Raw genomic sequence first — 72,089 nt, 5'->3', positions numbered from 1 at the left:
CTCTCTAGGGTCGACTGGAATCCCTCGCCCAACACTGTGAGGGCGCCTGTCATCATGTTGCCGAGGCACGTATGACCCACTCCTTGGGGAGGTGTGGGCACTCGACGACGATCATCGCGGTCAATTCGGTGATCATACTGCTCACGGTTTCTATACTGATCTCGTCGATCTCCATGTCCCTCACGCCTTGGGGGCAATCTTGGGCTGTGAGCCGACTGGACTATGTCTGCAACCACGAATCTGCTGTGAATCCTATTCCGCGACTGAGATACTACTGTGTTCTGCTCACCCGCGGCTCGGAGCAAGGCCCGGATCTGCAAGATTCTGGATTGGAGTTCGGTATACCTGAGTCGGAGGCGGAAAAAGTTGACGTCGACTGGATTCTCCAACGATAGGAGTGTGAAGTGCATCCATGTTCCGGCGGCGAAGTTCTTCTCTCTGCTGCGAAGAGAGGGGATCGGGGCGGTACTCTTCATGAACACGCGACGGATCACCGCCCCCATCGCCTCCGTCTTCACGGGTGAAGCCAGGAGGATTGCGTGGTCCATTGACCATCAAAACTTCCGCCGTAGGGTCGCTGCTGTCGCACTCGGATGCAGTCTCTACGGAGCCAGTCGACAGATCGAACAGGCCGTAGAGGGTTTCGTCGGGCTCGATTGTCGTGACTTGGGGGTTGCCGACTAGCGAGCCACCGCATGCTTCACCCACCGCTGAAGCCTCGATCAACCGGAATGTTTGCTCCGGCGGGCCGCAGGGAGGGGGAAGCTACAGGAGCCACCGACCGATACTGGGTCGACGGCTGCCGCAGGAGGACTCCGCAGACGCACGCGCAAAAGTGCGTTGCCCCGCGAACGGGGGATGCGTCAACGTCGAGTGGAGCCTCCTGAAGCCAAGCGGAGTTGTCGGCGACAAACACGAGTGCACCGAGACGGATCTCGCGGCCCTCAGTCAAACCTCCGCCTGAAACCATGATGAAGGAGGTCGGAAAAATTGCAACTTCTCCAACAAGTCGCTAAGACACCTGCTGAAGGAAATATGCCCTAGAGGCAATAATAAAGTTATTATTTATTTCTTTATTTCATGATAAATGTTTATTATTCATGCTAGAATTGTATTAACCGGAAACATAATACATGTGTGAATACATAGAAAACAGAGTGTCACTAGTATGCCTCTACTTGACTAGCTCGTTAATCAAAGATGGTTATGTTTCCTAACCATGGACAAAGAGTTGTTATTTGATTAACGGGATCACATCATTAGGTGAATGATCTGATTGACATGACCCATTCCATTAGCTTAGCACCCGATCGTTTAGTATGTTGCTATTGCTTTCTTCATGACTTATACATGTTCCTATAACTATGAGATTATGCAACTCCCGTTTGCCGGAGGAACACTTTGTGTGCTACCAAACGTCACAACGTAACTGGGTGATTATAAAGGTGCTCTACAGGTGTCTCCAAAGGTACATGTTGGGTTGGCGTATTTCGAGATTAGGATTTGTCACTCCGATTGTCGGAGAGGTATCTCTGGGCCCTCTCGGTAATGCACATCACTTAAGCCTTGCAAGCATTGCAACTAATGAGTTAGTTGCGGGATGATGTATTACGGAACGAGTAAAGAGACTTGCCGGTAACGATATTGAACTAGGTATTGGATACCGACGATCGAATCTCGGGCAAGTAACATACCGATGACAAAGGGAACAACGTATGTTGTTATGTGGTCTGACCGATAAAGATCTTCGTAGAATATGTAGGAGCCAATATGGGCATCCAGGTCCCGCTATTGGTTATTGACCGGAGACGTGTCTCGGTCATGTCTACATTGTTCTCGAACCGTAGGGTCCGCACGCTTAAGGTTTCGATGACAGTTATATTATGAGTTTATGAGTTTTGATGTACCGAAGGAGTTCGGAGTCCCGGATGAGATCGGGGACATGACGAGGAGTCTCGAAATGGTCGAAACGTAAAGATTGATATATTGGACGACTATATTCGGACTTCGGAAAGGTTCCGAGTGATTCGGGTATTTTTCGGAGTACCGGAGAGTTACGGGAATTCGCCGGGAGAAGTATTGGGCCTTATTGGGCCATACGGGAAAGAGAGAGGGGCTGCCTAGGGCAGGCCGCGCGCCCTCCCAAGGCCTAGTCCGAATTGGACTAGGGGGAGGGGCTGCACCCCTTCCTTGTTTCCTACTCCTACTACATGGAAGGACTCCTAGTTGGACTAGGAAAGGGGGAATCCTACTCCCGGTGGGAGTAGGACTCCCCTAGGGCGCGCCATAGAGAGGGCCGGCCCTCCCCTCCTCCACTCCTTTATATACGGGGGCAGGGGGCACCCCATAGACACATAAGTTGATCTTCGTGATCGTTCCTTAGCCGTGTGCGGTGCCCCCCTCCATCATATTCCACCTCGGTCATATTGTAGCGGTGCTTAGGCGAAGCCCTGCGACGGTAGAACATCAAGATCGTCACCACGCCGTCGTGCTGACGGAACTCCTCCCCGACGCTTTGCTGGATCGGAGCCCGGGGATCGTCATCGAGCTGTACGTGTGCTAAGAACTCGGAGGTGCCGGAGTAACGGTGCTTGGATCGGTCGGATCGGGAAGACGTACGACTACTTCCTCTACGTTGCGTCAACGCTTCCGCAGTCGGTCTGCGTGGGTACGTAGACAACACTCTCCCCTCTTGTTGCTATGCATCACCATGATCTTGTGTGTGCGTAGGAAATTTTTGAAATTACTACGTTCCCCAACAGTGGCATCCGAGCCTAGGTTTTATGCGTTGATGTAATATGCACGAGTAGAACACAAGTGAGTTGTGGGCGATATAAGTCATACTGCTTACCAGCATGTCACACTTTGGTTCGGCGGTATTGTTGGATGAAGCGGCCCGGACCGACATTACGCGTACGCTTACGCGAGACTGGTTCTACCGACATGCTTTGCACACAGGTGGCTGGCGGGTGTCAGTTTCTCCAACTTTAGTTGAACCGAGTGTGGCTACGCCCGGTCCTTGCGAAGGTTAAAACAGCACCAACTTGACAAACTATCGTTGTGGTTTTTGATGCGTAGGTAAGAACGGTTCTTACTAAGCCCGTAGCAACCATGTAAAACTTGCAACAACAAAGTAGAGGACGTCTAACTTGTTTTTGCAGGGCATGTTGTGATGTGATATGGTCAAGACGTGATGAGATATAAGTTGTTGTATGAGATGATCATGTTTTGTTGAAGTTATCGGCAACTGGCAAAATCCTTATGGTTGTCTCTATATTGCATAAGATGCAAGCGCCAAATAATTGCTTTACTTTATCGCTATGCGATAGCAATAGTTGCAAGAGCAATAGTTGGCGAGACGACCGTGTGACGACACATTGATATAGATCAAGATGATGGAGATCATGGTGTCATGCCGGTGACGATAGAGATCATGACAGTACTTTGGAGATGGAGATCAAAGGCGCAAGATGATGATGGCCATATCATGTCACATATTTTGATTGCATATGATGTTTATCTTTTATACATCTTATTTTGCTTAGTTTGACGGTAGCATTTTAAGATGATCTCTCACTAATTATCAAGAAGTGTTCTCCCTGAGTATGCACTGTTCCCAAAGTTCGTCGTGCCCAGACACCACGTGATGATCGGGTGTGATAAGCTCTACGTCCATCTACAACGGGTGCAAGCCAGTTTTGCACACGTGGAATACTCAGGTTAAACTTGACGAGCCTAGCATATGCAGATATGGCCTCGAAACACGGAGACCGAAAGGTCGAGCGTGAATCATATAGTAGATATGATCAACATAGTGATGTTCACCATTGAAAACTACTCCATCTCACGTGATGATCGGTTATGGTTTAGTTGATATGGATCACGTAATCACTTAGAAGATTAGAGGGATGTCTATCTAAGTGGGAGTTCTTAAGTAATATGATTAATTGAACTTAAATTTATCATGAACTTAGTCCTGGTAGTATTTTGCAAATTATGTTGTAGATCAATAGCTTGCGTTGTTGCTTTCATATGTTTATTTTGATATGTTCCTAGAGAAAAATTGTGTTGAAAGATGTTAGTAGCAAGGATGCGGATTGGATCCGTGATCTGAGGTTTATCCTCATTGCTGCACAGAAGAATTATGTCCTTGATGCACCGCTAGGTGACAGACCTATTGCAGGAGCAGATGCAGACGTTATGAACATTTGGCTAGCTCAATATGATGACTACTTGATAGTTTAGTGCACCATGCTTAACGGCTTAGAATCGGGACTTCAAAGACGTTTTGAACGTCATGGACCATATGAGATGTTCCAGGAATTGAAGTTAATATTTCAAGCAAATACCCGAGTTGAGAGATATGAAGTCTCCAACAAGTTCTATAGCTAAAAGATGGAGGAGAATCGCTCAACTAGTGAGCATGTGCTCAGATTGTCTGGGTACTACAATCGCTTGAATCAAGTGGGAGTTAATCTTCCAGATAAAATAGTGATTGACAGAATTCTCTAGTCACCATCACCAAGTTAGTAGAACTTCGTGATGAACTATAATATGCAAGGGATGACTATAGTGATTCCCAAGCTCTTCGTGATGTTGAAATCGACGAAGGTAGAAATCAAGAAAGAGCATCAAGTGTTGATGGTAGACAAGACCACTAGTTTCAATAAAAGGGCAAAGGGAAGAAGGGGAACTTCAAGAAGAACGGCAAGAAAGTTGCTGCTCAAGTGAAGAAGCCCAAGTCTGGTCCTAAGCCTGAGACTAAGTGTTTCTACTGCAAAGGGACTGGTCACTGGAAGCGGAACTACCCCAAGTGATTGGCAGATAAGAAGGATGGCAAAGTGAACATAAGTATATTTGATATACATGTTATTGATGTGTACTTTACTAGTGTTTATAGCAACCCCTCAGTATTTGATACTAGTTCAGTTGCTAAGATTAGTAACTCGAAACGGGAGTTGCAGAATAAATAGAGACTAGTTAAGGGTGAAGTGACGATGTGTGTTGGAAGTGGTTCCAAGATTGATATGATCATCATCGCACACTCCCCTATACTTTCGGGATTAGTGTTGAACCTAAATAAGTGTTATTTGGTTTTTGCGTTGAGCATGAATATGATTTGATCATGTTTATTGCAATACAGTTATTCATTAAAGTCAGAGAATAATTGTTGTTCTGTTTACATGAATAAAACCTTCGATGGTCATACACCCAATGAAACAAGTTGATTGGATCTCGATCGTAGTGATACACATATTCATAATATTGAAACCAAAAGATGCGAAGTTAATAATGATAGTGCAACTTATTTGTAGCACTGTCGTTTAGGTCATATTGGTGTAAAGCGCATGAAGAAACTCCATGCTGATGGGATTTTGGAATCACTTGATTATGAATCACTTGATGCTTGCGAACCATGCCTCATGGGCAAGATGACTAAGACTCCGTTCTCCGGAGCGAGCAACTGACTTATTGGAAATAATACATACTGATGTATGCGGTCCGATGAGTGTTAAGGCTCACGGCAAGTATCGTTATTTTCTGAACTTCACAGATGATTTGAGCAGATATGGGTATATCTACTTGATGAAATATAAGTCTAAAACATTTGAAAAGTTCAAAGAATTTCAGAGTGAAGTGGAAAATCATCGTGACAAGAAAATAAAGTTTCTACGATCTGATCGCGGAGACAAATATTTGAGTTACGAGTTTGGTCTTCAATTAAAACAATGTGGAATAGTTTCACAAACTCATGCCACATGGAACACCACAGCATAATGGTGTGTCCGAACGTCATAACCGTACTTTATTGGATATAGTGCAATCTATGATGTCTCTTACCGATCTACCACTATCATTTTGGGGTTATGCATTAGAGACAGCTGCATTCACGTTAAATAGGGCACCATCTAAATCCGTTGAGACGACACCATGTGAACTATGGTTTCGCAAGAAACCTAAGCTGTCGTTTCTTAAAGTTTGGGGTTGCGATGCTTATATGAAAAAGTTTCATCCTGATAAGCTCAAACTCAAATCGGAGAAGTGCGTATTCATAGGATATCCAAAGGAAACTATTGGATACACCTTCTATCACAGATCCGAAGGCAAGACTTTTGTTACCAAATTCGGAAACTTTCTGGAGAAGGAGTTTCTCTCGAAAGAAGTGAGTGGGAGGAAAGTAGAACTTGACGAGGTAACTGTACCTGCTCCCTTATTGGAAAGTAGTACATCACAGAAAACTGTTTCTGTGACACCTACACAAGTTAGTGAGGAAGCTAATGATGATGATCATGAAACTTCAGAACAAGATACTACTGAACCTCGTAGATCAACCAGAGTAAGATCCGCGCCAAAGTGGTACGGTAATCCTGTTCTGGAAGTCATGCTACTAGATCATGATGAACCTACGAACTATGAAGAAGCGATGGTGAGCCCAGATTCCGCAAAGTGGCTTGAAGCCATGAAATCTGAGATATGATCCATGTATGAGAACAAAGTATGGACTTTGGTTGACTTGCCCGATGATCGGCAAGCCATAGAAAATAAATGGATCTTCAAGAGAAAGACGGACGCTGATAGTAGTGTTACTATCTACAAAGCTAGAATTGTCGCAAAAGGTTTTCGACAAGTTCAAGGTGTTGACTACGATGAGATTTTCTCACTCGTATCTATACTTAAGTCTGTCCGAATCATGTTAGCAATTGCCGCATTTTATGAAATCTGGCAAATTGATAAACAAAACTACATTCCTTAATGGATTTACTAAAGAAGAGTTGTATACGATGCAACTAGAAGGTTTTGTCGATCCTAAAGGTGTTAACTAAATATGCAAGCTCCAGCGATCCATCTATGGACTGGTGCAAGAATCTCGGAGTTGGAATATACGCTTTGATAAGTTGATCAAAGCATATAGTTTTATACAGACTTGCGGTGAAGCCTGTATTTACAAGAAAGTGAGTGGGAGCACTACAACATTTCTGATAAGTATATGTGAATGACATATTGTTGATCGGAAATAATGTAGAATTATTCTGCAAAGCATAAAGAAGTGTTTGAAAGGAGTTTTTCAAAGAAATACCTCGGTGAAGCTGCTTACATATTGAGTATCAAGATCTATAGAGATAGATCAAGACACTTGATAAGTTTTTTCAATGAGTACATACCTTGACAAGATTTTGAAGTAGTTCAAAATGGAACAGTCAAAGAAAAGGTTTCTTGCCTGTGTTACAAGGTGTGAAGTTGAGTAAGACTCAAAGCCCGACCACGGCAGAAGATAGAAAGAGAATGAAAGTCATTCCCTATGCCTCAGTCATAGGTTCTATAAAGTATGCCATGCTGTATACCAGATCTATTGTATGCCCTACCACTGAGTTTGGCAAGGGAGTACGATAGTGATCTAGGAGTAGATCACTGGACAGCGGTCAAAATTATCCTTAGTGGAATAAGGATATGTTTCTCGATTATGGAAGTGAAAAAAAGGTTCGTCGTAAAGGGTTACGCCGATGCAAGTTTTGACACTAATCTTGATGACTCTAAGTCTCGGTCTAGATACATATTGAAAGTGGGAGCAATTAGCTAGAGTAGCTCCATGCAGAGCATTGTTGACATAGAAATTTGCAAAATACATGCGGATCTGAATGTGGCAGACCCGTTGACTAAGATTCTCTCACAAGCAAAACATGATCACACCTTAGTACTCCTTGGGTGTTAATCACATAGCGATGTGAACTAGATTACTGAATCTAGTAAACCCTTTGGGTGTTGGTCACATGGCGATGTGAACTATGGGTGTTAATCACATGATGATGTGAACTATCGATGTTAATCACATGGTGATGTGATCTAGATTATTGACTCTAGTGCAAGTGGAAGACTGAAGGAAATATGCCCTAGAGGCAATAATAAAGTTATTATTTATTTCCTTATTTCATGATAAATGTTTATTATTCATGCTAGAATTGTATTAACCGGAAACATAATACATGTGTGAATACATAGACAAACAGAGTGTCACTAGTATGCCTCTACTTGACTAGCTCGTTAATCAAAGATGGTTATGTTTCCTAACCATGGACAAAGAGTTGTTATTTGATTAACGGGATCACATCATTAGGTGAATGATCTGATTGACATGACCCATTCCATTAGCTTAGCACCCGATCGTTTAGTATGTTGCTATTGCTTTCTTCATGACTTATACATGTTCCTATAACTATGAGATTATGCAACTCCCGTTTGCCGGAGGAACACTTTGTGTGCTACCAAACGTCACAACGTAACTGGGTGATTATAAAGGTGCTCTACAGGTGTCTCCAAAGGTACATGTTGGGTTGGCGTATTTCGAGATTAGGATTTGTCACTCCGATTGTCGGAGAGGTATCTCTGGGCCCTCTCGGTAATGCACATCACTTAAGCCTTGCAAGCATTGCAACTAATGAGTTAGTTGCGGGATGATGTATTACGGAACGAGTAAAGAGACTTGTCGGTAACGAGATTGAACTAGGTATTGGATACCGACGATCGAATCTCGGGCAAGTAACATACCGATGATAAAGGGAACAACGTATGTTGTTATGCGGTCTGACCGATAAAGATCTTCGTAGAATATGTAGGAGCCAATATGGGCATCCAGGTCCCGCTATTGGTTATTGACCGGAGACGTGTCTCGGTCATGTCTACATTGTTCTCGAACCGTAGGGTCCGCACGCTTAAGGTTTCGATGACAGTTATATTATGAGTTTATGAGTTTTGATGTACCGAAGGAGTTCGGAGTCCCGGATGAGATCGGGGACATGACGAGGAGTCTCGAAATGGTCGAGACGTAAAGATCGATATATTGGACGACTATATTCGGACTTCGGAAAGGTTCCGAGTGATTCGGGTATTTTTCGGAGTACCAGAGAGTTACGGGAATTCGCCGGGAGAAGTATTGGGCCTTATTGGGCCATACGGGAAAGAGAGAGCGGCTGCCTAGGGCAGGCCGCGCGCCCTCCCAAGGCCTAGTCCGAATTGGACTAGTAGGAGGGGCTGCACCCCTTCCTTGTTTCCTACTCCTACTACATGGAAGGACTCCTAGTTGGACTAGGAAAGGGGGAATCCTACTCCCGGTGGGAGTAGGACTCGCCTAGGGCGCGCCATAGAGAGGGCCGGCCCTCCCCTCCTCCACTCCTTTATATACGGGGGCAGGGGGCACCCCATAGACACACAAGTTGATCTTCGTGATCGTTCCTTAGCCGTGTGCGGTGCCCCCCTCCACCATATTCCACCTCGGTCATATTGTAGCGGTGCTTAGGCGAAGCCCTGCGACGGTAGAACATCAAGATCGTCACCACGCCGTCGTGCTGACGGAACTCCTCCCCGACGCTTTGCTGGATCGGAGCCCGGGGATCGTCATCGAGCTGTACGTGTGCTAAGAACTCGGAGGTGCCGGAGTAACGGTGCTTGGATCGGTCGGATCGGGAAGACGTACGACTACTTCCTCTACGTTGCGTCAACGCTTCCGCAGTCGGTCTGCGTGGGTACGTAGACAACACTCTCCCCTCTTGTTGCTATGCATCACCATGATCTTGCGTGTGCGTAGGAAATTTTTGAAATTACTACGTTCCCCAACACCTGCCCCACGGTGGGCGCCAACTGTCGTGGTTCTAGGTCTGACAGTAGAATGGAGGGTAGGAATGTAGAGGCAAGATCTTAGCTATGGAGGGGTTGTACTCAGGAGTTTTACGAGTTCAGGCCCTTCTCGGAGGAAGTAACAGCCCTACGTCTCGGAGCCCGGAGGCGGTCGACTGGATTATATGCGTGTGTTACAGAAAGTGCGAACCCTTGTGCTTGTGGAGGGGGGTGGCTTATATAGAGTGCGCCAGGACCCCAACCAGCCCACGTCACAGAGGGTTTAAGGTACATAAAAGATGGGGGCGTTACTGGTAACGCCTGCAATAAAGATACATAATGACCATTAAAGCTATGACTTAATTCTTGACCGTTGCAGAGTGGAGTGGCTCTAGATCTTCTGGTAGTCGAGTGATTATCTATACAGTCGAGTGTCTTCAGGATTGTCGAGTGGAACATAACTTCATGGTCGAGTGGATGATGATTTTTCTTCGAATGCTCCTGGCACCTTTAGGGATGTCCTTGGGGAGGGTATCTTGAACAGATCCACAACCCTACCCTAGGTACATAGCTTCATCACCAACCGCTGCTCATACTCCCCTAATGCCTCCAAGAGGCCACCCACTGGAGGAGGCCACATACGTGCTATACTACTCTACCATGATCACTTGAATTTTGAACCCATTTCTCTACCTCTTAAGAATTTGAATGCTATATATTGTACCCAATGGATACCCATTGGGTATAGGATACCCGATGGGTATGGGCATGAGTGTCAGTTTATACCCATGGGTATTGAAGTGGGTGGGTATAAAAAGTTTCTATGGGTATTGGTTTGGGTAGAAGGAGGTTGTACCCGCCCATACCCTACCCATTGCCATCCCTAATTGGGCAAAACCCGTCTGGGGACGGCGGCGACAAGGTGTCCTCCCTCCGTGGCGACGACGGGTACGTCCTTCAGCGGCGGCGTGTGGGTTACGGGATGCGCCAGGGCGATTTTGCACCCTCGGCGACGGACGAAGGGATCCAGCACTCTTGGCTGGGATGATGTGGTTGCTGCAACCACGTTCTCTGAGCCGATGGGCTTGGGAAGTCCTGTGGAGCACCAGTTGTAGCGGCTGGCGGCGCGGCGGCGGTGGTTGCCTGCTACCGCGTGATTGCGTGGTGGTGGCAGCAACCAGCCAGGCGGCGGCGGCGTGGCTGTTGATCTGGGTGCGGTGGCGTCGATGGTTCCTCGCTGGCCTACCAGAGTTACATGGGAAAAGTCGGCTCCAACTCAAGCTACTCCGGTTCGTGCTGGCTCCGGTCCTTGGCGACTGAAGTTGTCGTCTTCCGGTGCCAACTGGATGGATCTAGCGGTGGGCATGGATCCGAAAAAGCTCTAGGTCGTCGCGGCGGCCTCACCAAAGTCGATGCCCTGCGGCGCCGGTCCCCTTCCTCGAGGCTTCGGTGTGGATTATGTCCCTCTCATCTCCTTCATGAGCGCATGCGAAAGCCTCTAGTCCTCTGCTTTGGGTGACAATGATACATGCGTGCCGTGTTCCTTCCTGAAGGCGTCGGCCAGGGACTTCTCATGGTGGTGGAGTTGCTAGTGGTTTGGAGTCGGCGTGAGATGGCCTGTAGGTGGAGCGGCATGGCATCTACCGCATCAACGACAACGGGTCTTGGCGGCATGGTGCAGTTGAGTCTTAGTGACGGATGCGTCTGGATGAAAGAGCATAGGCGGGTTGCGCTGTTTGGCGTCGTGGTAACGTCGACGGCAAAGGGGACTGGCAAGATCTATGCAATGACCCCTCCTGAAGAAGGGACGGTGGAAGATGGCGGCGGCGGATCCGAGAGCATGCACATGGGGTGCGTGTTGTGGGACGCCTAGACTGGTTGCTACTTTCAGCTTGCCAGGCGGGCGGCTTCTTGAGGCCACTGAATTAGAGGGTGTCCGTTGATGCAGTCAGGGCACTTCTTTGTACCTATAGGTGTAGCAATTTTCTTTGCCTCAAAGATGACTTTGGGTTGATCTTTGTATGTGTTTTGTCAGACTCAGATAAATAAATTAATAAAAATATTGTATGCATCATTTTGATGCAGAGACCGGATAATCCTTCTTTTCCAAAAAAACTCCCCACAAATGAAAGACAAGAGAAAAGGAGCAGACTGTATCTGCATGCGAGGGGGAAAATATCTGGTGCATCGGAGCTTGTGGTGCTACCGGTGCACCGAGTTCATATTGTGCTTTTAAAATGTTCAAAAAATTCCGAAAAAATTAGCACATGCACATAACATCAATGTAGTTTGTCACAAAATTTCAATTCAAAATTCAAAACATAACTTGAAAAAAAAAATAACAAATTCAAAACAGAATAATACACAACATAACTGGGGCTTTAGATTTGGCCCATTATCACACTGAAGTCTAATTTGTCATTTTTGTATCTCAAAAAATATTTCAAAGTTTTATACAAATTTTTGTGACATCATACATTGATATTGTGTCAATGTGCTAGATTTTTTTTTAGAATTTTAAAAACATTCTATGGCATCCGGTGCACCAGTAGCATTACAAGTGTGAGTGCACCGGATACATTCCCGCATGCGAAGAGGACAAAAGGCAAGAGAGATTAGCGGAAACGTGCCATGGAGGCCATGCAGGAGTAATTAGTCTTAATTGGTTTTACTTTCGTGACAGGATTCATCCAACGTTCGTGTTGGGAGGAAAAGATTTCAACCGGTGAGGGAAGGACGAAATTTTAACGTAAGACGGGTAAAGAACCTTACATTTTTTTAAGGTAATATATAGTAGAGGTTATAAGTTTTTTTAGAGGTAATATCACTGCTAGTTATAGAACTTGTGTCGGATGTGCAGTTTGGTGCTCAAATTTTAGAAATATAGTTTTCTTATCATCTAAATTGTGTTTAGGTGCAAATACACTCACTCCGGCTGTTTGCGCTCGTATATGCAACAGGCGTGGCATGCCACACAGGCACGTGCGCGCTGTCAGTGACAGATATCGCTTCAGGGCAATGTACCCGTGTTTTTTTTTTTTTGCACAGGAGCCCTCGAATTTATTTAGTTACCAACAAAGGCGAACCCACGAGCACCTAATAACACACACAAGTACCTATTTGTGTCCATAAAGAGAAACACTGAAAATTTATTTATTTGCAATGATGACTACTCATATGCAAATATTTTTTCTCTAACCAAATTTCCATTAAGAGAGAAAATTGAGCGCCCAAAAGTTTTGAATTTAAACGAGAGAAACTAGTCTAACAATACATGAACGTAACTTAAATCCTCGTATGGGCATACAATATCAGACCCTGTTTTGAGGAAAAAATTGTGTTATTCACCCTCATTTAAAAAAATTACATTATTTAAAATATTGTTTTGCGTGCTGCAACAATGAATTGGACTCGCGACTTCCAATAGGAAAGGAGTCGGGCTGACCACTGTACAGGAAGCACTTATTTAAAGGAACTAGATGATGCCCCCGCGTGTTGCCGTGGGAACCATGCATGTTAAGACAAATGCATTAGTAAGTGCTTACGAGCAACTAAAACTAATGAAAATACGAAAGATGTTGTGTGTTTACATTTAAAAAGGAATAAAACATGCAAAGTATGTGACAGAATAAGGTATAAAAAAGATATTTTGGATTTGACATAATGTGACACCATATTTTAACAAAAATGTGAAGCACAAACAATATATTTTTGCTTCAAGGGTCCCACACATATAGCGTTCCTGACAACACAAAAATTAACGCAAAAATTTAAACTGTGACTAACATGCATGACTTTATTTCCCGGAAAAAAGGACATGCAAGACCTAATGAAGTGGCATGGTTTGCATGGATAGATTAATGCAAGAAGTGTAAGTTGTGAATACATGGATGACTTCTAAGGTCACACGATTTTGATCGGATGGCTATAAATAATTAAAGTGATGTGGAAGCATGCATGTTGAGAGAAATCTAGTAGTGGGGGCTAGCTATTTAGATATAGTAGATGTGTTAAACTAAATATATTTAGACATTAAAAATTGAACTCAAAATGTATTTCAAAATTTCAGGCGAAAAAAACCCGGAATTGCCGAAATATTTCGAAAACCGGATTTTGCAACTCCTTCAAAAAAAAACAGAATCAAAAGAAATCTTGCTCATGAACAAGTTTGTGTAGTTTTGGGTTAAACATTATACATTCCGACCCTTCTTTAAAAACGAATTTCATTTGAAAATTTCTGGCGGAAAGTGATTTTCAGAAACCTATTTTTCTGGCCAAACAGAATCGATAAAAATAATGTGAGTTCAGTATAAAAGTAAATGTATCTCCACAAAGGCATGAAATTGTGCTTGGTGAAGTGGTTCGCTAGTGCGTTGATGTATATGAAGTCGTGAGCTTAAACCCTGACCAAGCCTTCTGTATTTCTCATTTCTTGCACCAATTTTGTTTTGGTCAATGACAGTGGGCACCCTTTTTATTTCTCATTTCTTGCACCAATTTGTTTCAGTCACTAATATTAGGCCATAGCCCCACTGGCTTGTCACGTAAGCACGGGATACTGACGAAATGACCGTATTTGCATGAAATGACAAGTTATGTGACCACAATTTCGTATTTGACAAGTCTTGTAACCAAACTGAATATCAAACACGAGTTGTATGACTCCCGGTGATATTATCTCTTTTTAGTAGACAAAATAGAGATTATAAGTATCTGGCCATTAGGGGAGCAACTAATTGGCGAGCGCTCCTTCGGGAGCCTCCCGAGGATCACTTCGGGGTGCGCTTAGCCGCTGCCACATGTCACGCTCTGGGCACTTTCTTTGATTTGATTTTTTATTTTTTTCGCATGTTTTTTTGGCTTTTTAAATGGTTTTTTTTCTGATTTTTTGACCTTTTCGTTTTCCACTAGTCTTCCTTAGCCTTTGGACCATTTTTTTCAAAAAATTTACACCAAAAAACACGTTCTTTTTTTTGATTCCATGAGAGGCATGGCCATGCCTCTCAGAAACGAAAAAAAAAACATGTTTTTGTTTTTTCCTTTCGCGAGAGGCACGATTTTGCTTTCACAAAAGGCACGGCCGTGCCTCTCGAAAACGAAAAAAAGACATGTTTTCTGTTTTTTTTCTTCCGCGAGAGGCACGGTTTTTGTTTTCGCGTGAGGCACGAGCATGCCTCTCGTAAACGGAAAAAAACCGCGTTTTTTTTCTTCCGCGAGAGGCACGACCATGACTCTTGAAAACGAAAAAAATAAGTTTTCTGTACTTTTCCTTCCAAAAGAGGCACGGTTGTACTTTCGCGAGGGGCATGGCCGTGCCTCTCGGAAACGAAAAAAATATTTTTCTTCTTCTTCCACAAGAGGGACGATCTTGCTTTCGGGAGAGACACGATTGTGCTTTCGTGAGAGGCACGGCCATGCCTCTTTTGAAAAGGAAAAAAACGTGCTCCAGGTTCAGTTTTTCCGTCTAATTTTTTCGTGATAAAAAGTTTGTCAAAACCTATCAACATGTGATCTAATTTTATAGATCTCGATGCGAGAAATCCAATGATGAAAAAGAGTCGAGATTTGAATGCACGGTTTAAGAGATAAAATATTTTGAATAACCGGATGTATGAAAAAAAATCTCAAGTTGCGACAAGTGACGCACATGCAATGCGTCGGTTGTCGCAATCTAAAATGGTAGGAGTGATCTTTGATAGGAATACTCTTTAATTAGTGATTCGGACCATTAGCGTACACGTTTGACCTGACCTCTATGTATCTAGTTTTGAGAAGCCCAAGCCCATAATTGATAGCCCACAGGGCACGTACTGCAATCTGGTCGATCTGCTGGTCTACGTACTCGTTGATTGGACCAATACAGAGCATTGCCACAATACATCGCTATTGCCCAACTCCACTTCTCCACAATCCTCAACCGTTTCAGCTGCCATCGCCACCGAGCTAGGGCTTAATTGAGCGGCAGACCTCATGAGCATCAGCAACGACCTGACTGACGAAGGATCCCGCACGCCCGGTATGAATCTACCACAACTCCACAAGCTGGTCTACTAATTGGCAAACATCTCCCCCTCTCGGCTTTCACAACACGGCTTGTGGGTTTGTCTAAGCTGAACCTATTGTATGGTACATCGATATATTAACTTTACGGGTGTGTCTAGGGCACATTTAGATGTGCTTTAGTTATTGCACATCTAAATGAGTGAATCAAGCATAAAGCGAAAAAAAAAAAGAAAAAGAAAATATCCACACGGATCTCAACGTAAGATCAATGACATAGCATTTAGATGTGCAATACTTATGACACATCTAGATGTGCTTTAGCAAAACTGTAACAAAAAATTGAAGCCATTTGTTTTAACCACCCACTTCACTGATGAGAATGCATAGCTACTTGTATATATTTTAGGAGTGGATTACTACAAAGCTCGACGTTTGATGGTTTGATAGGCCTGTTGTGCGTAGATATACATCTAAGCTGATAAAAAATGTAGCTATTTCAATGTAATTGCAAAACAAATGTTGTCATTATTTGTTTGATATCGACACTATATTAAAGAAATAAAGAAATGATATATACGTTGGTGCTGCATTTTTTGCATGTGCATTGTCCTCTTAGCCCCCCTATGTTCAAATCCTGACTCCGCCCATGGTGTATTCCCACATTAATCTCATTACACAACACGCACATAGATGAGATATTCAGCAACACACATGATCACTGGTGAGCTGATGAATTAGCTCTGTACCCAGCTTAGCTAGAGCTGATGAATTAGTTCTTCATCTATAGAGTAACCTTATACAATAATCTATATATACTCATAATGGCTCTAAATATTGTTGTGCTATATATATGACAAGCTCTGTTTCAAATATGTGCGCATAGACGTCATGGTGTATAACCATCAGTTGTTGCTAGTGTTGGTCGACACAGATACAGTGGCTGGTGACGGGCACGGTGGCTTCGGCTTCGACTTTGCCTTCGGTTTCGAGTTAGTCTTCGACGGACACGGTAGCCTTGGCTTAGGTGCATTAGGATGGCACGGCCGCTTTAGCAGCGGCTTCGGCGGGGTTGGTTTTGGCGGCATGGGCGACGGCGGCGGTATGGGTGACGGTGGCGGCATGGGCTTCGGTGGAGCGGGCTTTGGAGGTGTGGGCTTTGGTGGCGTCGGCTTTGGCTCCGGCTTTGGTGGCTTCGGACTTGGGGGCTTTGGACCCGGGCTTGGGTGGTGGTGGTGATGGTGGTGGTGGTGGTGGTGGTCCAAGCATTTGTGCCCGCATGATTTGTAGCAATCCGCTTGTTTATCTGTAAATCAAAGGCATGGTAAATGGAATGATTCTTATATATACGCGCAATTTATGACCTTCTTTGGTTGGGTTTTTGCTTCTACTTTTTTAGCTTTTTCACTTTGGTAAAAAACCAAAAAAGTTCCTAAATAGGTGTTTTTTTTTTGCTTCGGCTTTTGGTATATACTCATAAGACAAGAGCCGAAGCAAAAAAAACCCTATTTAGAAGCTTTAGTGACTTTTTTGGTAAGGTGGAAAAACTATAAAAGAATAAGTAAAAGCCCAAATAAACAGGCCAGGTAAGGCGCATGTTGCTTTTTTGGACTACGTACATGGTGGGTGATTGAGGCAGGTCTCCGAGATGCACATCTTGTAGCACACCGGCGGCAGGCTCCTGTAGCAGTCCACGATACACATCTTCTTGCATTTGAAGTACTTCCGCCAGTCGCTGCGGCTGTCGTCGTGGTCGTCATCGTCGTCATCGTCATCATCATTCTCATCATCGTCGTCCTTATCATCGTCGTTGTCGTCGTCGTCCTTGTCGTCCTTATCATCATCGTCGTCATCCTTGTCATCCTTATCATCGTCGTCCTTGTCATTCTTATCACCGTAGTCATCGTCATCCTTTTTGTCGCCCTTGTCATCGTCGTCCCTGTCGTCGTAGCCGTCGGCGATATGGGCGACTGCACCATCGGTTTTGTCGACAGCGGCTAGAGTGCCATCGGTGGAGTGTGTGATTGCTGCAGTGCCATCGATAGAGTTGACGGGGATGGAGGCGGCTGCTGCACCATCGTCGACGGTTGTGTGGACGGCGGGCTGAGTACGATTGACGGAGCGGGCGGCGGCATCACGGTAGCCGTCGCACTTGTGCATGCAGGAAGAGTAGCACTGCCAGCAATGTGCTCCCTTTGCGGGTTGGGGATCCGCTGCCCCCGCCGCGGCGAAGAGCGCCGCCACGGTCAAGACGGCGGCGATCCTGGCCACCGCCATGGAGGCCATGCTTCTCCGGTGAAATTTGTGGAGATGGAGATCGATGGTGTGGCTGGCTTTGCAGAAGAAAGGTGGTATATATGGGCAAATTGAGCGTACATGTTCTCGCGCGCAGATCGAGTGCACGCGACATACAAACTGAATCAGTTAGCGCGCGACCTGGAGATGCAGCACGCGTCCGGCAACTACGTACCTCCATGCTTAATTTGCTCGCGCCAGCTTCTCATGCGTCGCGCATGAATGCATTTGGTGAATTTGTTCGACCCACAGCTTAGTTTTGGTAATTTCCTAGCTAGGCATCAGTCACGCATTTTGCACAGCTCCACCATCCCTAAACTGTGCTCTTTTCCTTTCACCCCTTAGCTCCAGCAACCCGGGTTTGATTGCATTAACCAAATGATTATAGAGAAATGACCTATTTTGTATGTAGATTAACAAAATTTCCATAGGATAATTAAATTGTGTTTGGCGTGTGTATTGCAATAATCCTTTTTGTCCACTAAGACTTCGCATATTTTTCCATTTATATGGCCAACCTTTTTTTCTTATAAACTAAGTTCGGCTGACTTCCAAAAAAATTTAGCAAACGATGATTCATGAACCACAAACAAAGCCTTGGAAACTGGTCCCTCTAATTGATATTGGGCGCCATTTTAGAGTCATTAGCCATGTATTTATACATTTTGTCATCATTATACAAAAAAACACCAACATCGACTCGATTTGATATCACAAAAAAATTCATGAAATGTATTCTGATAACTTATAATTACTTCTGTACGTAACAACATAATTTAAAACGTTTGTAGTCAAAGAAGGCCCAGCTTCGACTAGCAGCCTGCACTGAATTGGCATTTGAATATCATATGATGTATAGTTTCCTCAATCGGTTGCCCACACAATAAGCAGTCATGGTCATCTCCAATATTGTAGTGACGGTGTTGAGATTGTTTCTGATGTTGAGACGATCCGAGAGGAGAAGCCCACCAAAAACTTTAATTTTCATGCTCGATTTGGATTTTCACAATCACAGGTATGTCTTGTGTGCTTTAATATCTCTGAAGAAACATTTGTAGTTAGTATCGCCGTGGCGTCTATTTACTAGATCCCTAAATATACGCCTATATACCTTTGTCCTCGGGATGAGAGCCATTACCCATGTGTGCAATAAGATCTTGGATTTGACGTACTTTGTTATGAGCTTGCATGGACAGGGAAAGGTGAAATGCTTCACCAAGTGTCATCATGCCCAAGAAATCTCGGGCAGACATGTCCTCATGTATTGCATAAGAGAAAGCCCTCGGTGGGAGTCAGCAAAGATTTCCTCCATCAATAGATACTTCTACAATAGCACATTACAAAGATTTAGTAGGTACTTGCTTCTTCATTACTCAAGATAACTAAAACAAAGGACATGATATTGCAGATGTTGTGGCCTTGATTGCAATAAGGGTATCATCATTGCATTAAAGCACAGTGGTTGTAACAATGCATTTAGAGGATGAAGGAGAAGGTCATTTGTGGGTGCGTGAGTCGTTGCAAAAGGTCTACTATGACGATGAAAAGATAGGCGGGAATGATTCTCCTAGTGAAGACCATTTTTGTAAGTGATCCAAGGATCAGGACATCCCTTTAGTAGAATGGTAATCTTTCCAATGGTGAGTAGGCCGTCAACACCATTTTTTGGGGAAGCCTCTAACTCGAAGAATATCAATGCGAGAGGCCCAACAAACCAAATAAAAAACTGGGAATCTTGTTTTATAACCATGGTTAGTGCTTTTGTTTCTGGCAGCAATGGATTATGCCAGCATCATAGAGGAAATTCTCTGAGATGCATTTTTAAGATAGGAAACCAATTTGATCACCATGGACTAGAAGCGGGATGAAAGGTTTTAGTTGATTTGTTAGAAATTTTTGCAATGGCCTAAATGGGGCAGTTTTGCAAGGATATGGCAATTTCTTGGAGTAATGCGATGAGTGCCTCTTGGAAAATTCATCGAAAAGGTGGTAGATCATTTCTTTAACAATGTTCCGTAATTTAGGGTAGAAGCTATATAGAGCCAAATCCATTTGGTCTCGGGCTTGCGTTATTATTCATTGATCTGAAGACATCAAAGATTTCTTGGTGGGAGGAGGGTTCATCAATAATGTAGTTGTGGGGTAGTTTGGAGGTAATTCTCCGCTATAGAGAAGTTCCAAAACAGGTGTGAGAAGTGCCCAGGAGAGAGGTGTAATAGCTAGTTAGGATTTCTAATTTAGCATCGAGCAAGAAGAATTTAGTGCCATTGTGTAGAAGGGGCAAGATTTGGTTTTTACGGAACCAGTGAGATGGTAGCGTGGAATTATCATGTATTTTCATCAAATTTGATCGCAAATTTAACTTTACCTATTTGTTGTCAATAAGTAACATTTTCATTAATCGTCCTATATAAGACATGGATGATTAGAGCTCCAAGATTTTGCTTGAGGGTAGAGAGGGCATGTTTTTCTTTGATTTGGTAAGAGATAAATTATTGTTTTGAAATTATTTTTCCATTTTTGATCTAACATCTTATTTTATATCTAGAGCCAGTAGTAGGAAGGAGGAAGAACATAATTATCTTGCCCAGCCTAATTGGTCGATAGGCTTTGCTCTAAGCCGAATGTCGGTGTGAAATCCGGCAGACCTCGGGGTAGGGGGGGGTCCTAAGCCGTGGATCTCGGATCGATGGTAACAGGAATGAGGGAGACGATGTTTATGATGGAAATATGCCCTAGAGGCAATAATAAAATGGTTATTATTATATTTCCTAAATCATGATAAAGGTTTATTATTCATGCTAGAATTGTATTGACCGGAAACTTAAATACATGTGTGGATACATAAACAAATACTGTGTCCCTAGTGAGCCTCTACTAGACTAGCTCGTTGATCAAAGATGGTTAAGGTTTCCTAACCATAGACATGAGTTGTCATTTGATAACGGGATCACATCATTAGGAGAATGATGTGATGGACAAGACCCAACCATTAGAATAGCATATGATCGTTCAGTTTATTAGTACTGCTTTCTTAATGTCAAATACATGTTTCTTCGACCATGAGATCATGCAACTCCCGGATACCGAAAGAATACCTTGTGTGCCATCAAACGTTACAATGTAACCGGGTGGTCATAAAGATGCTCTACAGGTATCTCCGAAGGTGTCTGTTGAGTTGGCATGAATCAAGATTGGGATTTGTCACTCCGTATATCGAAGAGGTATCTCTGGGCCCTCTTGGTAATACACATCACAAAAAGATTGCAAGTAAAGTGACTAACAAGTTAGTTGCAAGATGATGTATCACGGAATGAGTAAAGAGACTTGCCGATAACGAGATTGAACTAGGTATATGATACGTCCATTTTGCATCATGCTTTCATACTGATATTTATTGCATTATGGGCCATTATTACATATTTTGGTACAATACTTATGCCTTTTCTCTCTTATTTTATAAGGTTTACATGAAGAGGGAGAATGCCGGCAGCTGGAATTCTGGACTGGAAAAGGAGCAAATCTAAGAGACCTATTCTGCACAACTCCAAAAGTCTTGAAAATTTATGGAGAATTATTTTGGAATATATATAAAATATTGGGCGAAAAGGCACCTTAGGGGACCCACCCGGCAGCCACAAGGGTGGGGGCACGCCCTACCCCCCTGGGCGCGCCCCTTGCCTTGTGGGCCACCTGGCAGGCCACCGGTGCCCATCTTTTGTTATATGAAGGGTTTTGACCTGTAAAAAAATCAAGGAGAAGCTTTCGGGAGGAAGCGCCGCCGTCTCGAGGCGGAACTTGGGCAGAACCAATCTAGGGGTCCGGCGGAGCTGTTCTGCAGGGGAAACTTCCCTCTCGGAGGGGAAAATCATGGTCATTGTCATCACCAACGATCCTCTCATCGAGAGGGGGTCAATCTCCATAAACATCTTCACCAGCACCATCTCCTCTCAAACCCTAGTTCATCTCTTGTATCCGATCTTTGTCTCAAAACCTCAGATTGGTACCTGTGGGTTGCTAGTAGTGTTGATTATTCCTTGTAGTTGATGCTAGTTGGTTTATTTGGTGGAAGATCATATGTTTAGATCCTAAATGATAATTAACACTCCTCTGATTTTGAACATGAATATGCTTTGTGTGTAGTTACGTTTGTTCCTGAGGACATGAGAGAAGTCTTGTTACAAGTAATCATGTGAATTTGGTATTCGTTCGATATTTTGATGAGATGTATGTTGTCTCTCCTCTAGTGGTGTTATGTGAACGTCGACTACATAACACTTCACCATTGTTTGGGCCTAGGGGAAGGCACTGGGAAGTAATAAGTAGATGATGGGTTGCTAGAGTGACAGAAGCTTAAACCCAAGTTTATGCGTTGCTTCATAAGGGGCTGATTTGGATCCACATGTTTCATGTTATGGTTAGATTTATCTTAATTCTTCTTTAGTAGTTGCGGATGCTTGCGAGAGGGGTTAACAATAAGAGGGAGGCTTGTCCAAGTAAGGATAGCACCCAAGCACCGGTCCACCCACATATCAAATTATCAAAGTAACAAACGCGAATCATATGAGCATGATGAAAACTAGCTTGACAATAATAATTGTCATGTGTCATCGGGAGCGCTTTGCTTTATATAAGAGTTCATCCAGGCTTGTCCTTTGCTACAAAAAGGATTGGGCCACCTTGCTACACCTTAGTTACTTTTGTTACTTGCTACCCCTTATGAATTATCTTATCACAAAACTATCTGTTACCGACAATTTCAGTGCTTACAGAGAATACCTTGCTAAAAATCTCTTGTCATTTCCTTCTGCTCCTCGTTGGGTTCGACAATCTTACTTATCGAAAGGACTACGATAGATCCCCTATACTTGTGGGTCATCAAGACTCTTTTCTGGCGCCGTTGCTGGAGAGTGAAGCGCCTTTGGTGAGTGGAATTTGGTAAGGAAACATTTATATATTGTGCTGAAATTTACTGTCACTTGTTACTATAGAAAATAATCCTTTACGGGTTTGTTCGGGGTATCTTCACCCCGACCAGAAGAGCAAAGAGTTGCCCCTCAACCTACTGCACCTACTGAAAATATTTATTATGAAATTCCTTCGGGTATGATAGAGAAACTGCTAGCTAATCCTTATGCAGGAGATGGAACATTACATCCTGAAATGCATCTAATCTATGTGGATGAAGTTTTTGGATTATTTAGGTTTGCAGGTTTGATCGGATCTAGGAGACCTCAGTCACCCGGTTCGAGGACACCCACGACGACGATGCGGAGGAGGACGGGGGTGAGAACCCTTTTCTCAAGGGAAAGAGAGCGGCGTTCGAGGACAGTGAGGCCGAGGTATGGCCACAGGGTCTAAAGAGGCCACGCAAAGCCTCCGCTGAGCCTGCCGACAAGCCGGCCTTGTTGGGGAAGTTCACCTTCCCCGACAATTCAAACAATGACGATGATGCCCTCATTATGGGGAGGGAGAAGTACGCACCCCAGAGGCACGTCATTGTCACTTACTAAAACTATCAGTAACTTAGCCGTCGAGATATAATTCATATAAATGTTTTTTGTTCAGTTCGTCGAAGGTACGCCTCAGTGGCGACTCCTCAAACGAGATGCCACTGCCCAGTGAGACGTTCGACACCGTCACTCCCCCTCCCGCTCAAGAGGAGTTGGGGAGGATACGTCACTCCGGCCCCTCTTGCCGATACAATGGAGGCTGTGGGGCGATCATTATGGCCGAGGTTGAGACCTTGGTCCAACAGGACCATGGGGGCGGAGTCCCCGAGGTCGTTCAAGAAGGGCTGGGCTAGACATAGGCCTAGACAAAATCGACTCCGACGCTGGCATTGCAGCTGGAGACCCTTATGCCCAACACTTCAGTGCTGGGTTCTGAGGTTCTGCCGCCCCCACCTCCTGCCCCAAGGCAGGTGATACGTCCATTTTGCATCATGCTTTTATATTGATATTTATTGCATTATGGGCTGTTAGTACACATTATGGTACAATACTTATGCCTTTTCTCCCTTATTTTACAAGGTTTACAAGAAGAGGGAGAATGACGGCAGCTGGAATTCTGGACTGGAAAAGGAGCAAATCTGAGAGACCTATTCTGTACAACTCCAAAAGTCCTGAAACTTCGGGGAGAATTATTTTGGAATATATAAAAATATTGGGCGAAGAAAGCACCAGAGGGGGGCACCAGCCATCCACAAGGGTAGGGGCACGCCCTACCCCCCTAGGTGCGCCCTCCTGCCTTGTGGGCCACCTGGCAGGCCCCCGATGCCCATCTTCTGCTCTATGGTGTGTTTTGACCAGGAAACATCGGAAGGAAGTTTTCGGGATGAAGCGCTGCCGTTTCGAGGCAGAACTTGGCAGAACCAATCTAGGGCTCTGGCGGAGCTATTTTGTCGGGGAAACTTCCCTCCCGGAGGGGCAAATCGAAGCCATCGTCATCACCAAGGATCCTCTCATCGAGAGGGGGTCAATGTCCATCAACATCTTCACCAGCACCATCTCCTCTCAAACCCTATTTCATCTCTTGTATCCGATCTTTGTCTCAAAACCTCAGATTGGCACATGTGGGTTGCTAGTAGTGTTGATTGCTCCTTGTAGTTGATGCTAGTTGGTTTATTTTGTGGAAGATTATATGTTCAAATCCTTAATGATAATTAATACTCCTCTGATTATGAACAAGAATATGCTTTGTGAGTAGTTAAGTTTGTTCCTGAGGACATGAGAGAAGTCTTGTTATAAGTAATCATGTGAATTTGGTATTCCTTCGATATTTTGATGAGATGTATGTTGTCTCTCCTCTAGTGGTGTTATGTGAACGTCGACTACATAACACTTCACCATTATTTGGGCCTAGGGGAAAGCATTGGGAAGTAATAAGTAGATGATGGGTTGTTAGAGTGACAGAAGCTTAAACCCTAGTTTGTGCGTTGCTTCGTAAGGGGCTGATTTGGATCCATATGTTTCATGTTATGGTTAGATTTATCTTAATTCTTCTTTCTTCGTTGCGGATGCTTGCGAGAGAGGTTAATCATAAGTGGGAGTTTTGTCCAAGGAAGGACAGTACCCAAGCACCGGTCCACCCACATATCAAATTTTCAAAGCAACGAGCGCGAATCATATGAGCATGATGAAAACTAGCTTGACAATAATTCCCATGTGTGCTCGGGAGCGCTTTGCTTTGTATAAGAGTTCGTCCAGTATTGTCCTTTGCTACAAAAAGGATTGGGCCACCTTGCTGCACCTTAGTTCCTTTTGTTACTTGTTACCCGTTACCAATTATCTTATCACACAACTATTTGTTACCGATAATTGCAGTGCTTGCAGAGAATACCTTGCTGAAAACCACTTGTCATTTCCTTCTGCTCCTCATTGTGTTCGACACTATTACTTATCAAAAGGACTACGATAGATCCCCTATACTTGTGGGTCATCAGCAGGCTATCGTGGGGTGGGCTGAAGAGATAGAGGCAGCCTTAACGGGCTCCTCCCTTAAGGAAGAGTACCACATGTTAATCGGCGTGGCGCTTCAGGGCTTCTGGCCTGCTGAGGCTGGAATGCATGAGGCCTTCAAGGGCCTTGTCACGAGCTTTGAGGTATTCTTTTGTAGTCTTATTAAGAATAACCTCCATGCTTAGGTTTATGTGTAGCTGTCTGAGGACATTTTTTCTTGTATTGCGGTCACGGTATCTAGACAGTGTAGCCAGTGTGTAGCCCCCGAGCCCAAGGCTAGTTTTGAAAAAACCGGCCTTGGGATCGAAGCACTATACGACAAGCTTGCCAATGAGCAGCCCCCAAGGCTATGGCCTACATATTCAAAATTTTGATGACTGGTACAGGGGCTAATTTTAAACTACTTGTTCACAGGTTTCTACCTCGGCTCCGAGCTCCACCTCTGACAAGATGAACCAGAAGCGCGAGAGGTCCAAGAAGGACCTTGATCTGATGAACAAATAGATCGAGCAATCCTAAGATAAAATCCAGAACGTTGTTGATTGTACTCTATGCGAGAATAGCTTAGTGCAAGAGAAACTAATGCAGAGGTGTTTTAATGACAGTGGCTTTATTCGAGCTTGAGGGGCTCAAGGCCGAGCTTGTGAAAGCTTGGCAAGAAGCCAAGCAGCAGAAGGCTGCGGCCGCAAAGGTGGAGAAGGACCTAGCGACGGAAAAGGTGGCTAGGGGCAAGGACTAGGCGAGGGTCCTGGAGGTTGAGGAGACCCTGAAGGGTATGTTTGAGGCACGCGATACCCTTCAGGCCCAGCAGAAGAAGAGAAAGGAAGAGATCAAGAAGCTCTGTCTTGCACACTCTGAGCTCCAGACCTAGCCCAGGGCCGACCACGAGGTTCACCAGCAAGTGGAGCAGATTGCCGCGGGTAAGCCATATTTACTTCAATGTGTGTTTGGCAGAAAAGGGTTTGTCGAGCTCACCCAGTTGTGGCGCTCCACAGAGGCCTTCGAGGATCTCCTGAAGAGTGTGCTGGATGCCACCCACCACTTCGGCGAACTGGAGGGCCATGCAGCGGAGAAGGCGTTGTGTCAACAATTCCAGGCGTCGCTGGGTCCAGAGATGCTGAATCATCGAATGAAGCAGTTGGTGGAGCTTCTCCGCATCGCGAGGCCGGCGCTCCAAGACCTCTATATTAATCTATGGCCCGCCGAGGCGCTGCCTACCAGCTTCTTCGGGCTAATAACTCGGCTGCAGGGAGTTGTACCTCGGGTGGCCCTTTGGAAACGATCAGCATGCCTGTAAGGGTCTCAATGTGCATACGTCTATGTGAAGACTGAAGGAAATATGCCCTAGAGGCAATAATAAAGTTGTTATTTATATTTCCTTATATCATGATAAATGTTTATTATTCATGCTAGAATTGTATTAACCGGAAAATTTATACATGTGTGGATACATAGACAAAACATAGTGTCCCTAGTAAGCCTCTACTAGACTAGCTCGTTAATCAAAGATGGTTAAGTTTCCTAACCATAGACATGTGTTGTCATTTGATGAACGGAATCACATCATTAGGAGACTGATGTGATGGACAAGACCCATCCATTAGCTTAGCATAATGATCGTTAAGTTTTATTGATATTGCTTTCTTCATGACTTATACATATTCCTTTGACTATGAGATTATGCAACTCCCGAATACCGCAGGAATACCTTGTGTGACATCAAACGTCACAACATAACTGGGTGATTATACAGATGCTCTACAGGTATCTCTGAAGGTGTTTGTTGGGTTGGCATAGATCGAGAATAGGATTTGTCACTCCGAGTATCAGAGAGTATCTCTGGCCCCCCCCCCCCCGGTAATGCACATCATAATAAGCCATGCAAGCAATGTGACTAATGAGTTAGTTACGGGATGATGCATTACGGAACGAGTAAAGAGACTTGCCGGTAACGAGATTAAACTAGGTATGAAGATACCGATGATCGAATCTCGGGTAAGTAACATACCGATGACAAAGGGAATAACAATTACGGTACGACCGATAAAGATCTTCATAGAATATGTGGGAAGCAATATGAGCATCCAGGTTCCGCTGTTGGTTATTGACCGGAGAGGTGTCTCGGTCATGTCTACATAGTTCTCGAACCCGTAGGGTCCGCACACTTAACGTTCAATGACGATTTTGTATTATATGAGTTATGTGATTTGGTGACCAAATGTTGTTTGGAGTCCCGGATGAGATCACGGACAAGACGAGGAGTCTCTAAATGGTCGAGAGGTGAAGATTCATATATTGGACGATGATATTGGGACACCAGAAGTGTTCCGGGGGTACCGGGTGCATATCGGGTCACCGGAAGGGGTTCCGGGCATCCCCCCGGCAACTACATGGGCCTTAATGGGCCAAGAGGGGGACAAACCAGCCCCTAAGAGGCTGATGCTCCCCTCCCATATGGGCTGGCCAAATTGGAGTAGAAAAGGGGAAGGAGGAAAAGAAAAAGGGAATAGGATTTCCCCTTCCCCATCTTCCCTTCCTACTCCGAATAGGAATAGGAAAGGGGGGAGGCCGAATTGGGAGGACCCCAAGTAGGATTCCTCCTACTTGGGGCGCCCCCTTGGCTGCCTATTCTCCCCTCCAACCTATATATATGAAGGGGGGCACCGCTAGAACACACACCAACAATTGTTAGCCGTGTGCGGCGCCCCCCTCCACAGTTTACGCCTCGGTCATATCTTCGTAGTGCTTAGGCGAAGCCCTGCACGGATCACTTCACCATCACCGTCACCACACCGTCGTGCTGACGGAACACTCCCTCGACACTTTGCTAGATCAAGAGTTCAAGGGACATCATCGAGCTGAATGTGTGCAGAACTCGGAGGTGCCGTACGTTCGGTGCTTGATCGGTCGGAACGAGAAGAAGTTCGACTACATCAACCGCGTTGTCAAACGCTTCCGCTTTCGGTCTACGAGGGTACATGTGAAGGAAATATTCCCTAGAGGCAATAATAAAGTTGTTATTTATATTTCCTTATAGCATGATAAATGTTTATTATTCATGCTAGAATTGTATTAACCGGAAACTTAGTACATGTGTGAATACATAGACAAACAGAGTGTCCCTAGTATGCCTCTACTTGACTAGCTCGTTAATCAAAGATGGTTAAGTTTCCTAGCCATAGACATGTGTTGTCATTTGATGAACGGGATCACATCATTAGAGAATGATGTGATGGACTAGATCCATCTGTTAGCTTAGCACTATGATCGTTTAGTTTATTGTTATTACTTTCTTCATGACTTATACATGTTCCTATAACTATGAGATTATGCAACTCCCGAATACCAGAGGAACACTTAGTGTGCTATCAAATGTCACAACGTAACTGGGTGATTATAAAGATTCTCTACAGGTGTCTCTGATGGTGTTTGTTGAGTTGGCATAGATCGAGATTAGGATTTGTCACTCCGATTTTCGGAGAGGTATCTCTGGGCCCTCTCAGTAATGCACATCACTATGAGCCTTGCAAGCAATATGACTAATGAGTTAGTCATGGGATGATGCATTGCGGAACGAGTAAGACTTGCCGGTAACGAGATTGAACTAGGTATGATGATACCGACGATCGAATCTCGGGCAAGTAACATACCGATGACAAAGGGAACAACGTATGTTGTTGTGCGGTTTGACTGATAAAGATCTTCGTAGAATATGTAGGAACCAATATGAGAATCCAGGTTCCGCTATTGCTTATTGACCGGAGATGAGTCTCGGTCATGTCTACATAGTTCTCGAACTCGTAGGGTCCGCACGCTTAACGTTCGATGATAATATGTATTATGAGTTATGTGATTTGATGTACCGAAGGTTGTGCGGAGTCCCGGATGTGATCACGGACATGACGAGGAGTCTCGAAATGGTCAATACATAAAGATTCATATATTGGAATGCTACATTCGGACACCGGAATGGTTCGGGTTGTTTCGGATAATTTTCGGAGTACCGGGGGTTACCGGAACCCCCTCTGGGAAGTTATTGGGACTTATGGGCCTAGTGGTGGAAGAGAGGAGGCAGGCCAAGAGGTGGCGCGCACCCCCCTAGGCAAAACCGAATTGGACTAGGGCTAGCCCCCCCCCCCTTTCCTTCTCTTCTTCCTCTCCTTCCTTCTTCTCCTACTTGGACTAGGAAAGGGGGAAACCTACTCCTACTAGGACTAGGATTCCTCCTCGGGCGCGCCCCTTGTGGCCAGCCCTCCTCCTCCCCTCCTTTATATACGAGGGAGGGGTGCTACCTCTTGAGCACTGCGTTGGTTTTCCCTTGAAGAGGAAAGGTGATGCAGTAGAGCAGCGTAAGTATTTCCCTCGGTTTTTTAGAACCAAGGTATCAATCCAGTAGGAGGCCACGCACGAGTCCCTCGCACCTACACAAACAAATAAACTCCTCGCAACCAACGCGATAAAGGGGTTGTCAATCCCTTCACGGTCACCTACGAGAGTGAGATCTGATAGATATGATAAGATAATATTTTTGGTATTTTTATGATAAAGAGAAATAAAGATGCAAGTAAAATAAATGGCAAAGGAAATAACTAAGTATTGGAAGATTAATATGATGGAAAATAGACCCGGGGGCCATAGGTTTCACTAGAGGCTTCTCTCGAGAGCATAAGTATTACGGTGGGTGAACAAATTAATGTTGAGCAATTGACAAAATTGAGCATAGCTATGAGAATATCTAGGTATGATCATGTATATAGGCATCACATCCAAGACAAGTAGACCGACTCCTGCTTGCATCTACTACTATTACTCCACACATCGACCGCTATCCAGCATGCATCTAGAGTATTAAGTTTAAGAGAACAGAGTATTGCTTTAAGCAAGATGACATGATGTAGAGGGATAAACTCATGCAACATGATATAAATCCCATCTTGTTATCCTCGATGGAAACAATACAATACGTGCCTTGCTGCCCCTACTGTCACTGGGAAAGGACACCGCAAGATTGAACCCAAAGCTAAGCACTTCTCCCATTGCAAGAAAGATCAATCTAGTAGGCCAAACCAAACTGATAATTTGAAGAGACTTGCAAAGATAACCAATCATACATAAAAGAATTCATAGAAGATTCAAATATTGTTCATAGATAAACTTGGTCATAAACCCACAATTCATCGGTCTCAACAAACACACCGCAAAAGAAGATTACATCGAATAGATCTCCACAAGAGAGGGGGAGAACTTTGTATTGAGATCCAAAAAGAGAGAAGAAGTCATCTAGCTAATAACTATGGACCCGTAGGTCTGAAGTAAACTACTCACACTTCATCGGAGAGGCTATGGTGTTGATGTAGAAGCCCTCCGTGATCGATACCCCCTCCGGCGGAGCTTTGGAAAAGGCCCCAAGATGGGATCTCGTGGATACAGAAAGTTACGGCGGTGGAATTAGGGTTTTGGATCCGTATCTGGTAGTTTGGGGGTACGTAGGTATATATAGGAGGAAGGAGTACGTCGGTGGAGCAACATGGGCCCCACGAGGGTGGAGGGCGCGCCTAGGGGGGTAGGAGCGCCCCTACCTCGTGCCTTCCTCGTTGATTGCTTGACGTAGAGTCCAAGTCCTCTGGATCATGTTCGTTCCGAAAATCACGTTCCCGAAGGTTTCATTCCGTTTGGACTCCGTTTGATATTCTTTTTCTGCGAAACCCTAAAATAGGCAAAAAAACAGCAATTATGGGCTGGGCCTTTGGTTAATAGGTTAGTCCCAAAAATAATATAAAAGTGTATAATAAAGCCCAATAATGTCCAAAACAGGATATAATATAGCATGGAACAATAAAAAATTATAGATAAGTTGGAGATGTATCAAGCATCCCCAAGCTTAATTTCTGCTCGTCCTCGAGTAGGTAAATGATATTAATTGTGGTATGAATATTCAGATCCGAAAGATTCAAGACAAAAGTTTAATATTGACATAGAAATAATAATACTTCAAGCATACTAACTAAGCAATTTTGTCTCTTCAAAATAACATGGCCAAAGAAAGTTATCCCTACAAAATCATATAGTCTGGCTATGCTCCATTTTCACCACACAAAGTATTCAAATCATGCACAACCCCGATGACAAGCAAAGCAATTGTTTCATACTTTTGGTGTTCACAAACTTTTTCAATCTTCACGCAATACATGAGCGTGAGCCATGGACATAGCACTATAGGTGGAATAGAATGGTGGTTGTGAAGAAGACAAAAAGGGAGAAGATAGTCTCACATCAACTAGGTGTATCAACGGGCTATGGAGATGCCCATCAATAGATATCAATGTGAGTGAGTAGGGATTGTCATGCAACGGATGCATTAGAGCTATAAGTATATGAAAGCTCAACAAAAAGAAACTGAGTGGGTGTGCATCCAACTTGCTTGCTCACGAAGACCTAGGGCATTTTGAGGAAGCCCATCGTTGGAATATACAAGCCAAGTTCTATAATGAAAAATTCTCACTAGTATATGAAAGTGATAACATAGGAGACTCACTATCATGAAGATCATGGTGCTACTTTGAAGCACAAGTGTGGAAAAAAGGATAATAGTGTTGCCCCTTTTTTGGAGGGCCTTCTTTTTTTTGGGCCTTTCTTTTTTTTATTGGGACAATACTCTATGAATGATGATCATCACACTTCTATTTATTTACAACTCAATGATTACAACTCGATACTAGAACAAAATATGACTCTATATGAATGCCTCCGGCGGTGTACCGGGATAGCAATGATGCATGAGTGACTTATATGAAAGAATTATGAACGGTGGCTTTGCCACAACTAAAATGTCAACTACATGGTCATGCGAAGCAATATGACAATGATGGAGCGTGTCATAGTAAACGAAACGGTGGAAAGTTGTATGGAAATATATCTCGGAATGGCTATGGAAATGCCATGATAGGTAGGTATGGTGGCTGTTTTGAGAAAGGTATATGGTGAGTGTATGATACTGGCGAAAGGTGCGCGGTATTAGAGAGGCTAGTACTGATGGAAGGGTGAGAGTGTATATAATCCATGGACTCAACATTAGTCATAAAGAACTCACATACTTATTGCAAAAATCTATTAGTTATCGAAGCAAAGTACTACGCGCATGCTCCTAGGGGGATAGATTGGTAGGAAAATATCATCGCTCGTCCCCGGCCGCCACTCATAAGGAGATAATCAATAAATACATCATGCTCGGACTTCTTAACATAACGGTTCACCATACGTGCATGCTACGAGAATCACAAACTTCAACACAAGAATTTCTCAAATTCACAACTACTCAACTAGCACGACTCTAATATCACCATCTCCATATCTCAAAACAATTATCAAGTTCCAAACTTCTCATAGTATTCAACACACTCATAAGAAAATTTTATTATTAATCTTGAATGCCTAACATAATTAAAGCAAATTACCATGCTGTTTTGTAGGACTCTCAAAATAATCTAAGTGAAGCATGAGAGAACAAAAGTTTCTATAAAAAAATCCACCATCGTGCTCTAAAAGATATAAGTGAAGCACTAGAGCAAAAACTATATAACTCAAAAGATATAAGTGAAGCACATAGAGTATTCTAACAATTTTCGAATCATGAGTGTCTCTCTCAAAAAGGTGTGTGCAGCAAGGATGATTGTGGAAAACTAACAAATAAAGACTCAAATAATACAAGACGCTCCAAGCAAAACACATATCATGTGGTAAATAAAAATATAGCTCCAAGTAAAGTTACTGATAGAAGTAGACGAAAGAGGGGATGCCTTCCGGGGCATCCCCAAGCTTTGGCTTTTAGCTGTCCTTAGATTATCTTGGGGTGCCATGGGCATCCCCAATATTAGGCTCTTGCCACTCCTTGTTCCATAATCCATCAAATCTTTACCCAAAACTTAAAAACTTCACAACACAAAACTTAAAGTAGAAAATCTCGTGAGCTCCGTTAGCGAAAGAAAACAAAACACCACTTCAAGGTAATGTAATGAACTCATTATTTATTTATATTGGTGTTAAACCTACTGTATTTCAACTTCTCTATGGTTTATAAATTATTTTACTAGCCATAGCCATAGATTCATCAAAATAACCAAACAACACACGGAAAACAGAATCTGTCAAAAATAAAACAGTATGTAGTAATCTGTAGCTAACGCAAGATCTGGAACCCCAAAAGCTCTAAAATAAATTGCTAGACGTGAGGAATTTATCTATTAATCATCTGCAAAAATAATTAACTAAATAGCACTTTCCAAATAAAAATGGTAGCAGTTCTCGTGAGCGCTAAAGTTTCTGTTTTTTACAGCAAGATTAAAAAAGACTTTCCCCAAGTCTTCCCAACGGTTCTATTTGGCACAAACACTAATTAAACACAAAAAACACAACCAAAAAAGAGGATAGATAAATTATTTATTACTAAACAAGAGCAAAAAGCAAGGTGTAGGATCAAACGTATGTCTAGAGGGGGGTGATTAGACTACTTGACCAAATAAGACTTATCCTTTTCCCAATTTTAGTTCTTGGCAGATTTTAGCAACTTTGGACAAGTCAAGCAATCTTAACACAATTCAAGCAAGCATGCAAAGAGTATATAAGCAGCGGAATGTAAAGCATGCAACTTGCAAGAATGTAAAGGGAATGGTTTGGAGTATTCAAACGCAATAGGAGACACGGATGTTTTTGTCGTGGTTCCGATAGGTGGTGCTATCATACATCCACGTTGATGGAGACTTCAACCCACGAAGGGTAATGGCTGCGCGAGTCCACGGAGGGCTCCACCCACGAAGGGTCCACGAAGAAGCAACCTTATCTATCCCATCATGGCTGCCACCCATGAAGGACTTGCCTCACTAGGGTAGATCTTCACGAAGTAGGCGATCTCCTTGCCCTTACAAACTCCTTGGTTCAACTCCAAAATTTTGTCGGAGGCTCCCAAGTGACACCTAGCCAATCTAGGAGACACCACTCTCCAAGAAGTAACAAATGGTGTGTTGATGATAAACTCCTTGCTCTTGTGCTTCAAATGATAGTCTCCCCAACACTCAACTCTCTCTCATAGGATATGGATTTGGTGGAAAGAAGATTTGAGTGGAAAGCAACTTGGGGAAGGCTATAGATCAAGATTCATATGGTAGGAATGGAATATCTTGGCCTCAACACAAGTGTATGTGGTTCTCTCTCAGAAAAAGGTAAGTTGGAAGTGTAGGTTCATTCTGATGGCTCTCTTCACGAATGAAGAGGAGGTGGAGGGGTATATATAGCCTCCACACCAAATCTAACCGTTACACACAACTTGCCAATCTCGGTGGGACCGAATTGATAAACTCGGTCGGACCGATTCAGCAAATCTAGTGACCGTTAGGATTTTCGGTGGGACCGACATGCAACTCGGTAGGACCGATATGGTTAGGTTTAGGACATAACGTAATCCCGGTGAGACCGATTACACAAACTCAATGAGACCGGTTTTAGTAATAAGCTAACCGGAGAGTTGGTCAGGTAAACTCAGTGGGACCGATTCGCTCATTTCGGTGAGACCGAAATGTTACGAAAGAGAAACAGAGAGTTTACATTGTAATCTCGGTGGGACCGATCGCTCATCTCGGTGAGACCGAAACGTTACGAAGGGAAACAGACAAATTTAATATTTTTTAGACGCTTGATTAAAAAAATTCAAACACTTGTTCAACATTTTTTTAAATACTTGATTAACATTTTATATACATGATTAATTTTTTTCATCATTGAACAATATTTTTTCTATACACATTTAACATTTTCCAAATGCTCGATTAACATTTTCTAAATACTTGTTCAATATTTTTTTCAAATGCTTGATTAACATTTGTATATACATGATCGAAAAATTTAATCAATTTTTAATATATGATCAACATTTTTTCTATACACATTTTAACATTTCTCAAATGCTTGATTAACATTTTTCATATACTTTTTAAACATTTTTATTTCAAAATGCTTGATTAACATTTTTATATACATGATCAATAATTTTTTCTATTTACATTCAACATTTTTCCAAATGATTGATTAACATTTTTCAAATACTTATTCAAAAAAATTCAAATACTTGTTCGACATTTATTCAAATGTTTTTTGTAGAGTGATTTTTGTAACATATATATATTTATAACATTTTAAAGTATAAACAAAATACAAAAAACAGAAAAATAAAACGGAAAAAAGAGCCTGTGACCTGCCGCCCGCGTGGGCTGCCCCATCTCGGTCGCCCCTTCAGCGAGTCCGAAGGAAAATCCTATTCGCCGCTCGCTGCGGCAAACTGTCGAGCGGTCGCATAGAGGCAGCGCAGCGAGCGACAGAAATGGGCCGGCCCACACATAATGCGTCCAAACCGGTTTTGGGAACCTTTCAGAAGGATCCCTGAACCGGGTTTTTTTCCTGTATCGTTTTTATCCGGTTCTTTTTCGGCTTTCTATTGTTTTTTATTTCTCTTTTTTCGTTTCTGTTTCTTTTTCATTTTTTTGTTTTTTGTTTCTTGTTTCACTTTCTTTTTCAAGTTTACTTTTTTTTCAGAATATGTTCTTGGTTTTACAAAATGTTTATGAATTTCTTTTTTATTTCCTTTCCTTTTCTTCTCTTCCTTTAAAAAAATCAAAAATTTAAATTTTGTTCGTGTTTCCAAAAAATGTTCAGTTTTTGAAAAAATGTTCTCAAAATTCAAAATTTGTTCTCGTTACACAAAAAAGTACAAAACTTCTAAAATTGTACTGAATTTCAATTTTTTGTTCACATATTCAAAAACTGTTCGCGCTTCCAAATTTGTTCGGGATTTTTAAATATTTCTCTCCGTTTCAAAATATGTTTTCAAGATTCAAAAAATGTTCGTGCTTTAAAAAATTGTTCGGACTTCCAATTTTGTTCACATTTTCCAAAAAAATTTCATGCTTCCAAATTTGTTCGGGATTTTTCAAAATTGTTCTCTATTTCAAAAAAAATTCTCGAGTTTAAAAAAGTTTGTGCTTTAAAAAATTGTTCGCGCTTCCAAATTTGTTCGGGAGTTTTCAAAATTTGTTCTCAAGATTCAAAAAATGTTCGTGCTTTAAAAATTGTTCGCGCTTCCAAATTTGTTCTCCATTTCTAAAGTTGTTCTGAAGATTCAAAAAATGTTTGTGCTTCAAATTTGTCTTCAAGATTCAGAACATTGTGTACAAAAAATATACACTTTTTTGTACAGAATATGCTCCTGTGTACAAAGTATGTTTAGAAATGAAAAAAATGGTCGCACTTTTTCAAAATATACACTTTCAGAAAAAATCTACAATTTTTTTTAAGATGTTCACTACAGTGTGTAATTCTGGTTGTACGGTTGTACTAAGTTATTATAAGTGCGCGTTTGTTTGCTAGTAGAAGGAATGCTAGTCAGGTGGGGTGGCTGGGAGCATGCGCTTCGAATCTGTAGGTCGCAGGTTCGAGTTTCCATCGTGTTTCCCTTTCCCCTTTTTGCTTTCTTTTCTTACCACCGGTATAGCATGATGGGCCGGCCCAGTCAGGCTGCGCCCCTGTGCGCGGCGACGACATTTTGACGCAAAGCGCGTCCAATAGAAGCTCCCGAGTCCGAAGCTGAAGGCGAGACATAGGGACGCCCGCGTCGCTCCATTTGGGCCGGTCCATAAATCATCTAGGTCCTCATTCTGACCCTGGCTAAAAGCGAGAAATAAAAACTTGTCACGCCAAACCTCTAGGCTCCATTTGGGACGCCCGAAGCTGGACCCGCTGAAGGCCAGAAATAAAAACTTTTCACGTTAAACTTCTAGGCCCTCATTCCGATCTGCTCCTTTTTCAAAAAGTACATCTGTTTATTAACGCAAGCGTGCATGTGTGTACTAAAAAAAGTGTGAATGGTTTTTATTTTGATCGTTTTTTATATTATTGGTTTTTTATTTATTTAAGAGTTTTAAAATATCCACGAGGAAATGTCTGCACATTTAAAAAAACTTGAATTAAGAAAATGTCCTTGAATTTAAAAGATGGTCACCAATTTGAAAAATATTTCATGAAATAACAAAGCCTTCCCAAAAACAATCATAAATTTGAAATCGGTCATGATCTTAAAATGTGTATGGATTTGAAAAAAAAGGTATATGAATATGAAAAAATGTTCAAGAATTTAAAAATTATTCAAAAATCTTATAAAGTATTCATGAATTTGAAAAGAGTTCACCAATTTGAAAAATGAATTGGAAGCTATTAAAAAATTGTAAAATGTTCATGAATTATAAATATAAAAGGTAAAGAACAAATAAAATGGAAAAATAAATAGACAAAAAGAAATGAAAAACCGGAAGAAAACTGAAAATTCAGTAGAATATAGAGAGAAAAAGAAGAAGAAAACTATGGAACCTTCTTGAATTTACCATGAAGTTTCCTAAAACAGCCAAGAAATTCCCAAAATCGGCCAAGACTATGATGTTAGCCCATGTACCCAAACTTCACCGGCGGTGGTAAAAATGGTCAAATCATGAAAGGATTTTCGACTAGGGTCATTTCATGTTAAACTTGTCACTAAGCGTTAATTTTGTAATTCCCCCCTATTATTTCATTGTGAGACGTGCAGTTCAACAACCACAAATTGAGTTGGGCCTAACTCTCTAACACGGCATAAAGCACGTTGGAATATCACTGCGAATCAAATTGGGGTGCTACTCGCCGGCCTCGACAAAGGTCGACCTAGTGACCCAGCAGAAAGGCTAATGTTGAATTAATATGGTTAAGAAGATACTAAAAAGCAACCGTGCTAGCATTTTGATCGAGTCAGTTCATCTTCTCCTCATTACCAGAAAGCAGAACTAGCTAGGTAGGTTAGTTCTCTAGAACTATTGCACATGTTGTAGCTGAAGAGATCGATGTGTGGTACTCCATCCAGATCCTGCACCTCTGGTGCCACCTTTTCCTTACTGATAATTAAGTGGTGCTATCAGCCTATAATGGAGCAAAGTTAGATATATAATAGCAGACACAAATCTGATTTGCTAGTTTCTTAGACAAATACTCCAAATGCTTCTGATAAATGGAGTTCAAATTACTAGTATTAATATTTAAACCTGGTTTAGCTGAAGTTTAGGGTTCTCTAATAGATAGCTAATTTTTCAGGAGCAACTGATAAAAAGATCACATGCCTGCATTAACTCCTAGATCAGAAGCAACATATCTTTTAGGTTCTAGGACGGCAACTAATCACCGTCCAACTATAGGCCCTTTATAAAGTACTCAACCCAAAGAGTACGACTTAACCATCCAATGATAAGAACTTGACATGCATCATTCACTCATGCATTTAATCCAAGCACACCATGATTTCAGACATCAGAGATACGTATGAAAATAGGATTTCCTCAGCAAGGCATACACAGCACACTGGACCTGCAAGAAAGGAGACGAATCACACTGTGTCATCAGTCATCGCCAGTAATTAACTGTTCTTTGCATGTTACAACGAAATCTACGTGGGTTACATTTGTTTTTTCCCCGTGTCCTCGCTACAAAGAAAGACGAAAAAGAAGTGTTCAAGGTATGATATTAACCAGGGAAGAGAGAGAAGTCTAAGTTTTTGGCTCGACGATCTTCTTGGCCCTGGTGATGCGGATGTAGCAGAAGACCGCGGCGATGATCGCCACCGCGAGGCCGCCGAGTATGATCTTGCCCCCGGCGAAGTGCCTGTCGAAGGGGCCGTGCCGTAGTCCGTGGTCAGACGAGCCCATCGGCGACGCTGCAAATCTGGACTCCAAAAGGGAGTGCCTATGCAGACGCGAAGCATCGAAAGCAGAAGCAGAAGGGGCGTCCGCTGCCATGGCGCCGCCACCGACGAGGAAGACGGGGAACTGCCGCGCCATGACGGCGGTCACCGCGAAATGGCTAGACACCAGGCACAAGAGGAGCAGCCGAGGCATCTTTGGAGAGATCGATCCACGGAATGGATCTGTATGTAGGAGACGGAAGAAGCTAGAACTAGAGCTTAGCTGTGGAGGAGTGGACTTGGTGCTTGCCTTGGTGTTGGTGTGCAGAAGATGACGGACAGGAGGGGCTCTTATATAGGAGACGGCCTGGCTGTGCCGTTCTCCGGTTAAGTTCAGTTCAGTTCGATATTTGTGACGACTCGCGTGCATGCGCGCGCCCACTCTTCACGGATCTTGATTTGCTGGGGGGAAATGTCAGTCGCGTGGCTGGTGGCTCTTAGAAAATGATTGGAGGGTGGTGAGTTCTGGTGTTCTAGGAATCATTGGGCGTGGGTGCGATGAGCAACTGACATCTGGAATTCTGGATGGAGAATCTCTCTGAATGTTGCAGAAAAAGTCAGCATGCGGGCAAGTCAGCTTACAGCTGCATCCAGGGAGAAGAGAAGGGGAGTCCAGGTCTTGGACGGAGCAGCATGCAGGTGCAGGGCCTTGTGTTCCGCAGTTTGTTGACATGGTTTTGGGGGCAGGTTCTTGGAAGGTGATCTGAAACCCCAGCTCGCAGACCTGGAGCTCTGGCATGGCTGCTAAATAGGGGGGAAATGCCGTTTAAAGGTATTTCTTGATTGGGTACAAAAGTAAACTCAAAGGGAGCATGACGTTGCTGCTGCATCTCCGAGAAAGTGTACAATGTGTTGCTTACCCATGTACTCCGAGCAGTTTAGCTACACATCAGTCAGCCGATTCAAATTCGATTTTTGAATGAAGGAAGGAGAAGGGAGGGCCTCGCCGGAGAGAAGGAAGGGGCTCACCGTCACCACCCAAGTATCTATCTTAGGGTTCAGAGTGAGGGCGGTGGTGGACGGCGGTGATGGGGGCGGTGGTGTGGGGACTCACCGGAGAAAAAGCTCAGCACAAGGAGCGGGGCGGGGGAAGGGGGGCTAGAGGGATGGCTGGGGCGGCAGAGGACCGACAGTGGGGAGTGGTTTCGGGGAGGGCAGGGTGACGAGGCGGCGCGGGTGCGCCGCCGGACGCGGGCGGCGGGAGCCGGCGGTTAGGCCAATGGTGGATGGCGGCTCAAGGAAGGAGATGCATCGGGAGGTTGAAGAAAGATCGTGAACCATGATTTTGCATCCAACTGTTTAAGAATCGACTGACCTCAAACAAAAAATTTAGCTGACTGATTTCTAGCCACGCCCTACTCCGAGTGGTACCATTGGTGGGGAGATATGTACAAATCTCAGTTTGGAATGAGGTTGCTGAAAGTTGGGCTGAGCCTATCCTAGGAAATTATGAAAATGTTATTTTTTTTATTAACTTATAATGTAGCATCAAGCTATACAAAGTAACACAAAATAAGAATGCACAAAGCCAAAACCAACAATCTGACAACTCAAAACAAGGACACGATAACAAGAGTAAAGTCATATAAGACCAGCACTATGCATATGTTGATGGAGGTGGTGGTCCGGTCCGATCTAGAGATTATGTTGTCACTCATGTTGGGTAATAAGCTCCTTGGTCATCCACTCTAACCACATACACATTGCCGTAAACAACAGTCGATACTCTATTTGTTGCAGTGCAAAACCACATATGAAGCCATTGTGTACAACAATAAATAACCTGCATGGGAGAAGAGATTTCGTTGTTATAAACAACATCATTTCTACGTGCAGAGGGAATGGCATTGCGACGTTTTTCTTTTTCACCGGTTACATCTTTGTTTAACGAAATTTAGCCAGATACGGCTTCGTGGGGGAAGCTGTGAGGTTTGTGTCCCCCTTCTCTGACTGACCATAGTTGGAATAATCGTCTGGCCCTCTTTCTATTGCCACAGCGAATATTAGAGGATGGGAGATAGAAACTACTCCCTCCGTTCTAAAATAGATGACCCAACTTTGTACTAAAGTTAGTATAAAATTGAGTCATTTATTTTGGAACGGATGGAGTAGCAGCGAAACTATGCTACTCCCTCTGATCCATATTAAATTATTAATTGACGCTGCTTTAGTACAATTTATCTGAGGGAGTAACATTTGTTTCGACAGTTAGGGTTTCGGTCTGCACTTTAGAATGTTCAATGCATCCATGATGGGAGGTCTAAACACTATGCAATGCTGGAATACGGTAGCATCGAAAATACATGTTGGATTCCCTCATTTATGCGGAAGAAATCATGGAGCGAGAGAATATTTGTGCAACCCCCAAAACAACAAGAGTATGATGGAAACACGAACTAATGATTTCCACGGAGTATAACTATGATCAGGAACCTCTGGCCATATATGCGAACATTTCAGTTCAGATGCTCCCGTTAATTGTTTATGGTGTATCTCCTCAGCATGACACTCCATGTGCAGCGCGACACCGGACAGAGCTTAGACAAGCTCCCAATTTTAATACGTCTTTCAGAATTCTTGCCATTCCTACGTGTTGGCGTGAAGCAGCAGCAGGAGATAAACCATGGATACAGGTGTTGAATTCGTCGGCCCATCTGGTCTCCAAAGATGCCATTCTGCTCGTTGCGGTGAACACAGGATGAGAGGTCGAAGCTTCTGGTTTCTGACTGCTGTGTCTGAAGAAGGTTCGTTGTAGTAGTGAAGATAGGATGAGAGGTAGGGTAGAAGCTTCTGGGTTCTGACTGCTGTGTCTGAAGAAGGCAAGTCAAAACAAAGCACAAACCACTTCCCCTCCTCTTCCGGCCGACATTTTCGCCTGGTAACCAGATTGTCTCGAATGCCACGGCCAGGTAGTTTCACTGACCCGGTACCAAATTGTCTCGAATTCGATGCTCTTACATAGTATGTCTACTAGACTACTACAGTAGTCATTGTTCCTGGAAGAAGAAAACGAAGCGGAAAATATGGCAACATAATCTGAATGTGCCCAACTCTGAACCATGCATGTTACGCAGGCTTTTGGTATTTCAGATGTCCCATAGTTAGATTGCAGCAAGAATCTAGTCAAGGCGGAGTGCGGTTTTACAAAACAAAACAAAACAAAAGAAAGTTTTTTTTTGCGGGGTAAAAGCAATTCATTACTTAAGTAATAATGTTCTTACAATCATTCATGATGATAGTGCCCCCGTTCTGATTTGTGGATCGAATTATGGGAGCTCAAAGGTCAGCGAGATTTAGCTGTGGACAGCAGGACAAGACGAATGTGTGGGCGAATCGAACGGCACCACGGAGTAACCTATCAAGACACGATGAACCTGCAAAACAGATGAAGCTTCCCTGTGCCACGATTAAACTGGACCGACCGACCAGCTCGCGACCGACAGCCAACCCCCTCGTGCAACCAAAACTAAAGCCGCGGAGGTCTCCCGTCCCGATGCGGCGGCGTCGTCGTCCAGTTGAGATTGCTCAGATTGATTTCACACCCGGACAGCGAGAGTCAGCTGTCATTCGTTTGAAATCAACGATCTCTCGTTTGAATATGAGCGATCTTGTTTGGGCGTGATTAACCTGCTTATCACGACAAAAAAAATGGCGTGTTTTAGGGCAGGCGACTTGGCCCGTCAAGGTGCTGGCGTCTGTTAAGATCTCCATGAGAAGCCGATCGTGTCTCTCATCTTGGTGATCTGAGACAGATTCCACGATTAGGCGCTGAGACATGCAGTAAGATATTACAAGTGGCCGTAAGATGAATGTACTTGTTTTCACTGTATTTGTAGGACGCTGCATGCTGCTGTGAATCACGTGACCAACTTGGCAACTTGGCTTGCCAGTTGCCGCCTTGGAACTCCCATGTCAACGGTGGGGAAGGAGCTCGACGTATCTCGAGACGACAGGTTCAGTATCAGATGAAAACATGTCGTGGCAACGTTCAGTACTGTCCGTCTGCAGATTGATAAGAACCTTCCTTGCACTAAACTTCGTATTCATTTAAAGACACAATTGATTATGCTAAGCACTTCATAGTTCAGACTCCCAGGTTCTCAGCATCAAACTCTACACAGCTAAACAGTGTTAACATGATCCTGATTAGCAAATGATAATAAGTCACTGCTGGCTAGGCAATAATCAGTATGGTTGGGAATGATCGTCAGGGTTCTGCAGCATAATTAGCACAGCAACCAGATGGTACAACAGCAGAAAACCTAGCCAGAAAACCATGTTTGTTTGGCATAGTACTCGGCAATAGGAACATGTAATTTTGACAACAAACCGAACGACCGACCGAAAGCGTAAATGTAAATGGACAAAAGCATAAAACTGAAGCCATTAGATGTAAACGACGGAAACCGAAAGCATAAAACTGAAGCCATTGACCCTTTGCGGCTTAAATGGGCATTAACGTGTAGGGATGTCGCACTCTAGTATTACCCCTCAGCCTTCACGTTGATGATGAATATCATTCAGGAGTGCCAGAGGAGAAGATCAACTCAATCAGCTGGAGAACTAGAAGAGCCGAGTCATTCTCACATAGAGAAAGCAGAAAGGCATTCCTCCAGTGGCCTAGACTGCTTCGTCCAAATTAAACAGACTGAAAACATTCAGCAAAGAAGTCCAAATATCAGGAACTTTTGAAATTCAGAATTGTTGGGGCCTTCTCACAGGGAGAAGACACCCTTCAAAAATTAGGGTATGCTGCTTAGTGTAGCGTGCACACGGTATTCTTTAGTAAAAGGCGAAAGAATAGTTCGCTTTGTGCTCACCACGCAGCTGCGTGCCTCTCCAAGCTCACCACCCGAGCTCTTATGTAGCCCCGCTCGCTGCCCTCCTTACCTTGCCCAGGCGAGGTGGGACTAATCCAAGCGTTCCGCTTCCTGTGGTGCCTCCTCCCCCGACCGCACCAGTAAAGCCCACAACAGGGACGCCATGGCCCAAGTAAAGTAACGCTGGGCTTTCCTTTCGTATGGTTGGATCTGATTTGTGCGCATGGTCGCTTCATATCACCTTTTTTTTTCTGGAGACTCGTCTCACCTTTGTTCGTGAGTCGCGACTATGGAGATGAAGAAAGTATAGAAACCATGCACCCATCTTGCAGAAAATATGGGTTCTTAGACCAAACGTTGGTGTAAACTTCTGGCCGGTGCCCGGTGCAGGCTAGCAAATATGGTTGGAGCCCCCACGTGGGCAAGCTACAAGACCTGCTGCCGCTACTTCTCAGGCCTTGTACAATGGGAGATGCTTAGAAAAATAAACTGGGGTTTTTTGAAACACCGGTGCCTATTTCTACAAGAGAGACGCTTAGTTAAGCGTCTATCCTATACAAATAAGCACCGGTGCTTAAGAAAAATCTGGTTTATTTCTCTAAGCACCTCCGTAAGCATCTCCCATTGTACAAGGCCTCACGGAATAGTAAGAGCATCTCTAACAGGCGCCCAAAAAGAGCTTCGTGCATTAAAAATTTATTTTTTTAGGCGCCCAACAGCTCCAGCAGATACTGTAGCGTTAAAAAGTTTTGGGCGTGCACTGAAAAACGTTATCGCGTGCAGCATATTTTGAGCTCCGGATTGTGCGCGCTTCACAATTTACACTGTCTGTTTTTTGGGTGTGTATCTTTGGGCGTCTGCTAAAGCAATGTTGGTCCCGGCGCATTAAACTACAGTGGGGCGCTATAACTTTTATTAGGCGCGAGATTTTTTGCGGCCGTTGGAGATGCTCTAACCGTGGACAGTCGGTTAGACAGTCCAACGCCTCATATCCATCTTAAACATGGCCAGGATTGGTCACAAAAAAAATATATTAATCGGACTTCTTAAACCGGCCTTAAACATTCGGTCTGATCGGTATTCTTCATATTCGTCTCAAATTTCTGGGCGGGCAACCCACTCATTGATTGATACTCCCTCTGTTCATTTTTATAAGACATTTTAGATATTTAAGACAACTCCTAAAACAGTTCAATTTCAACTGTCCTAAACGACTTGCAAAAGTGAACAGAGGGAGTAACAATGAAAACTAGCCAGGCTCCTTAAACCGGCCTCAAACATTCGGGCTGACAGGCACCCATCATATTCAGTTCAAATCTAGAACGAATATGGGGAGGCCTGGACACGTCCGTCACATCGGATCCGGCCCACGCTGATCTACCTCGACCAAACCCTTGCCACTCCATTCTACTCTGTCCCTATGGTCACTTCCAACAATCTCCGGCCTTCTCCGACATGGCGAGCAGCGGATTCAAATCCTCCATCAGCCGATCTACGAGCTGGAACCTAATCCCAATAAGGCATGAGGAGGAGATGGGCGTCCGCATCGTGCTCCGCCGCGCCCGCGAGGAGAATGCCCGACAATGGGTGGACTCGATCCGCCGAGAATCCATCGCGTCCGCCCTAATGACGTGTGGATCTGGCACTAGGCTCGTCGTCGTTGCCTCGCCAGAGGTGGTGCGCTCCGTCTGGCTCGTGGCGGACGCGCAACCCCTTTATTGGTGCACCGACGACGAGGCCATACGTGGTCTGTCTGTTGAGGGTATGGCGCGCACGTGCCTGCTGTGCGAGGCAGAGGCCGCGGCAATCCTCGCGGCAGACGTCCGTGAAGCAGAGTCGTACTCTCCAGCGCCGAGACGGATGGTCTGCAACCCCGGCCGTCGCAACCACGTCGTGGTGGATGTGTCGACCTCCGACCATGACAGATCCATCATCGACCGCACATCGACCAACGACATGCTCCAACGACGAAGAGCAGGGCATTAGAGACGATGGCGCCCCAAGTCCCTTGAGCCGGTGCGTGTCCCATATTCTATTCTATCTTGCCAGTGACCGCACGAACACTACAGGAGCGCAACCAGCTCGGAAATGGGCATGACGGAGCCGAACAGGCTCCGGTTAATATTATGTTTCACGTAGATGTAATTGTATGGATTTGAGGATTCGTAATTGAAGTATCCGGTTACGAAAACGGTTATTTAAGATGTGACTGGTCCCGCGCCTGGGCATGTCCGCACGTGTTTGAGAGATCGGATTTGGTGTATCCGTTGTAGATGCTCTTCTGTGGTTTTATAAGCGCGGCCACATGTCGTTGCTGCACTTCACCACGCCGACACCCCATAGTACTACGGTCCTGTTTGTTTTGCAGCCTAAGTTTGCCACACCTAACCTTAGTTGTGCCACAATAGTTTAGGCATGTGTTTCGTTTATTGCCACATTTGTGGCTTGCCACACTTTTCTAGCCACTTGGTTCACATGTCATAGGCTAAACTTTTTGCCAAATCTTGTCACACTTGTGGTGGCCATTTTGTGAGCCACACTTTTTGTGACAGCCATATTTTGCCTAAGCTTTAGTTATGCCAAAGTTAGCCATGAACCAAACAGGCCCTACCACCTACTCCTCGGTCCTGAGATAAGATGTCAGTTACAGCTGGCATGTAACTGGCACAAGATGAATGACTTATTTTCACTGTATTTGTAGGACGCTGCTGGTGTGAATCATGTGATCAACCTGACAACTTGGTTTCCCGCAAAAAAGAAAAACTGACAACTTGGTTTGCCAGTGGCCGCCTTGATCTCTGATGTCAACGGTAGGCAAGGGAACTCGACGTATCTCGAGACGACAGGTTCAGTACCATGTCGTGGCAACGTTCAGTACTGTCTGCGGACCGGTAAGAACCTTCCTTGCAGTGAGTGGACGTCGGATTTTACAACGGCAATGTTGCTGCTGATGATCACATAAAAAACGCAGGGGAAGAGGAAAATATTGAGCATCAAATATCATTAAGAGGCATAATATGCTGAAGACTTGAAGCACTAGTAGCTAGAGTTCTTCTCTACCTTTATTAACAGCTTATCTTTTCTTTTGCTAACAATAATTAAGTGTTATTTGCCAGAAAGGTGTGCATTTTTCATTACTGAGAAAACAGTGATTCCACCACCATTGGGCACTACAGAGTTCAGACTCCCAACCGCGTGGAACATGTGGTTAGCAAACTCAAAATTCACAGAGAGTTCAGACTCCCGGGTTCTCACAATCAAACTCTAAGCAGCTAAACAGCGCTAACATGATCCTGATTAGCAAGAAGAGATTCTCAGCTGGCTAGGCAATAATCAGTATGGTTGGGAAGGAATGATTGTTAGGGTTCTGCAGCACAATTAGCACATCAATCAGATGGGACAACAGCACAAAACCTGACCACAGAACCATATTTGTTTGACACAGTACTTGATAAGAGGAACATGTAGGTTGCAAAACAAACCAAACGTCCAAAAGGGTAAATGAACAAATCTTTTTAGTTCTGAAGAACCGAACAAAGTTAACGTACAAATGGTCACTAGTTAGTGCACATAGCTACTCCATTTTCTTCATCATCATTTTAGTATGAGCACTTTGTGCTAGTCATTTCAATACATCTGCTTCTCTTTTATTCTGTTAGCCTCTAGTCATGCAGTGCTTTACTTGACCATAATCAGAAGTTCATAATAACCAGCAAAAAGATGTGCTCATGTTCATCAAAAGTTGGTTTCTAAAGCGGTTAGGGAAGGAACAGCATGAAAAGTGAGCAGTGTACTACTCTAACAACCTAATCATACAAGTGGACCCAACAGTTGAATGTTACTTCACGCTGCCTCACAAGATCCTGGATTACGAGACACGCAGTGGCAGTTGTTAAAGTGAATAAATGGAGATCGCCTGAACAATGTACTTTGTGTAACCATAGACACAACTAATCCGAGCAACACAAAAATCTTTTTATTTCTCCTTGAAGCATTACCATCCACAACTTCTCTGTGTATCACCTGACAAATTCTGAATTCTTGTGATACAGGTAATCAAATAACCTGGGAAACTGGCTGGTCTGATTAAATCGTGCATGTTCATGTGGCCATAAAAACTTCAACCTTAGTGCATTCCAAATATTTCGTCTGGAGGGTCATAGATATGCCTCTCTGGGAATAGCTCTTCAAAATCTTGCTTCACCCTGTTCCTTAATAGTGGATGCGGTAAAAGACCCTTCAATAATACCCTGAAAGGCAACTCCTCTGGTGGATCAGGTGATCTTTTCATGTCCTCATAAATGTTCATTGCATCTGATGGAGAACCATATCTCAAGAACCCTCTAATGACTTCAGCATAAGTCTGTGAGTCGGGAAACAGATTCTCCTCTTTCATGTTCCCCCAGATATCCATTGCTTCATCCATCTTCTTACACTTGGCTAGAGCAATTATCAAGTCCTTGTACATGTAAACATCTGGCTTATACCAGTCCTCCTTTTGTATGATCCTGAACATCTGCAAGACCAATGTTTAGAAAATGGCCAAGTACAACAAAGGCAAGCACCAGAAAACATCATCTTCAAATTGAACATGAAGGAATAAGGCTTAGTGTACATCGGCTACATTCGGTATTGCAGTTATCCATCCATTTTGAGCGTGTGACAATTATTTTCTTTCTGTTCAGTTTTGATAGATATGATAAGTAGCACAATCAATAATATTCAATCAAGGACAATAATCGAACATTTCCCTGGAGTTACCAAACTTAATTGACTACACAAACATCAGTGTATGATTTTCTTAAGAGTGTGCACTACCTCTCAGGTGGGCAAATAAGAATAAAGAAAATTTAGGGTAATAACAATAAGATTTATACTACTCACTCGAAGCCTACCGGCCTCTACTCCAAATTTGGATCCACCTACATAATCAACCAGACTGATATGTTCGCACAACCAAACATGCACAAACATAAGAAAAAAGAGATCAGGTATTACTAGGTTTTACAAAATTATCTAGCGCCATGAAAATAAATAAAACAAAAACTAAAGCAAAGTGTGATTGACAGTGAAGAAAGGAAAACAAAAATATCAGGGAGTCTATATATAGCAATTGTCTCGTAATGGACCAAAAACAGCCTCTTTCTCTTGAACCATAAGAGGGATAATTTTAATTTATTCCTTCTGTCCACGAAAATTGTCCACCAATAAGCTAGTTTCCCATCTTTTACTCCCTCCGTTCCTAAATATAAGTCTTTGTAGAGATTCCACTATGAACCACATATGGATGTACATAGATGCATTTTAAGTGTAGATTCATTCATTTTGCTCCGTATGTAGCCATCTAGTGGAATCCCTACAAAGAATTATATTTAGGAATGGAGGGAGTAGAATATAACTAATTCCACCTTGGCCATGGGAAGGAAATCTAATTTAGGGGTACAAACCCATTCCTCAAAGCATAAATTCACCCCTATCGAGCAATTGCAGCCAAGATTTTCAACAAATTTACTTAAACACAACTGGTAGCCCCACTGACTAAATAAATTTTGTCTTCACATCCTAATACTGATTTTTTTCCCCAATCAGCACTCGAATTCATTCAACACATCTCACTTCTATCAATCTCAAGAAAGTAACAAACATTTTTGGTACTTCAACCAAATTATCAATATGGCAACACCATAGGTCCAATTTAAATGTATGAAATGTTCCCCTGGTTCGCCTACATTAGACAACCACCTCAGCGACCACAACCGTGCATCCAGCTGCTCTCCACTCGATAAATCACCAAATCCAAAGATAGGTGGGGGAGCAGAAATGCCTCCTTACCTTGACAGAAAGGTCGACCTCCTCCTGGCGCTCCAGCTCGCCGAGCACGGAGAGCTTGTCCGCCTTGAGCAGCCGCGCCACGTGCCTCTTGATGAACTCCCGCAGCTTCTCCTCGTCCCCCTTGAACCGCTTCAGACCCTGGATAGCAAACAAGGCCTCCTTCCCAATCAGCTTTTTGCTCCGCCACAGCGGCCCGCGCGGCCGCCCATCGTGGAACGCGCGCCGCCACTCGCCGAAGGGCCGCGGCGGCAGCAGCCGCACGGGGACTTCTCCCCGGAATAGGCCGTGGGGTGGGGAGAGAGGCGGAATCTTGGGGCGGAGGAGGAGGAGAAGGCGGCGGGCGAGGAGACATCGAGAGGCCGCCATGGTTTGGGGGAACTCGAGAGCAAAACCCTGCCTCGGCTCGGCTTGGGTCGGTGTTGGGTTTGGGAGGCCGTCGACACTACCAAAACACTCGAAACATCATATTAGCTTTGTATAGATAGATAAAGCCCAAACGACTGAATCAATACAAAATAACGAGAAAGTCTTTTGTGTTAAAAAAAATGAGAAAACTTCATTTATTTATTTTTGCGAGAAATTTCCAATCTACTCATATTCAATCATGAAAGTACAAAGAACAACAGAGGTAATAAAATTACAACCATGTCCATGGACCACCTAGCGACGACTATAAGCACTGGAGCGAGCCGAAGGCGCGCTGCCGTCATCGCCCCTCCCTCACTGGAGCCAGGCAAGCCTTGTTGTAGTAGACAGTCGGAAAGTCATCGTACTAAGGCCTCATAAGACCAACGCACTAGAATAGCAATCATCGCTGATGAAAAAAGTCGTAGATCAGAAGGATTAAACATGTAAACACCTAAACGAAGAAGAACGGAGAGTGGATCCAAATAGATCCACCGAAGACAAGCATTGCCTGAATCCCGCAAGATCTGACGGAGACAAACCTCCACACGTCCTTCGATGATGCTAGACGCACCATCGAGACGGGGATAGAACGTGGGAGACATTATTCCTACTACGCCACATAGCCCCAACCAAGACGCTGACTCTAACAAGAACGAGAACGGGGTCCCTCCCGCCGGCAGGGGGCCGAGATCCTCCGCACCTCCATGGCCTAAAGGCCATCGGAGATGGGACGGACCAGCGGCGGTGCCAACGGGAGGAGAAGAGCATTTCTTGTGAAGGAGGAAAGAGATGTGTGGAGTTTTTTTAATGAGAAAAACTTTTATAAAGCAGGTCAAAATAAATAAAAAATGAGCCCCCATCTAAATAGCGATTTTGTCATGCTATGTGAGTCCTTTATCGGCATTTCCCCACTTCAATTTGTGACGGGTGTTGTTCTAATTAAATCTGAACCGTTAAGGAGACAAAAGGGATGTCTGTGCTGCTGGCATCTTCTAGGTCCATGGAGATCATGTGAATAAGAAGACGGGCATCCATATGAATTATCTGGATTACACCCTTCACAAAATCGTGAAGGACTAGCAGGCGGCTTGGTTCTACATCATCAGTGTGTCACCAGGCTTGTTGATGTCGTTTGAAGCTACGTCGGTATTTCCCCAAAGAGGAAGAGATGATGCAGCACAACGGCGGTAGGTATTTTCCTCAAATATGAAAGCAAGGTTATCGAACCAGTAGGAGAACCAAGCAACACAATATAAACAAACCCCTGCACACAGATAACAAATCCTCGCAACCCGACGTGTTAAAGGGGTTGTCAATCCCTTTCGGATAACGGTGCCAGAAATTGGTGCGTGACGGGAGAAAGTTGTAATAGATTGAATAAATAGATCGCAAATAAGATAAAGTGCAGCAAAGTATTTTTGGGTTTTTGGTTTAGTAGATCTGAAAATAAATGCAAATAAAAGTAGATCGCAAAGGCAAAAAATATGAGAAAGAGACCCGGGGGCCGTAGGTTTCACTAGTGGCTTCTCTCGAGAAAAATAGCAAACGGTGGATGAACAAATACTGTTGGGCAATTGATAGAACTTCAAATACTCATGACGATATCCAGGCAATGATCATTACATAGGCATCACGTCCAAGATTAGTAGACCGACTCCTGCCTGCATCTACTACTATTACTCCATACATCGACCGTTATCTAGCATGCATCTAGTGTATTAAGTTCATGGAGAAACCGAGTAATGCGGTAAGAACGATGACATGATGTAGACAAGATCTATCTATGTAGAGATAGACCCCCATCGTTTTATCCTTAGTAGCAACGATACATACGTGTTGTTTCCCTTTCTGTCACTGGGATCAAGCACCGTAAGATCGAATCCACTACAAAGCACCTCTTCCCATTGCAAAATAAATAGATCAAGTTGGCCAAACAAAATCCAAATATCAGAAAAGAAATACGAGGCTATAAGAGATCATGCATAAAACAGATCAAAGAAACTCAAATACTTTTATGGATATAAAAAGATAGATCTGGTCATAAACTCAAAGTTTATCGATCCCAACAAACACATCACAAAAGAGTCACATCATATGGATCTCCAAGAGACCATTGTATTGAGAATCAAGAGATAGATAGAGAGAGAGAGAGAGAGATGAAGCCATCTAGCTACTAACTACGGACCTGAAGGTCTACAAAAAACTACTCATGCATCATCGGAGAGGCACCAATGGAGGTGGTGAACCCCATCCGAGATGGTGTCTAGATTGGATCTGGACTCGGCGGCGGCTAGATGAATATTTCGTCGACTCCCCTAGGGTTCTAAAAATATTAGGGTATTTATAGAGCAAAGAGGCGGTCCGGGGGACACCCGAGGTGGGCACAACCCACCAGGGTGCGCCTGGCCCTCCTAGCGCGCCCTGATGGTTGTGCTCTCCTCGGAGCACCCCATAGGCGCAGCCAGGGCCCATTATGTTCCTTTTGGTCCCAAAAAATCCCCGTAAAGTTTCGTTGCGTTTGGACATCGTTTGATATTGATTTTCTATGATGTAAAAAACATGGAAAAAACAGCAACTGGCACTTGGCCCTATGTCAATAGGTCAGTACCAAAAAATGATATAAAATGACTATAAAATGATTATAAAACATTCAAGATTGATAATATAACAGCATGGAACAATCAAAAATTATAGATACGTTGAAGACGTATCAGGATCCCCAAGCTTAACTCCTACTTGTCCTCGAGTAGTGAAGTGATAAAAATAAAAAAAATGGTGTGGAATGTTGCCTAACATGTCATATCATATTCTTTCTTTATAGCATGGACATTTGGACTTTTATATTGTTCAAAGCAATAGTCTAGTTTTGACATGATAACTTAAATACTCAAGCATATCAACAAGCAACCATGTCTTTTAAAATATCAACACTAAAATAAGTTATCTGTAGCCCATCATGCTCAACCATTGATCCATTCATGAAACACACTCGCATATTAGCTACACCCAATACTCAAGTACGATCATATTGCCTCCTAGTTGGTGCTTTTATAAGAGAAGATGAAGACTCAAATTCAAAATAAAATTGCACAAAGTAAAAGAAAGGCCCTTCGCGGAGGGAAGTAGGGATTTGTAGAGGTGTCAGAGCTCAAAGCGAAAACTTAGAGATAAAAACATTTTGGGGGTGTATCCATCCCACCAACGAAAACAACTTAGAGTTCCCAACACTTTCCATGCATAGATATATCATAGGCGGTTCCCAAACAGAAAGTAAAGTTTATTCCTTTTTCCACCATATTTTCACTTTCCATGGCTAACCGTACCCACGGGTGCCCTCCATACCAACACTTTCCAAGGAATTTATTATTTGACAACATAAAGTAAATACATTTTTTGCATTTCAGGACTGGGCATCCCCTAATACCTTTGCCTTACTCTCGTGCAATGACAAGTGAATAAACACTCATCTTGAGAATAACACATCTAGCATGGAAAATATTAGCCACCCCTCACCGCTCTGCGAGCGACACAAACACACAAAAGAGAAGTTTATTTTTGAAAATTAGAGATGACACATGCAAATTTGCTTAGAACGGCAAAAGAATACCACATATAGGTAGATATAGTGGACTCATGTGGCAAAACTGGGTTAAAGGTTTTTGGATGCACAAGTTGTGATCATACTTAGTGCAAAATGAAGGCTAGCAAAATATTGGGAAGCGACCAACTAAGAAACGAATAATTCTCATAAGCGAGCATTAAGCATAACTAACACCGAATAATGCATCACAAGTAGGATATAATTTCATTGCATAACTATTGACTTTCGTGCTTGCATAGGGAATCACAAACCTTAACACCAATATTCTTATTAAAGCATAATTACTCATCAAGATGACTCACATATCACATCATCATATCTCAAAACTATTACTAAGAATCAAGTTTATTTTGTGCAATGATCTTCATGAAAGTTTTTATTATATCCTTCTTGGATATTGATACGTCCATTTTGCATCATGTTTTCTTACTGTTATTTATAATGTTTTTATTCATAATAATGCTTTTTGGAGTAATTATAATGCCTTTTCCCTCATAATTTACAAGGAACACACCAAGAGGGAGAACTCTGGCAGCTGGAAATCTGGACCTGGAAAAGCTACGTCAGGCCACCTATTCTGCATAATTCCAAATGAGCTGAAACTTTAGGAAGAATTTTTATGAATTATTTGAGGAATATTGGAGCCAATAAACACCAGAGGGGGGACACCAGGTGGGCATAACCCACCTGGGCGCGCCAGGCCCCCCAAGCGCGCCCTGGTGGGTTGTGACCTCCTCGGCCCACCTCCAGTGCCCATTTTTTGGTATATAAGTGGTTTTGACCTAGAAAAATTAGGAGAGGACTTCCGGGATGAAGCGCCGCTGCCTCGAGGCGGAACTTGGGTAGGAGCACTTTTGCCCTCCGGCGGAGCGATTCTGCCGGGGGAACTTCCCTCCCGGAGGGGGAAATCATCATCGTCATCATCATCACCAACAACTCTCCCATCTTGGAGAGGGCAATCTCCATCAACATCTTCACCGGCACCATCTCATCTCGAACCCTAGTTCATCTCTTGTATGGAATCTTGTTACCAAAACTATAGATTGTTGCTAGGGGGTGACTAGTAGTATTGATTACATCTTGTAGTTGATTACTATATGGTTTATTTGGTGGAAGATTATATGTTCAGATCCAATATGCTATTTAATACCCCTCTGATATTGAGCATGATTATTATTTGTGAGTAGTTACTTTTGTTCTTGAGGTCACGAGAGAAATCATGTTGCAAGTAATCATGTGAATTTGATATGTGTTCGATATTTTGATAGTATGTATGTTGTGATTCCCTTAGTGGTGTCATGTGAACGTCGACTACATGGCACTTCACCATATTTGGGCCTAAGGGAATGCATTGTGGAGTAGTGAATAGATGGTGGGTTGCGAGAGTGACAGAAACTTAAACCCCAGTTTATGCACTATTCCGTAAGGGACCGATTGGGTCCTAGAGTTTAATGATATGGTTAGAATTTATTCTTAATACGTTTCTCATAGTTGCGGATGCTTGCGGGAGGGTTAATCATAAGTAGGAGGTTTGTTCAAGTAAGAACAGCACCTAAGCACCGGTCCACCCATACATCAAATTATCAAAGTAGCGAACACAAATCAAGCCAACATGATGAAAGTAACTAGATGAAATGCCCGTGTACCCTCAAGAATGCTTTGCTTATTATAAGAGACCATTTTGGCCTGTCCTTTGCCTCAAAAGGATTGGCTACCTTGCTGCATACTTGTTACTATTATCATTACTTGCTCGTTACAAATTATCTTGCTATCAAACTACTCGCTACTTACAATTTAAGCACTTGCAGACATTACCTTACTGAAAACTACTTGTCATTTCCTTTTGCTCCTCGTTGGGTTCGACACTCTTACTTATCGAAAAAAGCTACAATTGATCCCCTATACTTGTGGGTCATCAAGGCTATTTTCTGGCGCCGTTGCCGGGGATTGAAGCGCCTTTGGTGAGTGGAATTCGGTAAGGGAACATTTATATAGTGTGCTGAAATTTATTGTTACTTGTTACTATGGAAAACAATCCTTTGAGGGGTTTGTTCGGGGTATCTTCATCTCGTCCGGAACCACAATTAGCCACCCCTCAACCTACCGCACCTAGTGAAAATATTGAAATGAAATTCCTTTGGGTATGATAGAACAACTGCAAGCTAATCCTTATGCAGGAGATGGAACCGAACATCCTGATATGCACTTGATATATGTGGAACAAATTTGTGGAGTGTTTAAACTTGCAGGTTTACCCGGAGATGAGGTGAAGAGAAAGGTTTTCCCTTTATCTTTGAAGGGAAAAGCATTGGCATGGTATAGGCTATCCGTTGATATTGGATCATGGAATTGGAATCGTTTGAAATTGTAGTTCCACCAAAAAAATTATCCTATGCATCTAGTTCATCGTGATCGGAATTATATATACATTTTTTGACCTCGTGAAGGAGAAAGTATCGCTCTAGCTTGGGGGAGGCTTAAGTCAATGTTATATTCATGCCCCAACCATGAGCTCTCAAGAGAAATTATTATCCAGAATTTTTATGCTCGGCTTTCCCGTAATGATCAAACCATGCTTGATACTTCTTGTGCTGGTTCATTTATGAAGAAGACTATTGAATTCTGGTGGGATCTTTTCGAAAGAATTAAACGCAACTCTGAAGATTGGGAACTCGACGAAGGTAAAGAGTTAGGTATTAAACTTAAGTATGATTGTGTTAAATCTTTTATGGATACGGATGCTTTTGAAAAGTTTAGCACTAAATATGGACTTGACTCTAAGATGGCCTCCTTTTGTGAATCATTTGCTACTCATGTTGAACTCCCTAAAGAGAAGTGGTTTAAATATCACCCACTTATTAAAGAAGAAATTAAAGAACCGGTACCAGTTAAAGAAGAAACTACACTTTATAATATCGATCCTGTTGTTCCTTCTGCTTATATAGAGAAACCACCTTTTCCCGTTAGGATAAAGGAACATGCTAAATTTTCAACTGTGGTTAACAAAAGCTATGTTAGAACACCTAAACTTGATGAACAAATTAGGGTAGAACCTAATGTTGCTATGGTTAAAGATCTCTTGGAGGAAGATATAGATGTGCATGTTATTTACTTCTGTGCAAAAGCTGCTAGAATTGCTAAACCCGAAAAAGGGATAAAAATAGACCATTTGTTGGCCTGTCTGTCATTTCAGTTAAAATAGGAGATCACTATTATCATGATTTATGTGACATGGGTGCTAGTGTGAGTGCTATCCCTTACACTTTGTATCAAGAAATTAGGAAAGACATAGCACCTACAGAGTTAGAAGACATAGATGTTACTACTAAATTTGCAAATAGAGACACATATCACCTTGTGGGATTATAAGAGATGTTGAAGTCTTGCGTGGGAAAATAAAATATCCTACTGATTTTCTTGTTCTTGGTTCCCCACAAGATGACTTTTGTCCCATTATCTTTGGTAGACCTTTCTTAAACACAGTTAATGCTAAGATAGATTGTAAGAAACAAATTGTGGGTGTTAGCTTTGGTGATGAGTCTCATGAGTTTAATTTTTCCAAGTTTAGTAGAAATCGCCATGAAAAAGAATTTCCTAGTAAGGATGAATTAATTGGTCTTGTTTCTATTGTTGTGCCGCCTATTGATCCTTTAGAACAATACTTGCTAGACCATGAGAATGATTTACATATGCATGAAAGAAATGAAATAGATAAGATTTTCTTTGAACAATGTCCTTTGTTTAAACACAATTTGCCTATTGAAACTCTGGGAGGTCCTCCTCCACCTAAAGGTGATCATGTGTTTGAATTAAAACAATTGCCAGACACTTTGAAATATGCTTATCTTGATGAAAGAAGATATGTCATGTTATTATTAGTGCTAACCTTTCAGAACATGAAGAGGAAAGATTATTGAAAGTTCTAAGGAAGCACCGAGATGCTATTGGATATACTCTTGATGATTTAAAGGGCATTAGTCCCACTCTATGTCAGCACAAAATTAATATGGAACCTGATGCTAAACCATTTGTTGATCACCGTTGAATCCAAAGATGAAAGAGATGGTAAGAATGGAAATATTAAAACTTCTGGAAGCAGGTATAATTTATCCTATAGCTGATAGTAGATGGGTAAGTCATGTTCATTGTGTTCCTAAGAAAGGAGGTATTACTTTTGTTCCTAATGATAAGAATTAACTCATTCCACAAAGAATTGTTACAGGCTATAGAATGGTAATTGATTTTAGAAAATTAAATAAAGCAACTAGAAAAGATCATTACCCTTTGCCTTTTATTGATCAAATGCTTGAAAGATTATCTAAGCACACACACTTTGCTTCCTTGATGGATATTCTGGCTTTTCACAAATACCTGTTTCTCAACCTGATCAAGAAAAGACCACTTTTACTTGTCCATTTGGAACCTATGCTTATAGATATATGCCTTTTGGTTTATGTAATGCACCTTCTACCTTTCAAAGATGCATGATGGCTATATTATCTGACTTTTGTGAAAAGATTGTTAAGGTTTTCATGGATGACTTTTCTGTTTATGGGAAGTCTTTTGATGATTGTTTAAGCAACCTTGAGCGAGTTTTGCAGATATGTGAACAAACAAATCTTATCTTGAATTGTGAGAAGTGCCACTTTATGGTTAATGAAGGCATTTTCTTGGGTCATAAAATTTCTGCAAGAGGTATTGAAGTGGACCAAGCTAAGGTTGACACAATTGAGAAAATGCCATGTCCTAAGGACATCAAAGGTATTCGTAGTTTCCTAGGTCATGCTGGTTTCTATAGGAGGTTTATTAAAGACTTCTCTAAAATTTCTAGGCCTCTCACTAGTCTTTTGCAAAAGGATGTTCCTTTTGTTTTTGATGATGATTGTTTAGAAGCCTTTGAAACACTCAAGAAAGCCTTAATATCTACACCTATTGTTCAACCACCTGATTGGAACTTGCCTTTTGAAATTATGTGTGATGCTAGTGATTATGTTGTTGGTGCTGTTCTATGACAAAGAGTTGATAAGAAATTGAATGTTATCCATTATGCTAGTAAAACTCTAGACAGTGCTCAAAGAAACTATGCTACTACTGAAAAAGAATTCTTAGCGGTGGTGTTTGCTTGTGATAAATTTAGACCTTATATTGTTGATTCCAAAGTAACTATTCACACAGACCATGCTGCTATTAAATATCTTATGAAAAAGAAAGATGCTAAACCTAGACTTATTCATTGGGTTCTCTTGTTACAAGAATTTGATTTACATATCATCGATAGAAAAGGAGCTGAGAACCCCGTAGCTGATAACTTGTCTAGGCTTGAAAATGTGCTTGATGACCCACTTCCTATTGATGATAATTTTCCTGATGAGCAGTTAGCTGCAATAAATGTTGCTAATGGTACTCCTTGGTATGCTGACTATGCTAATTACATTGTTACTAAATATTTACCACCTAGATTTACATACCAGCAAAAGAAAAAAATTCTTCTATGATTTAAGACATTACTTTTGGGATGACCCACAAATTTATAAAGAAGGAGTAGATGGTATTATTAGACGTTGTGTACCTGAGCATGAACAGGGACAAACCCTATGGAAATGTCACTCCGAGGCTTATGGAGGGCATCATGCTAGAGATAGAACTGCTCACAAGGTATTGCAATCTGGATTTTATTGGCCTACTCTCTTCAAGGATGCCCGTAAGTTTGTCTCTTCTTGTGATGAATGTCAAAGAATAGGTAATATCGGTAAGCGTCAAGAAATGCCTATGAATTATTCACTTACTGTTGAGCCATTTGATGTTTGGGGATTTGATTACATGGGACCTTTTCCTTCCTCTAATGGGTATACACATATCTTGGTTGCTGTTGATTATGTTACTAAATGGGTAGAAGCTATTCCAACTAGTAGTGTTGATCACAACACCTCTGTTAAAATGCTTAAGGAAGTTATTTTCCCAAGGTTTGGAGTCCCTAGATATTTAATGACTGATGGTGGTTCACACTTTATTCATGGTGCTTTCCATAAAATGCTTGCCAAGTATGATGTTAACCATAGAATTGCATCACCCTATCATCCTCAGTCTAGTGGTTAAGTTGAACTTAGCAACTAGATAAATAAAATTAATTTTGCAAAAGACTGTCAATAGGTCCAGGGAGAATTGATCTAAGAAATTAGATGATGCACTTTGGGCCTATAGAACAGCTTATAAAAATGCTATGGGTATGTCTCCTTATAACATGGTTTATGGAAAAGCTTGACATTTACCTCTTGAGTTAGAACATAAAGCTTATTGGGCAGTTAAAGAACTCAATTATGATTTCAAACTTGCTGGTGAAAAGAGGTTATTTGATATAAGCTCATTAGATGAATGGAGAACCCAAGCTTATGAAAAATGCAAAGTTGTTCAAAGAAAAAGTTAAAAGATGGCATGACAAAAGAATCCAAAAGCGCGAGTTTAAAGTTGGAGAATATGTTCTTTTGTAAAACTCTCGTTTTAGATTTTTTTTGCAAGGAAGCTTCTCTCGAAATGGGAAGGCCCCTATGTCATCGAGGAGGTTTACCAGTCTGGAGCCATCAAAATAAATAATTTGAAGGCACTAACCCGAAGGTTGTCAATGGGCAACGAAGAAAATAATTATATCTCAGGTACGCCTATTAATGTTGAAAGTAATATTATTCAAACTTTGACACCAGAATAACACATAAAAGAATCCTTCCGGAACACTCCAGAATCATGAAAATAAGGAGGTACGTGATACGGTAAGTAAACGGACTCCAAAAATCTTCAAAAATATTTTTTATCAGTTTTGGAATATTTTAAAATTTTGGAAATAAATAAACTTTCAGGAAACGTACCCTGGTGGGCACAAGACACCAGGGCACGCCAGGCTTGGCGCGCCCAGGTGGGTTGTGCCCACCTGGGACACCTCCCGTACTCCATTTTTCTACCATATACTTGTCCTGCAAGACAAAAAAAATCTATATATACTTCCCGAACCGGTTGATCACCGTATTGCGAAGAAATCCCTCTGTTCTCTTTTTCCTTGTTGTTTTCTGTCCGATTCCATCTACCATGGCCTCTTCAAGCTCCTCTAAGGACAAGATCTCTCCTTCATCACCACCATCATCTCCTTCACCACCAAAAGGAGAATTGAGTATCGGGTATATGGGCACTCCCCTTGGCTTCCGCCAAGCTTGGGGGAGGTGCCCCGATATTGTATCATCCCACTATCTTTTGCTTTTATTTATCTTAGTTCAATCTTTTGCTTTCAGATGAAATAAATTTTAGTTCGATCCTTTCTTATTTTGAGAGTTTGCTTAGTGATCTATCCTCGTAATTGTGTGCAAGTTATATAATAAAGTTTAGTATGAGTTTTTGCTTTCTTTACTTTCATGAAACAAATAAAAGAAAGGAAATAAATAAAGAAAAGATTATATACTAATCCTATGGTAGGTGATGGCACTACATAAGGAAAAGTATAAGTAGAAAAATATATTAGAAATTGACAAACATAGCATTAGTCAATGATGCAACTCATGAAAGAATTAATAAGGGAAGAGAAAATTCACATATAGATACATTATCCTAGAAATCTTTTGTGATTGTGAGCCCTCATCAAAATATTATATGCCAAAATTGTTGACGTTGGACAAGGAAGACAACTTAATGGTTTATGTTTGTTTATATTCACACAAAAGTCATATTGTCATAGATTCTTTAACATGTGATGCTTGCCCCCTATCTTTGCTAGCCAAAAATTTTGTACTAAGTAGTGATACTACTTGTGCATCCAAAAACCCTTAAACCCAAATATTTTTCAAGAGTCCACCATACCTACCTAGGGATTGAGCAAGATCCCTCAAGTAAGTTGTCATCGGTGGAAAAAGGAAATAAAAATTGCTTCTAAAAGTGTGAGATCATTTAGTGTAAGCGAAAACTGAGTGTTGTACGAACTTGGATGACAAAGAATAAAAGCGACAGACTACATAATAAAGGTTGTCATCTTAAGGGGAAATACAACGTGACGTTTTCTTGCACTAAGGGATTGAGCATACAAACAAATAAGCACATGGCAACCTCTGCTTCCCTCTGCGAAGGGACTATCTTTTACTTTTATGCAAAGAGTCAAAGTTTTTCTCTCTATTCCTTTTATTTTTCTCTTTTGGCAATCATCATGTGGTGAGGAAATATCTAGGCACATATGTCCAGTTGAATATAGATAGCATGAGTTATTATTGTTGACGTCACCCTTGAGGTGAGTATGTTGGGAGGCAAAATCATAAGCCCCTATCTTTCTATGTGTTCGATTGAAACGTTTTGCTCATGGGTACGAGGTGAGTGTTAGCAATCATAGAAGACTATATGTTGGTTGAGTATGCGGACTTGCCTAAAGGCTCCGACACGTGACCCTTCCTGAAAAGATGATGAATTGTAGTTGTAAAGTTGACTGAGAACATAGTTTGTTGGTTTCTAATAGAGTTTTTGCTTTATATTTCGATTGTGTGATGAACTATTACTTATTCATGAGAAGTATATGATAAAAGTTCTATGATGAAAGTCCTATGTTTAATTTTTTTGCTGTTATAATATTCAACATGATGCTTCTATGTCCATATTTTATTTTTATCGTCACCTCTCTCTCAAAGCACGTGGACATGTTTTTCGATTTCGGTTTTCCCTTGAGGACAAGCGAGGTCTAAGCTTGGGGGAGTTGATGCGTCCATTTTGCATCATGTTTTCTTACTGTTATTTATAATGTTTTTATCCACAATAATGCTTTTTGGTGTAATTCTAGTGCCTTTTCTCTCATAATTTACAAGGAACACACCAAGAGGGAGAACTATGGCAGCTGGAAATCTAGACCTGGAAAAGCTACATCGGGCCACCTGTTCTGCACAATTCCAAATGAACTGAAACTTTCCGGAGAATTTTTATGAATTATTTGAGGAATATTGGAGCCAATAAACACCAGAGGGGGCCACCAGGTAGGCACAACCCACCTGGGTGCGCCAGGCACCCCAAGCGCGCCCTGGTGGGTTGTGGCCTCCTCGGCCCACCTCCGGTGCCCATCTTCTGGTATATCAGTGGTTTTGACCTAGAAAAAATTAGGAGAGGAATTTCGGGATGAAGCGCCGCCGCCTCGAGGCGGAACTTGGGCATGAGCACTTTTGCCCTCCGGCAGAGTGATTTGTCAGGGGAACTTCCCTCCTGGAGGGGGAAATCATCGTCATCATCATCACCAACAACTCTCCCATCTTGGGGAGGGCAATCTCCATCAACATCTTCACCAGCACCATCTCATCTCAAACCCTAGTTCATCTTTTGTATGCAATCTTGTTACCGGAACTATAGATTGTTGCTAGGGGGTGACTAGTAGTGTTGATTACATCTTTGTGACGCCCCCGATTTGATCGTACACTAATCATACACGCAAACGTGTACGATCAAGATCAGGGACTCACGGGAAGATATCACAACACAACTCTACAAATAAAATAAGTCATACAAGCATCATATTACAAGCCAGGGGCCTCGAGGGCTCGAATACAAGAGCTCGATCATAGACGAGTCAGCGGAAGCAACAATATCTGAGTACAGACATAAGTTAAACAAGTTTGCCTTAAGAAGGCTAGCACAAACTGGGATACAGATCAAAAGAGGCGCATGCCTCCTGCCTGGGATCCTCCTAAACTACTCCTGGTCGTCGTCAGCGGGCTGCACGTAGTAGTAGGCACCTCCCGAGCAGTAGTAGTCGTCATCAACAGTGGCGTCTGGCTCCTGGACTCCATCGTCTGGTCGCAACAATCGAGTATAGAAAAGGGGGAAAGGGGGGAGCAAAGCAACCGTGAGTACTCATCCAAAGTACTCGCAAGCAAGGAAGTACACTACATATGTATGCATTGGTATCAAATGGAAAAGGGGTAACATATGTGGACTGAACTGCAGAATGCCGGAATAATAGGGGGATAGCTAGTACTATCGAAGACTACGCTTCTAGTAACCTCCATCTTGCAGCAGAGGAAGAGAGTGGATGGTAAGTTCACCAAGTAGCAACACATAACATAATCCTAACCGATGATCCTCCCCTCATTGCCCTGTGAGAGAGCGATCACCGGTTGTATCTGGCACTTGGAAGAGTGTGTTATATTAAGTATCTGGTTCTAGTTGTCATAAGGTCAAGGTACAACTCCAAGTCGTCCTGTTACCGAAGATCACAGCTATTCGAATAGATTAACTTCCCTGCAGGGGTGCACCACATTTCCCAACACGCTCGATCCCCTTTGTCCGGACACACTTTTTTGGGTCATGCCCGGCCTCGTAAGATCAACACGTCACAACCCTACCTAGGCACAACAGAGAGGTCAGCACGCCGGTCTAAATCCTATGGCGCAGGGGTCTGGGCCCATCGCCCATTGCACACCTGCATGTTGCGTACGCGGTCGAAAGCAGACCTAGCCCCCTTAATACAAGCGCGAGCTTATGGTCCAATGCGGCGCGCGCCGCTCAGTCGCTGACGTCACAAAGGCTTCGGCTAATACCACGACGTCGAGTGCCCATAACTGTTCCCGCGTAGTTGGTTAGTGCGTATAATCCAGTAGCCAGACTCAGATCAAATACCAAGATCTCGTTAAGCGTGTTATTTTGAAATAACCACGGACGCCGACCAGGGCCAGGCCCACCTCTCTCCTAGGTGGTCTCAACCTACCCTGTCGCTCCGCCACAAAGATCCACTCAGAGGGCCATCGGGACAAACGTCCTTTCGGACCCAATCCGTGAATCACTCGCGGGTACTCTTCGAGGCAACCCGTCTTTAGTCACCACAAGAATATAGCATGGCAGACGGACAAGAATGTAGGGCCACTGATGGTAAACTAGCATCCTATACTAAGCATTTAGGATTGCAGGTAAGGTATCAACAGTTGTAGCAACAATGACAGGCTATGCATCCGAGTAGGATTAACGGAAAGCAGTAACATGCTACACTACTCTAATGCAAGCAGTATAGAGAAGAGTAGGCAATATCTGGTGATCAAGGGGGGGGCTTGCTTGGTTGCTCTGGCAAGAGAGAGGGGTCGTCAACACCGTAGTCGTACTGGGTAGCAGCGGCGTCGGTCTCCGTGTCTAGCAAGAGAAGAGGGGGAAGAAACAATAAATATTAAGCAAACAGATGCATAACGATGCATGACATGACAAGTAGCGGTGCTAGGGGTGCCCTAATGCGATATGAGGTGGTACCGGTGAAGGGGGGAAACATCCGGGAAAATATCCCCGGGGTTTCGCATTTTCGGACAGACGAACCGGAGGGGGAAAGTTGCGTGTAAATTATGCTAGGGATGCGTGGCGGACGAACGGGCTGCATATCCGGATTCGTCTCGTCGTTCTGAGCAACTTTCATGTACAAAGTTTTTCGATCCGAGCTACGGCTTATTTTATATTAATTTTAAAAGATTTAAATCATTTTTAGGATTTATTTAATTATTTAAATCAACATTATCCAGAATAGTATTTGCTAACGACATCTTGACGTCAGCAGTTGACCTGGTCAACCTGACGTGTGGGTCCCACATGTCATTGACTGTTTTGTTAATTAACAGTAGTTAATTAGGTTAATTAGTCATTAGGTTAACTAATCATAATTAGTTAATTTAAACATAATTATTTAGTTAATTAATTAATTACTTTTATTATTAATTAACTATTTATTTTAATTCTTTTTTTCTTTTTTTATTAAATCATTCTCAGGGGCTGGGCCCCGTTTGTCATAGGTACAGGGGCGGGCCCAGTTGTCTGTGGCCCCCTGGCCTTAGCGGTTACGGGCGAGCAACGGGGCGGGGCGCCCGAACGGGCGAGCCCAAGGGGTGCTAGGCGCGCACGGCGCATGCCGGCGCCGGTGTCCAGGGCAAGGGAAGGTGGGGCTTCGGCAAGCCACCGGAGCGGCGACGACTACAGCTTGCAGGCGCAAGTGGACGGTAGCGAGCGCAGGCGGGCGCGTGGAGGCGTGGGTGCACAGGCGCGACGAGCGAACGGCGTGGGCAGAGCGGGCTCAGCGGCGGGCGCGCATGCCGGAGCCCGGTGGGGCAGTGAGCGCGGCGAGAAGAGGAGGGGCGCGGGGGTGGTGCGCGTGCGTGTGCGCGCGGTGGCCAGGCGAGGCGAGCGGCGGACAGGGCCGCGACGGAGGAGGTAGCAGCGACAGAGGAGCGGGGGGGGGGGGGGCTGATACGTCTCCAACGTATCTATACTTTTTGATTGCTCCATGCTATATTATCTACTGTTTTGGACTATATTAGGCTTTATTTTTCACTTTTATATTATTTTTGGGACTAACCTATTAACCGGAGGCCCAGCCCAGAATTGCTGTTTTTTTTACCTATTTTAGTGTTTCGAAGAAACGGAATATCAAACGGAGTCCAAACGGAATAAAATCTTCGGGAACGTGACTTTCTCACCGAACGTGATCCAGGAGACTTGGACCCTACTCCAAGGAACAAAAGAGGCGGTCACGAGGGTGGGGGGCGCGCCCCCTGCCTCGTGGGCCCCTCGTTGCTCCTCCGGCGTACTTCTTCCTCCTATATATACACACGTACCCCCAAACGATCAGAACAGGAGCCAAAAACCTAATTCCACCGCCGCAACTTTCTGTATCCACGAGATCCCATCTTGGGGCCTGTTCCGGAGCTCCGCCGGAAGAGGGCCGTCATCACGAAGGGCTTTTACATCATCCTAGCCCCTCCGATGAAGTGTGAGTAGTTTACCTCAGACCTTCGGGTCCATAGTTAGTAGCTAGATGGCTTCTTCTCTCTCTTTGAATCTCAATACAAAGTTCTCCCCCTCTCTTGTGGAGATCTATTCGATGTAATCTTCTTTTTGCGGTGTGTTTGTTGAGACCGATGAATTGTGGGTTTATGATCAAGTCTATCTATGAATAATATTTGAATCTTCTCTGAATTCTTTTATGTATGATTGGTTATCTTTGCAAGTCTCTTCGAATTATCCGTTTGGTTTGGCCAACTAGATTGCTAGTTCTTGCCATGGGAGAAGTGCTTAGCTTTGGGTTCGATCTTGCGGTGTCCTTACCCAGTGACAGAAGGGGCAGCAAGGCACGTATTATATCGTTGCCATCGAGGATAACAAGATGGGGTTTATTTCATATTGCATGAATTTATCTCTCTACATCATGTCATCTTGCTTAAGGCGTTACTCTGTTTTTAACTTAATACTCTAGATGCATGCTGGATAGTGGTCGATGAGTGGAGTAATAGTAGTAGATGCAGAATCGTTTCGATCTACTTGTCACGGACGTGATGCCTATATACATGATCATGCCTAGATATTCTCATAACTATGCTCAATTTTGTCAATTGCTCAACAGTAATTTGTTCACCCACCGTAGAATACTTATGCTCTTGAGAGAAGCCACCAGTGAGACCTATGGCCCCCGGGTCCATTCTCATCATATCAATCTCCATCACTTTAATCTTGCTTTGCTTTTTTACTTTGCCTTTACTTTTTACTTTGCATCTTTATACCAAAAATACCAAAAAATATTATATCTATCAGATCTCACTCTCGTAAGTGACCGTGAAGGGATTGACAACCCCTAATCGCGTTGGTTGCGAGTAGCTATCGCTTTGTGCAGGTACGAGGGACTTGAGCGTGGGCTCCTACTGGATTGATACCTTGGTTCACAAAAACTGAGGGAAATACTTACGCTACTCTGCTGCATCATCCCTTCCTCTTCGGGGAAAACCAACGCAAGCTCAAGACGTAGCAAGAAGGATTTCTGGCGCCGTTGCCGGGGAGTCTACACAAAAAGTCAACATACCAAGTACCCATCACAATCCCCATCTCTCGCATTACATTATTTGCCATTTGCCTCTCGTTTTCCTCTCCCCCACTTCACCCTTGCCGTTTTATTCACCCTCTCTTTCCCAATCTCCTTCTCCTTCTCTTTCTCCATTTGCTTTTTGTTTGCTCGTATGGTTAGAATAGTTGTTTATTTATTACTAAATAGAGAACCTAAGATCTATGGATCCTCATCCACTTGCTAATCTTGTTAAGAGGTCCAATTATGATAAACCAATTGCTAGTGAGTTTTGTGCACTAGATTATCTTTATGAAGTTTTGCTTGAAATTCGTGAATTTGAAAAGTGTGATGAATTACCTCATGAAGCGATTCACGATAGATCTTTGAATAGAAAGCATGATTGCAATGATTCTATTATAAATTCTATTAATGTCAATTATGCTAATAATATTCAAAACCCTAAGCTTGGGGATGCTAGTTTTGCCATGTCCTCTACTTGTTGCAATGATCATGATTGGGGTGATTCTTCTTTCGATCTTGAAAATTTATTTAAACCCCATGATGAATATGAGATTGATTATAATGTTTGCAATAATATTGAAAGTGGGTTTGGAAGAATGTCAACTTTAGATCCCACATATTTGGAGAATGTTCAATCTTATGAAGTTTTTAATAAAAGTGGGTTTGGAAAGGTCATGATTTTAGTCAATGTTGATCCCACTATTTTGGAAGAGTGTCAACTTTGCATGCATGAGGATCGTGTTGAAAATATTTTATGTGATAGATATTTTGTTGAATTTGATTATGATCCTACATGTAATTATTATGAGAGAGGAAAATATGGTGGTAGAAATTTTCATGTTACTAAATTACCTCTCGTTATGTTGAGATTGCTATTGTTTCTTTCCGTTTCCTTGCATATGCTAGTTTTTGCTTGCCTTGATAATTTGTTTGCCTATAAGATGCATATGCATAGGAAGTATGTTAGACTTAGATGTGTTTGTCACGTGTTTTATGATGCTCTCTTTGTGCTTCAATTCTTGTCTTTCATGTGAGCATCATTGAAATATTATGCCTAGCTATAAGGCTTTAAAGAAAAGCGCTTGTTGGGAGCCAACCCAATATTTATCCTTGCTGTTATTTAATAAATAAATTATTTAGCCTCTGTTTTGGTTGTGTTTTTTGTGTTTAATTAGTGTTTGTGCCAAGTAGAACCGTTGGGAAGACTTGGGAAAAGTCTTGTTGAACTTGCTGTAAAAAACAGAAACTTTAGCGCTCACGAAAACTGCTGTCATTTTTATTTTAAGAGTGCTATTTAGTTAATTATTTTTTCATATGATTAATAGATAAATTCCTCACGTCCAGAAATTTATTTTAGAATTTTTGGAGTTCCAGATATTGCACTAGCTACAGATTACTACAGACTGTTCTGTTTTTGATAGATTCTGTTTTTCGTGTGTTGTTTGCTTATTTTGATGAATCTATGGCTAGTAAAATAGTTTATAATCCATAGAGAAGTTGGAATACAGTAGGTTTAACACCAATATAAATAAAGAATGAGTTCATTACAGTACCTTGAAGTGGTCTTTTGTTTTCTTTCGCTAACGGAGCTCACGAGTTTTCTATTTTGAGTTTTGTGTTGTGAAGTTTTCAAGTTTTGGGTGAATTCTTTTGATGGATCATGGAACAAGGAGTGGAAAGAGCCTAAGCTTGGGGATGCCCATGGAACCCCCAAGATAATCCAAGGACACCAAGAAGTCAAAGCTTGGGGATGCCCCGGAAGGCATCCCCTCTTTCGTCCACTTCCATCGGTAATTTACTTGGAGCTATATTTTTATTCACCAACATGATATGTGTTTTGCTTGGAGCGTCTTGTATTATTTGTGTCTTAGTGCCACAATCATCCTTGCTGTACACACCTTTTGAGAGAGCCATACATGAATTAAAATTTGATAGAATACTCTATGTGCTTCACTTATATCTTTTGAGCTAAGATAATTTTGCTCTATGTGCTTCACTTATATCTTTCGAGCGTTATAATTTTGCTCTATGTGCTTCACTTAGATCTTTTAGAGCACGGTGGTGGATTCGTTTTAAAGAAACTATTGATCTCTCATGCTTCACTTAAATTATTTTGAGAGTCTTTTAATAGCACGGTAATTTGCTTAATAATAATATGCTTGGTATTCAAGATTTGTGAAACTTTCTTTTGAGTGTGTTGAATACTAAGAAAAGATTGAAGCATGATAATTGTTTTGAGATATGGAGGTGATAATATTAAAGTCATGCTAGTTGAGTAGTTGTGAATTTAAAGAATACTTGTGTTAAAGTTTGTGATTCCCGTAGCATGCACATATGGTGAACAGTTATGTGATGAAGTCAGAGCATGATTTGTTTATTGATTGTCTTCCTTATGAGTGGCGGTCGGGGACGAGCGATGGTCTTTTCCTACCAATCTATCCCCCTAGGAGCATGCGCGTAATACTTTGCTTTGATAACTTCTATATTTTTGCAATAAGTATATGAGTTCTTTATGACTAATGTTGAGTCCATGGATTATACGCACTCTCACCCTTCCACCTTTGCTAGCCTCTCTAATACCGCGCACCTTTCGCCGGTATCATACACCTACCATATACCTTCCTCAAAACAGCCACCATACCTACCTATTATGCCATTTCCATAGCCATTCCGAGATATATTGCCATGCAACTTTCCACCGTTCCGTTCATGACACATTCATCATTGTCATATTGCATATCCCGATACACCACTGGATGCATTCACATAGAGTCATATTTTGTTCTAAGTATCGAGTTGTAATTGTTGAGTTATAAGAAAAATAAAAGTGTGATGATCATCATTATTAGATCATTGTCCCAGTGAGGAAAGAATGATGGAGACTATGATTCCCCCATAAGTCGGGATGAGACTCCGGACGAAAAAAGAGAGGCCAAAGAAGCCCAAATAAAAAAAGGGAGGCCATAAAAAAAGGCCCAAATAAAAAAATGATGAGAGAAAAAGAGAGAAGGGACAATGTTACTATCCTTTTACCACACTTGTGCTTCAAAGTAGCACCATGATCTTCATAGTAGAGAGTCTCTCATGTTATCACTTTCATATACTAGTGGGAATTTTACATTATAGAACTTGGCTTGTATATTCCAATGATGGGCTTCCTCAAAAATTGCCCTAGGTCTTCGTGAGCAAGCAAGTTGGATGCACACCCACTTAGTTTCTTTTTGAGCTCTCATATACTTATAGCTCTAGTGCATCCGTTGCATGGCAATCCCTACTCACTCACATTGATATCTATTGATGGGCATCTCCATAGCCCGTTGATACGCCTAGTTGATGTGAGACCATCTTCTCCTTTTTGTCTTCTCCACAACCACCATTCTATTCCACCTATAGTGCTATATCCATGGCTCACGCTCATGTATTGCGTGAAGATTGAAAAAGTTTTGAAAAAGTTAGAGTATGAAACAATTGCTTGGCTTGTCATCGGGGTTGTGCATGATTTAAATACTTTGTGTGGTGAAGATGGAGCATAGCCAGACTATATGATTTTGTAGGGATAACTTTCTTTGGCCATGTTATTTTGAGAAGACATAATTGCTTTATTAGTATGCTTGAAGTATTATTTTTTTTATGTCAATATAAACTTTTGTCTTGAATCTTCCTAATCTGAATATTCATACCACAATTAAGAAGATTTGCATTGAAATTATGCCAAGTAGCACTCCGCATCAAAAATTCTCTTTTCATCATTTACCTACTCGAGGGCGAGCAGGAATTAAGCTTGGGGATGCCTGATACGTCTCCAACGTATCTATAATTTTTGATTGCTCCATGCTATATTATCTACTGTTTTGGACTATATTGGGCTTTATTTTCCACTTTTATATTATTTTTGGGACTAACCTATTAACCGAAGGCCCAGCCCAGAATTGCTGTTTTTGCCTATTTCAGTGTTTTGAAGAAACGAAATATCAAACGGAGTCCAAACGGAATAAAATCTTCGGGAACATGATTTTCTCACCGAACGTGATCCAGGAGACTTGGACCCTGCTCAAAGGAACAAAAGAGGCGGTCACGAGGGTGGGGGCGCCCCCCCTAGGGCGCGCCCCCCTGCCTCGTGGGCCCCTCGTTGCTCCTTCGACATACTTCTTCCTCCTATATATACACACATACCCCCAAATGATCAGAACAGGAGCCAAAAAACTAATTCCACCGCCGCAACTTTCTGTATCCACGAGATCCCATCTTGGGGCATGTTCCGGAGCTCCGTCGGAAGAGGGCCGTCATCACGGAGGGCTTCTACATCATCCTAGCCCCTCCGATGAAGTGTGAGTAGTTTACCTCAGACCTTTGGGTCCATAGTTAGTAGCTAGATGGCTTCTTCTCTCTCTTTGAATCTCAATACAAAGTTCTCCCCCTCTATTGTGGAGAT

The 72,089-nt window shown here is 42.8% G+C and overlaps 3 protein-coding genes and 1 non-coding gene across 4 annotated transcripts; all 4 read right to left on the bottom strand.

Annotated features, from left to right (window-relative positions):
- Positions 1–16,301: 16,301 nt before the first annotated feature.
- Positions 16,302–18,340, bottom strand: LOC125541400 (uncharacterized). The gene is made up of 2 exons (XM_048704824.2): positions 17,229–18,340; positions 16,302–16,915 (listed from the first exon to the last, which is right to left on the bottom strand). Exons 1-2 carry the CDS (start codon positions 17,893–17,895, stop codon positions 16,515–16,517), a joined length of 1,068 nt encoding a protein of 355 aa, XP_048560781.2. The 5' UTR covers positions 17,896–18,340; the 3' UTR covers positions 16,302–16,514.
- A 19,466-nt stretch (positions 18,341–37,806) lies between these two features.
- On the bottom strand, positions 37,807–39,493 carry LOC125541399 (uncharacterized). The gene is made up of 2 exons (XM_048704823.2): positions 38,954–39,493; positions 37,807–38,792 (listed from the first exon to the last, which is right to left on the bottom strand). Exon 1 carries the CDS (start codon positions 39,317–39,319, stop codon positions 38,972–38,974), a length of 348 nt encoding a protein of 115 aa, XP_048560780.1. The 5' UTR covers positions 39,320–39,493; the 3' UTR covers positions 37,807–38,792; positions 38,954–38,971.
- Positions 39,494–43,874: 4,381 nt separating this feature from the next.
- On the bottom strand, positions 43,875–43,994 carry LOC125542001 (U5 spliceosomal RNA). Its single transcript, XR_015617823.1, has one exon. It is a non-coding gene; the product is annotated as a U5 spliceosomal RNA (small nuclear RNA).
- A 3,880-nt stretch (positions 43,995–47,874) lies between these two features.
- LOC125536719 (Pentatricopeptide repeat (PPR) superfamily protein) lies at positions 47,875–50,263 on the bottom strand. The gene is made up of 2 exons (XM_048699958.2): positions 49,818–50,263; positions 47,875–48,501 (listed from the first exon to the last, which is right to left on the bottom strand). The coding sequence occupies exons 1-2, from the start codon at positions 50,181–50,183 to the stop codon at positions 48,112–48,114; spliced, it is 756 nt and encodes a 251-aa protein (XP_048555915.1). The 5' UTR covers positions 50,184–50,263; the 3' UTR covers positions 47,875–48,111.
- Between the last annotated feature and the right edge of the window lie 21,826 nt (positions 50,264–72,089).

This window comes from Triticum urartu, chromosome 2A, assembly GCF_056163025.1.
Source record: "Triticum urartu cultivar PI428250 chromosome 2A, HENAU_Tu73, whole genome shotgun sequence".
NCBI lineage: Eukaryota > Viridiplantae > Streptophyta > Magnoliopsida > Poales > Poaceae > Triticum > Triticum urartu.
This window is presented reverse-complemented; position numbering and strand designations above follow the sequence as displayed.

Bases quoted from the DNA above. Each gene is read 5' to 3' on its own strand.
- LOC125541400 (XM_048704824.2), bottom strand. From the start codon at position 17,895: ATGGCCTCCATGGCGGTGGCCAGGATCGCCGCCGTCTTGACCGTGGCG. The intron at 16,916-17,228 runs GTACGTAGTCCA...TTTGATTTACAG, and splicing joins CTGCCTCAATCACCCACCAT to ATAAACAAGCGGATTGCTAC.
- LOC125541399 (XM_048704823.2), bottom strand. From the start codon at position 39,319: ATGCCTCGGCTGCTCCTCTTGTGCCTGGTGTCTAGCCATTTCGCGGTG.
- LOC125536719 (XM_048699958.2), bottom strand. From the start codon at position 50,183: ATGGCGGCCTCTCGATGTCTCCTCGCCCGCCGCCTTCTCCTCCTCCTC. The intron at 48,502-49,817 runs GTAAGGAGGCAT...TTGGTCTTGCAG, and splicing joins AGGTCGACCTTTCTGTCAAG to ATGTTCAGGATCATACAAAA.